The 72,089-nt window shown below is 34.1% G+C and overlaps 1 protein-coding gene across 3 annotated transcripts; it reads right to left on the bottom strand.

The window, feature by feature from the left end:
• Window positions 1-36,290: 36,290 nt before the first annotated feature.
• Window positions 36,291-42,405, bottom strand: LOC149528617 (putative eukaryotic translation initiation factor 5-2). 3 transcript variants are annotated; one of them, XM_089808388.1, is made up of 3 exons: window positions 42,302-42,405; window positions 42,017-42,071; window positions 36,291-38,292 (listed from the first exon to the last, which is right to left on the bottom strand). In XM_089808388.1, exon 3 carries the CDS (start codon window positions 37,933-37,935, stop codon window positions 36,553-36,555), a length of 1,383 nt encoding a protein of 460 aa, XP_089664514.1. In that variant the 5' UTR covers window positions 37,936-38,292; window positions 42,017-42,071; window positions 42,302-42,405; the 3' UTR covers window positions 36,291-36,552. The 3 variants fall into 3 exon arrangements, with proteins under 3 accessions (XP_089664514.1, XP_089664511.1, XP_089664513.1); XM_089808385.1 differs by lacking the exon at window positions 42,017-42,071 and having other exon boundaries at window positions 36,291-38,302; XM_089808387.1 differs by lacking the exon at window positions 42,017-42,071.
• Between the last annotated feature and the right edge of the window lie 29,684 nt (window positions 42,406-72,089).

Genomic DNA, 72,089 nt, shown 5'->3' with positions numbered 1-72,089 from the left:
TTGCATGTTTGAGATTATTTCAAACTCAATTTTCTTTTCCTCCAATCTATTGGTAAGATTTCTCTTGTCATCCTCAATCAAGGCTTTTTCTTCAATGGCTCTTTTCTTCTATTCAGTTACCTCACAAAGCTTTATGGCTTGTGATTCTTGTTCAAGCTTGAGTATTCTAATTTTTTATGCTTGAGCTCTATTCTTCTCCATCAATTTTTCTATTGCTGCATCAAACTCTTTGGAATCTCCATTTGAAAACACTTTTGTGGTATCAATCTCCTTGTAGTGTGTGTTATTTTCAACTATGGCTATATCCTTCCTTCTTTTCAAGGATTTTCTCAATTCTTCTCTGGCTTCCTCCAAGTTGTGTAAAGCAAGGTGCACATCAATCACCTAATTCTCTATAATCTTCCCAAGTTTGAAGACTTCCATCTTTAGATCTTTTCTCTAAGTTGTTAGGCTTCTCCTTGTGAGAACTAGGCTTTGATACCAATTTTTGGAATAATCAAATGGGAAGAATACTTCTAAGGGGGGGGGGGGGGGGCAGATGAATTAGAAGTATCATAGTTTAACCTTGAAAACTTTTAATTGAAAATAAATTGCATACATGTAAACATATTAATTAAGCATAAAGTAAACACATGCATCAAAACACATAACACCAAATTTGGTAACCTAGAAATCCTCCAAAATGAGAAAGTAAAACTGGGGTGGGGATGATACCCACAAAATATCACTGCAACAATAATGTTTGACCACTTCTAGTGGTATGCCCTATTAAAGGCCTTCCCTGTTAAAGGCTTTACACTGTATCAATAGTGACCTGTCTAAAGGATTTACAAACACTTTACATGAAGTGTCACACTCTTAAAGGATTTTATCACCTTGCCAAAGGTTCTACAACCTAGCTATTAAGCTAACTTATCAACATAGAATTTTATTTCTAATATAATTGCTAGAGAGTATTAGATTAATAAACTTGGTATCTTACAATCTTTGATTTCTAAATTTAGCCACTTGATCTACTCTCTCTGGTCTTGATCCTTTGAGATCTGATATCTATTCAATGCCCTTGCTCTGTTCTAATCAACTGAATATGCAATGTTGATCCATTCACTAAGTTTTTTCATACTTTCCTCTGAATTTTGCTATAGTTTACCCATACACTTCTCTCATCCATGCATACAATGGGGTTTCATCTTCCTTTTAAAGATTTCGAGGACTTAGGATTAGGTATGAATCTACGATCCATATTGAATCTTTATTTCTTGCTCATTCTTTGCACTTTTCTTATTGGTTGCATGTCTTCTCCATTTTTCTTATTGGTTGCATGTTGATTGCATAAGAAATGTAAAAGATTCATTCTTATCCTTAATATCCTTTGAGATTCTTCTATGTCAGCTCAAAAAATGGTTTACATAGGTTTTTATGCAATTACAAACAACTATGTCCAATCTGTGTTACTCGACACTTGTTACCTCTAATGCTAGGCTCATATAGAAAAATTGGATCACTCAACACCTATAGAAATTCAGTTCCACTAGCATCTATAGTGACTCAACACCTATTCTTTTCTCAACACTTGATCTTCACTTGGTATCTGAAGATTGCTCGGCACATGAAGATCACTCAACACCTGTTGTAGTTTTTTCTAGCTTGGCATCAACCATTTACTCAACATCTATACATATTTTACTTGGCATGCGTTACTAGCTTGACATGAACTGAGTGAACATCTTAAGTGTGTTGACACGAAATAGTCAAAACCTAGTCTTAGATTCAACACTAGTTAAAATAAGCAAAATAGAAGACTAAGAGGTATTCCTAGCTTGAGGAAACTTGATATGGGTATATGAAAAAACTATCAAATTGGCAAGATGGGAAGGACTAGCTTCAAATGCAAGAACTATCATTTTGAAGAAGTCTTAGAGCTTGTGCATACAAATTTATGTGGACCTATTGGAATAGAGAGTTACAATGGATATAAATCTTTCATTTTTTTTGTTGATGATTATTCTAGAATGATGACTATAATGTATCTAAAAGAAAAGTTAGAAGTTTTTCAAAAATTCAAGTGGTATCTAGCAAGAGTAGAAAAAGAAAATAGGAAGAAATTGAAATGTTTGAGATCAGATAGAGGTGGTGACTTCATTTCCAATGAATTCTACATTGAAAAAGGAATTAAAAGACAAGTATCAACCCCTAGTACATCTCAGTAGAATGGTATAGATGAAAGAAGGAATAGATCCATCATGGATTGTCCAAGAATACTAATGATAAAAAATAATGTTGCAATCAAATACAGGAAGGAAGCAATTAGCACTATAGTACATACCTTGAACAGACTACAACTAAAGAAGGCTCAAATCAAATTCCTTATGAACTATAGTGTGGCTACAAACCTAATGTAACTTACTTGAAAGTATTTGGTGGAAAACTTTATATCTTGAAAGAATATGGGAAAGGTAAATTTGATATCAAAGGTGATCAAGGCATATTCCTAGGATACTCTTGTAGAAGTAAAGTATACAAATGCTTGAATTTATGAGAATTGAATGTGCACATGTGAGAATTGATGAGTTTGTAGAAAAGAGTGAAGAAGAAAGTAACAAAGATTGTGGATTAAAAAAGATTTATTTACTATGGACCTGATACCTTACCAAATCTATTTGGTAGATAGGAGGTGTCACCTCTTGAGTCCCTAAAATCTCCAGCAGCTACTAAGTTGCAATCTGGGCAACCCAATTCATAATTTGAAGGATTCAAGTTATAGTCAGTGGCTATCGAGCTATTACTAGAGCAAACCAAGTCTGATGGACCCGAGTCACAAATAGTGGGACCTGAGCTTAATACCGAAGTTCATGAAGAAATTAGTAAAACAAACTTCAAATCCAAAGAACCTGTGCTAGCATGATATGTCAAAAGGCATCATGCACCTGACTAGATCATTAGAGACCAATAAGATGGAATAATGGCAAGAAACAAATTGAAAGGTACATTCTTACTTGCTGAATTTGAACCTAGAAATATTAAAGATGCTTTGGATAATGAAAGTTGGATTGAAGAAATGAATGAGGAAATAGAACAAATAGAGAAGAATAAAACATGGACTCTTGTTCCTAGACTTAAGGATAAAAATGTAATTGGCACAAAGTGGGTATTTAGAAATAAGCTAAAAAAAGATGGAAAAGTTTCTAGAAACAAAGAAAGGTTAGTATGTAAAGCTTATTCTAAAAAAGAAGGTATTGATTATGGTGAAATTTTTGCTCCTATTACAAGATTAGAATATGTTAGAGCTTTACTAGCTTATGTAGCTCACAAAGGATTTAAAGTTTATCAAATGGATGTAAAATATGAATTCTTGAATGGAATTCTTGATGAAGAAGTCTACATTGAACAACCTGAAGGTTTTGTAGATCCTAGCAAAAGAGACATGGTCTGTAGATTACACAAGACATTATATGGTCTCAAGCAAGCTCCCAAATCTTGGTATGAAAGACTCCATAATTACTTAGTACATATTGGTTTCCAAAGAAAAAATGATAACATTAGTCTGTATATCAAATAAGGACTAGACAAAAAGATTGTGTTCACGCAAATATTAATGAATGACACTCTATTCATAGGAAATGATGACTTATGCAAGGCATTTTTAGAAGAAATGAGTAAAGAATTTGAAATGTCTATGTTTGGAGAGATAAAATTCTTTGTTGGATTGCAAATACAGAAGAAGAAAGATGGTATCTACATTACTTAATCTAAATAAATCAAGGAGATATTAAAGAAATTTGGAATGGAAGATTCAAGACCAATTGGAACCCCTATGTCTATTGGACATGAACTTTCCAAAAATGATAATTCTAAAGAGGTAGATCAAACCACATACAGATCAATGATTAGAAAATTGTAGTATGTAGTGTATACAAGACGTGATATTGCATTAGCAGTCAATATGGTGGCAAGATTCTTAGCAAATCCCAAAGAAAATCACATTATGGCAATCAAAAGAAACATGAGATATCTGAAAGGTATAGAAGAATATGGTTTATGGTACAAAATAAGAGGTAATTTGGATTTAAACATATTCATAGATGTTGATTGGGTAGAAAGTATTGATGACAGAAAAAACACCAATGGTGGAGCATTCTTTTCGGTAAAAGACTAGTGTCTTGGACAAGCAAGAAATAGAATATTATCTCTTAGTCCATAGCAGAGGTAGAGTATGTGGCAGCAACAATCAATTGTTCTAATATTGTTTGGTTTAGACAACTATTGGCAGGTATGAAGATAGAGATCAAGGATCCAGTAGTTATATACTATGATAACACCAATACAATCAATATATCAAAGAATCTAGTGACGTATACCAAAAAAAAACACATTTCTATAAAATATCATTTCTTGAGAGAATTGGTACAAGATAAAGAAGTAAGATTAGAATATGTGAATACAAAAAAAAAAATTGTAGACATATTCACCAAGCCATTACCTAAGGATGCATTTTTGTATCTGAGAGGTAAGCTAGGGGTTATTCCCCTATCTAAAGCTCAGTAAATGAAGTTTAGTGATCCATCAATTAGAGCATGTTGAAGATCAATTAGTTGGTGCAGTATTCACAAGGGCATATTACAAATGAATTAGTACTTTTGGTACATTGATATTCACTAATTATTATATTTGGCATGAGATGTTAAATAGGGTGAATTTTGTTGTCATATCTCATAGAAATTTTGTAAAGAAATTTACAAAGGGAGAATGAACTTGGTTTGACATCAAAGGCAGAGTTTTCTATCAGAAGTTGTAGCAAACATAAGTTTTTTGATAGAGGGAGAAACCAAAGGCAAAAAGAGTTCACACTAATAGAGAGAGTTCTCATGGATGAGAATCAGAATGAAACTAAGGATAATTCCTTACTTTATTTTTTCTCTAAAAATTTCATTTCATTATGACATGTTGTGTTTCCATCAATGCTAGAGAGGGATATTTTTGAAACAATTGATTAATTGAGTATTGTCTTTGATGTTACACAAAATGTCATATCATTGCCAATCAGTGTATACTGAGCTCACTTAGGCATTGAAGAAAATTGTATATGTCTACTTAGCATTCTAGAGTTTTCCTAGTCCAGAAGCTAGTATCTACTGAGTTCACTTGAGCATCAAAGGAAAGCTTTCAAAAGTTGAGTGTTAATCGAGATCACTCGGTTAAGGAAGTAATATTTCATGGAACTAGTGTTAACTGATCTCACTCGATTACCAAAGGAACTTTACAAATATGCAGTGTTGACCGAGTTCACTTGGTTAACATAGGAAAATTATTTATGAGTTAGTGTCTACCAAGTAGGGTAGGCTAACAAAGGATTTTCTTGTTTTGGCATATTAAGTTCAATTGATTTGTCTGTTGGTTCTAGCTAACTGAGGAGATGAATATTAATTATTCCAAGTTATATTCTAGCCAACTTGGCAATATGAAAGATATAAATATATGGTCAAGTTGAGATTTAGAAAGTGTGAATACATGGAAGATAATTGAAGATTTAATGATGCTAAGAGGAAGTGAATTAGAATGATAAGAAGAATATTTTTGTGAAGTGGAAAAGATACATTCAATCAAGAAGGATCAAGTATATAAGCCAAAATTGAGATTTGTAATCAACAATTTAGTTGCATCTAAAATCAAGTCATCTCATTGTTACTCTCTAACCATTGTAGTAGTGATCTAAATCTCTTAATAGAGTTGGCTTAACAATTATTTGTAAATCCTCTAATAAAGTGGCATTTCTATTGAATTGTCCAAAGACCTCTAACAAGGCCACTCCTGACAAGGTGATTAAATCCTCTACTAGGGTCACATCTTACTATGTTTTTGGTAACCTTTAACAAGGTTGTCTCCTAACAGGGCTCACTTCAGAAGAGTGAAAATCAGTAACTAGTTGCAATTGGTAGTTTTTCCCAAATTAGATTTCCACGTTAAATCTTGGTGTCAAATGCGTTCATGTTATTTCTCTTATGTGTTTGTATCTAAGTTAAAGTAATAGTAATCATAGATAATATCTTACAATTTTCATGCTAAATATTTTCTAAGCATTTCAATGTCTACCGAGTTATAGTATTTTTTTGTGTATTTTCTGAGCATTAGCATAGTTCAATTTTGTACTAACATCTAAGGGATATGGGATTTATTTTTGTGGTAACTAATTTACTTGTCCCCTCTCAGTTACTCCTCTTATGTTTCCAACAACATGGAGCACATGAGAGTTTTTATTGATTGAAATAGAAAGTTACTAAACAAACAGTATTGACCTTACCAAATTTCACTAAGGTATTTTAAGTTGATTGTGATGCAAGTGGAAGTGCAATTGGATCATAATAAGTCAAGAAGGTATACCTACTAGTTTTTATAGTGAAAAATTTAATGATGCTAAGAAAAAAAATACTTAGTATATGATCAAGATTTTATCTCTGATGCAGGAGCATCCTAGGTTGTCTTGTTATCTTTCTTATTTTTGTTCATTCTTAATATTGAATTTGAGTGCTAGTAGTTTCCATGTTGTTACTACTGAGTTGTTCAGTGATGGTCGAGTTACTGTAGCTAGTGATGGTCAATTTACTATAGCTTTCTAGTATTGGTCAAGCTATCTAGTATTTCTCAAGCTATCTAGTATTGGTTGAGTGTTCCTTCATGTGTTGAGTGAGCCTAATTTTTACTGATGCTCAATTCTTTCTTTGATTGAGTTTTTCTGTGATTGGTTCTTAGTTTGAGTTGGCTTATGTAATTAATTTGGATCATGAATTTAATGTTTGGATCTTGTCTTAGGATGTGTGCAAACAATTTTAAGGTCAACCTTTCTATTATGTAATGATCTAGAATCTTTTGTAAGCCATTTTAGCAAGTATAAATAAGGGTGTTTAGGTTTAGGTTAGATATATTTAGAGAGTTCAGAGAAAATGTTTCTGGAATTGTGAATTTGAAGTTGGATCATCGATCTTGAAGTTGTATTTTCTATTTGGTTGTAACCTAGAAGGCCTTACAACTGGAAATGTATGTTGATAATTTAATGAATCAATAAAATTGTTTTTCTCTCTCTCCTTAGTATTTTTCTCTATGTATTTTATTCTGTTGTGTTTACTCAACAAGTTGTTTGGATTGTTAGGTGTACCTTTGGCTCTATTTGTTCATTCCCTCCTTGTGTTAAGTGGTATCAGAGCTTGAGATTCATCCTTGTAGAGATTGGATGGTGTAGAACCCTAAGTTGGAAATGGTTTTAGGGTGGCAGATATGTGGATTTGACCTAAAACTTGTAGAGGGTTACAATCTTGCAAGAAAATATTTGTAAAGATGGTTCATGGAAGAGGAAATAATGGCACTACTATTATGGACATGTTGAGACAAATTGTAGATAGATTAGATGTTGTGGAGACAACCCCAAGGAGAAGAGTGCATCTTGATAATGTGAGTGATGATGAAGCAATGGCACCAAACCCTAATCCAGAATCTAAGGAAGATCATGATGAGGAAAGATTGTTGAGAGTATTGTCTAGAGTTGATGCAGTGCAAGGTAGGAGAATCCCCAAAGGAGATGTCCTATCCCCCAAAAAATAACTACATAGTAGAAACACAACAATAGTGCAAGATCTGATACCAAATCACCAATCTTTATTCATAAAATAACTATTTACATGCAATGTGTTAGGCTATAAAGCCTTCCTAGTTATGGCTAAATAAAAAGCAAGTAATAGTTCAACAAGATCCCTCAAGATCCAATCCCAAATCTAGCTAGTCTAGACCCACACTCTAGTAGAAACCTCCTAGGAAGATCTCAACTTGTGCTCGCAAGCCCACCAAGAAATCTCCTTGTTTTCCAAGCCTCAACTACTAGCCTTTCTCAAAATTCACTCCTCTGTCACCTCCTCTTATCCAAGATGGATGAATAATGACTAAAGACTTCACCACAACCCCTCTTTATACCAATCTAAGCCACAAGTTGGTCCATAAAGCTAAAAACTAAATAAACCTAACATTAAATACTTGAAGAGCCACAAGTTGACCTCCAATAGAAATTAAATACAGAATGCCTTTAAAGGCTTACAATACTTATTAAATACATCAAAATTAATTACCCAAGACCCAAATAGGTCCACCCAACCCTATTAAAAAAATTTAATCATGTAGGATAGCCAACTACCCTAGGTGTGAAAAGATGTTCTCTGTAGCTAGAAGAACATCTTCTAGGATTCAACACATAAATCCAAGACTGATTCTTTACATACATCCTCCAAGTCTTCAACTTGTACACTTTTTCCTTGGTCTTTTGTTGCTTCTTCACCTCCATCCTTAGTGTCCCATAGGTTTTTTGTCCACACTGACTGCTAACCCTTTTAGAACCTACCAACTCAACTTGACTACCAATACTTAGGTTCCTTCTACCTACCTCTTCATTCTAGAAAGGAATTAAGGAATGCTTCCTGCCTCCTTTCTCAATTGTAAACTTATTCTTGACAAAATCATGCACAACCTTACAATCATACTACCAAGGTCTACCAAGAAACACATGACAATTGTTCATGTCTACAATATCACACAACACTTGATCCTTATACTACCCAATCTAGAAATCAACAAGGCATTGATCCCTCACTTCTAAAGCATGCTCACCTCACAACCAACCAATCCTATAAGGATAAGGATGTCTCACTCTCTTGAAACCAAGTTTCTGAACCATTTCCTCAGCAACAAGGTTATCAACACTACCACCATCCACAATAACATTACAGACTTTACCACCAGACTTACAATGAGTCATGAATAAAGTAATAATTTGACAAGATTCCCTCTAACTAACCAATACATGTCAAGCCAATAAACTCTCTCCCTACTTACGTTCATGGTCTTCAACCTCAGTCATAGTAGAAACTCTTCTATCACAATCATTCTGTGGACACTCATAAGATCCATGTCCTTCTTCATGACATCTAAAACAAGTGCCCTTAAACTTACCTATACCTATCCTTCTCTTCTTCTCAATAGGTTTTGGTTCATCTTCTGTACTTGGATTAGCTTTTTTTGAGTAGTCCTACTTCTCCTTCCCTTGAGAACTACCTTGATTCTTCCTCTTTAAATTTTCTTCTGCTCTCAAAGCATACTGATAAGCATCCTAAACCAATGAAATATTTAGCATACCAACCTCATCCTAAATATTTAATTTCAAACCATTAATGTATTGAACTACCTTCTCCTTTCAATTGAGATCCAAGTCTAGCAACTCAATATTGAATCTCAAATCATTAAACAACTCAAGTTCATAATCAGCAAGAATGAACTTAGCCTTCAATTTAGTCACCATCAACCTCCATCTAGTGATCTTCATTTCACCTTCCTCTTCTTTGTTCCTTTCTAGTTTCTTCCACCAAAGAGCAGCATGTCCCTTCAATTTATTTTGTGCCAACCTTACTCTGAGTAGATCCTCAATATCCTCAAGCTCAAAGTAGTCTTCCAATTCACCAATCTAATCAATCAGGTCTTTAGGATTCAAAATACCTAAGAAATTAGAAACCTCCATCTTATGCTTCAACTTTAACTGAGATCCAAGTCTAGCAAAGTGACCAACCCTATTTCCCATAGGTCTCTCCACACAATCATTTTTGGCATCACCACTCGATTCGACAATTTTGAAGTCTTCAATAGCTTCCTCATAACTATATTTAGTACCCATATGTTGAGGTACACTACCTATAGCACATATGATCTCATTGATCATATCACTCTTAATCAATGCTATCTCAAATCTGAAAGTGGCTTTAACCTCCTTTATTGCAGATCTAAAATCTACTTTAACCTTCTCTGAGATCCTTTCTTCCATAGCATCACTAAGATCATCAATCTCCCCAGGGTCCAATATTTTCAGAGGCATCTTCCAAGATTTTTGTAAACTCTAATAAATCCACTTCATAAGGCCCTACTGAAAATTGCCTCAATTTTAGAATTTGGTCTACATACTTGGAACAACCTTTGTTCTGATACCATTTGGTGTAGTGCAAGGTAGGAGAATCTCCAAAGGAGATGTCCTAGCCCCCAAAAAATAACTACACAATGAAAACACACCAACAATGCAAGATCTGATACCAAATCACAATTGTTTATTCATAAAATAATTGTTTACATGCAATGTGTTGGGCTTTAAAGCCTTCCTTATTATGACCAAATATAAAGCAAGTAATAGTTCTACAAAATCCCTCAAGATCCAATCACAACTCTAGCTAGTCTAGACCTGCACTCTGGTAGAAACCTGCAAGGAAGATCTCAACTTGTGCTCAAAAGCCCAACAAGAAATCTCCTTGTTTTCCAAGCCTCAGCTACTAGCCTTTCTTAGAATTTTCTCCTCTACCACCTCCTCTTCTCCAAGATGGATGAATAATGACTATAGACTTCACTAAAACCCCTACTTATACCAATCTAAGCCACAAGTTGGCCTAAAAAGCTAAAAACTAAATAAACCTAATATTAAATACTTGAAGAGCCACAAGTCAACTTCCAGTAGAAATTAAATTCCAAATTCCTTTAAAGTCTTACAATAACAATACTTATTAAATACATCAAAACTAATTACCCAAGACCCAAATAGGTTCATTCAACCATACTAAAATTTCTTAATCATGCAGGATAGCCAACTACCTCAGGATCCTCCTGGATCAAGGTCACATTCAAAGCCTATTGTAGAAGTTGTTCCTTATGATGGAAAAGTGGACACCAATGTTGTGTTGGATTGGATCTCTGATATGGAGAAGTTTTTTGAGTTTGAAGGCACTCCTCAGTAGGAAGGTGAAGATTGTAGTCACTAGGTTGAAAGTTCATGCCTCACTATGGTGGGAACATTTGCAAACTGATAGACAAATGAGAGGAAAAGAGAAGATCAAGAATTGGATAAAAAGTGTGAATAAAATGAAGAAGTTCCTTACTATTGATTACCAAGTTAGTGTATTGAGTAAATGAAAAATTTGAGACAAAATGACATAACTATGAAAGAGTATACTAAGGAATTCTATAGATTGGACATTAGATCTAGACATTTAGATGATGAGGTTGAGAAAGTTGCAAGGTATCTAAATGGATTGAGATTTTGAATTCAAGATGAGATAAGTTTTGTGAAATTGGAAACTATGGAAGAAGCATATCAATATGCCTTGAAAGTTGAGATCCTCATAAAGAAACATGAACAAATACAAAGAGGTAGAGGTGGTATATTCCAGAGAGGTAGAGGTAGATCTTATGGACAAGGTGACAAATCTACAATCCTATGCAAGATAAGGAAAAATTTGAATGGAAAAATGATGACAAAGGCAAGACCAAATTGGAAGGTGGTAATTTTTACCGAGGAGGTACTAGTTCTTACCAAGGAAGAGGTAATTCTTATTCTAGAGGTGGTTTTCGTGATAATTGTTTTAGATGCAGCAAATAAGGGCATAGATCCTTTGAGCATAGATACTCTAGTGAGAATGAATAGAGTAACACAAATTTTGTGATTCAAGGAGACCTTGAGGATTCACCAAGTGGACCTGAGTTTGGAGAAAATATGATGGTGAGAAGAACTTTGTATAATAAGGGAATTGATGAGGAACCTGTCCTAAGGAGAAGTTTTTTCAAGACCAGATGTAAGATGGCTAGAAAATATTGTAAAGTGATCATTGACAGTGGAATTTCAACAATTTTTGCATCAGAGGATTTGGTTACAAAGTTTTAGTTCAGAGGTTGAGACACCCTAAACTTTAACATGTTTCATGGATCAAGGATGAACATAAGCTACTAGTAAGTGAACAATGTATGGTGAAGTTCAAGATTGGAAATTACTTTGATGAATTTTTGTGTGATGCTATGCCTATGGATTATTGTCATATTAAGTTGAGTAGACCTTGGAAATATAATAGATATGCTATTCATGATGGAAGATTGAATCAATATACTGTTTGGGTGAATGGGAGAAAGAAAGTATTGTTTCCTTTGATTGAAAGTCTAGATGAGCTTAATTGTACTACTATTTGAGTTTGTGTAGTCAATGGGAAATTTTTTGAAAAGGGGTTGAATAAGAACTAGGTATGTTTTTTTGTAATCCCTAAGGGACCGATTTGTGGTAGTAGTGATCGAGTGACAACAAACAGTGATGACCGAGTGCTAAGAAAAATTGAAATGTTGTTAGATGAGTACAAGGAGATTAGTACTAAAGATATACGTAATGACACTGATAAGAAGTATAAGTCATTGTATGTGTAGACACCTAAAATTGTCCAAAACCCATTTCCTAACCAATTAAATAAATATTTATTATTTATTTAATTCCCCTACCTTTAATTAAATAAATTTGCATTTATTTAATTACATTTGCATTACCTTGATTTAAATAAACTAAGGTTTATTTAAATCCTAGCCATTCCTTGATTTAAATAAACTAAGGTTTATTTAAATCCTAATCCATTCACTTTAATTAAGTACTTCATTTACTTAATTAATCCCTTTCCTAATCCATCTTGGAATTAAATACTAAATTTAATCTTATTTGAGCACATGGCTCCTACCTTTAACCCTCACCTAACCTTACTATCCTAACTAATCCATCTTGCTAAACCTACCCACTTCCTAATTATGCTTTCTTTTCCTAATCACCTTGCTAATTCACTTTTAATCCTAAGTGTGTGCTCACACATGTGTGAGGAATCCTCACACATGTGTGAGGGATGTTCACACTTTCCTCACCCCTCATGTCTTCCATGCCTCTTGCACACTTGTCCTCTTGCATGAGAATCAAGGTGTCTCACACATGTGTGAGAAGCCATGCTTCTCACACCTCTTGCACACTTGTCCTCTCGCATGAGAGTCAAGTTGTCTCACACATGTGTGAGAAGCCATGCTTCTCACACATGCTTCTCACACCTGTTGATCATGTCACCATCAAAGGTTGCTCACACATGTGTGAGCATATTGCCCCCTTCGAATTGGTCAAAACCCTAGTCCACATGGAGTCTACTTGGCCTCCACCTCATTGACACCTCATCGATCCTAAGAGATCCTAGCCTTTCATCTTGCATTTAATCTCAACCGTCTATTGCATCTCTTTTCCTATAAAAGGAGAGCCCTCTCCTCATTTTCACAAGCACCATCTACCTCATTGTTATGCTGCAGGAATAGTGAGCAACCACATCCCATAATGTGAAATCATCTCCACTTGGTGATTTCATGAGGTTTGCATTAGTAGATTAAGTTATTTTGATTCCATGTTATGCTTATTTACATGTTTATCTTTCATATTTTGAGGTTTGCATGATCATGTAGGAATATGCATTAGTTGCTTAGTGTTTATTCTCTTATTACATTTCTATGCAATACATTTTGGCATGCCCGATGGGACCCACTTCACAGGTTCGAACTAACCATCTAATGTGTTTTTGAGTGTTTTGTGAGTGTTCAAGCTTGTAGGTTGAAGGCTTGCATTTGGAGATCAAGTTTCACGAGGAGCATCTAATTGAGCCATAAAGCCCATCATCGTCTTTGGAATGCATAAGGGAAGTTTTTTGACATAAAACACTCTATATTTTGCTTATTGCTCTATTTTCAAGTTGAGGTAGATACACATTGGATATACTCTTTGTTAAGAAAATAGAAAAGATAAAATAAAAATGCCTTCTTTGTTAATAGATAAATAGGTTTAAAAAAAAAAAAGTGGGGGGGGGGGGGGGGGGGCGGGGGGTCTATGTTATTTTGCTCTACTTCATTTATGCTTTTTTTTAATTCTATCATTTAGCTTAAATAGAAAAAATTTATTTTTTTATTTTATATAAATACACTTATTGTCAAAAATCTTTAAAAAATAAAAAAAGGGTGGGATAGTTTAAAATAAATAAATATTAAAAAAAATATTTTTTTCATCACACACACACATATATATATATATGTAAAAGTTCAAAATATATTAAAAAATTTTAAAAAAATTTAACCCATTTTTTTTGGGTTGCAAGATCGGCCACTTGCGGTGCCACTAGCGGTGGTGCATATGAGTGCCACCCCTGCACCCCTTGGCGGCTCCTCCCAATGCTACTTCCGCCGCGACCACTCTCCACCACCTACCTTGCGAGTTTGGCAGCTCCACTTCCCTCTTGCGTCCGCCGAACCCCCCACCATCGACACTCCCCCCGTAACCTTGACACTGCCGCTTCAATGTGCCTCCCACACACCTCCGCTCCTACACTCCATGCAGCCTTCCCCTAGTTTCTCTACCGCTCATTCCCACGTGACCTCCATTTGTAGCACACCTCCACTTCCTCATCGCTTGAGCTGAAACTCGCGCCCCGCTCAAACCCTTCCCACCGCCTACTCTATAAACACGCCGCCTCCGCTCACCTGCTAAACCCTCCACCCACGGTGGCCCTTCCCTTCTCCCCTTTGCAACTCTCAGCTGTTGAGATCCCCTCCACCTCTTGCCGCTTCTCCTCTCTCCCGCAGCCCTTCCCACTTCGGCACTGTTTTCCCTCACTGCGGCACCCTTTCCTCCCGAGCGCCACTTGCGGCCTTTTGTCACCGACCAAACCCTCACCTTTGCTATCCCTCTGCCTCTCCTAGCTTCCTTCGCCCATGACCCACCACCCGCGGACCACCATTGCACAAACCTCCACGCAGGCCTCCTTTGGTATTGCCATGTGGCACCCATTAGGGTTCCAACCACATGATTTTTTTCTTGATAGTGCATGCATACGTGGACTCCACATCAGTGCACAAACAAAGCATTTTTTTTAAACATTAAAAATAAATAAAAAAATTTCTTAACATGCCTCTAACCGTCAAATTTTTGCCTACAGGTCGCTCATGTCATCACTGCATCAGCAGTCCACATGTCCCTCTAGGCCATAAAGAGCAACCTTCCATTTTTTGCTCATAACTTGAGCATACAAACTCCAATTTCAAAAAATGAAATATCACCGGAAAGCTGATTCCAAGCCCATCATCGTGGTGCTGATTTTATGAGATTTTGATGTAGTTTAGATCTCTAATTTTTTTGTCAAAAAACAAACTTTGTGCTAACCTTTTCATCGCTCAGTTGTTTCACATTTTTCTTACATTTTCGCTGCCCTAACTTGTATTTGCAGGGATATTTTTCTCACTAACCATATTGCTTGCAGGTTTTGGCTTTGAATTTGTTTTGAAAATGAACTTGTATGCTTAAACACTTGTCTTTGAATGCATGGTTAAATGCTAAAACAATCAAATTCGATCTTGAATGCCTTAAGGGAATAGACATGTATGCTTAGGCTAGCAAACATTTGGAATTGGTGCTTAAAATGAACTCACACAATCTTGAATGCCTTAAGGGAAATTGATTTCATTTTCAACAATCTTGCTTATGCACACACTTGATTTACTTTCTTGTTGATGACTCCACACTTTTCATTTATGCTGACGATGATTTCAAGTTGGAAAGAACATTGTATGTTTTAAACACGTGTGTCTTCAAGTAGATTACAAAACCTAAACTTTCATTGGAAAAGAATGTGTGTCTTTGGAACCCCAAGGCCACTTACGTATTCTCTCCCCTCGCGCCTTCGAGTGATCTTGGGTGCACAAGAAATAAATAGTTTTGTTTTTATCTTTTTAGGAGGCCTGCTTGGGGATTTCATCACCCCTTGGGATGACCTCAACTCTAGTGTTCTGGCAGAGTATAAAAATTGGGAGGTGAATCGAAAGACACCTCTCTTGGAAGCAAAATATTGTCACTCTTGGCTAAACCCCAAAGAACTTTATACCTTTGGCAAGTGAAGGAGGAGATTTGGGTTACCATCTCCCCCCGGCTATGTGGCAGTATTTTCTTTCATCTACAGATTTGGGCCTCACGTACCTTGTGTATATCGAGGATGCCCTCTAGTTGATCCTTGAACAACTTAGTTGAAACCTTATAGGATTGTTGGTGTGTTTGACATTCTTGAGTGTTTGAAACACACTTTCCTTGTACATATTTCCTTGTTTGATTTAGCATCTTTAAACCTAAGAGCCAAAAACACCATAAAACATAAAAATCCAAAAAATCATAAAAGTTCAAAAATCCAAAAAAATCAAAACAATTTCAAAAACAACAAAAACAAGTCCTGGTTTAGGTTCCCTTAGTCAAGTTGTCCACATCACTTCCACGTCACTCTTCTTGTCATCAAAGTCATCACCCTCATACATCTCTTGTCTTCATCATTCACATCATTGCTTGACATCTTAATCATCTCTATTCATCCACATCATTTCGTTATCTTCCTCATCATTCAATCTCATCCATAATCTTCATCCTAGTCATGATTCATCATCATCCAGATCCAATTTCCTCTACCAATCTCATAATGCATTCTTAATTCAATCCTTCACATCATCATTCTTCTAATCCAATTCCTTGTCAAATTCAATCATTTCTAATCAAGTCTTAATTCAATCCATTTACATCTTCCTCCATAATCAATCTTTCTAATTTCATTCATGTCTTCTTCTAATTCAACTTTACATCACATCTTCTACTTTGGACATAGGAGCATTCTCACGAACATTGGACTTTAATTCAAATCCCACTTTCACTTGTTTGCAATATCATAGGGTTTTTTTATCAAATCAAATCAAACCCTCATCCAATCATATCCAATCAATATCATATCATATCAATATCAATATCAAATCAAATTCAATCAAATCCATATCAAGTCCAATCCATTTCAAATCAAGTCAACACAAAGTTCAAACTTCCTCCTAGTCCTAGATTCATATTCCATCCATCCTTGAATCTTTCATCACTTTTTATCTAACATCTATGGATCTGAATTTGCTTAATCAAATGGTTGACGATCTTCACCGACAATATGGAGTTATACCTATCATTCAACCTACATATCAAATTCATCCTCAACATTTCATACCCAACTCTCATCCATCTCATGTTCATTATTCTTCCACCTTTGAAAAGGGAAATCCACCTCATTATCCTTCAACTCATACAATTCCATTCCTAGCCCACACACTTCCTCAAACACAAATTCCCTTGCCATGGAAATGGAACAATTAAATAATTATCTCTTAGCAAGCCAACAAAAAGAGGCCACCTTCCATGCCATGTGTCCTCTTCCCCCATGTTTCAAAGATCATAGTCCTCATGTCCCATCCAACCCCAACCCTCCATGCAATCCCCTACCCATAGTTTCACCTTCACACAATCCTAATCTCCAAAAACATCATCCCCACCTCATAAGGGGTATTTTGCATCATTCTTGGCTAAGTGTAAAATACAAAATGAAGCGATCCAATCACCTCATGTCATATCCCTAATTCCATCTCACAACCTTCCTCCAAAGCATGACATTGTAGATTCCTCTTCTCCTCTAGATTCGAGCATTTCTTCATCCCCTCATTCCCCTATCCCTAAAGATCCATTTATCCCCCCTAGTCCATCTCATGATTCCCTTCCTAACCAAGGTCAAGACATTCCATGTACCACACACCTTACCACTTCCATTCCATCTCAAGAGTTAGCCTCCATGAATCCTCCACTTCATGAAGAGATTCCTTCCACTCCATCCACTAGCTCTCCTCCATGTCAGGATCAAATCACCCTATCTCATGGCTCCATTCCCTCCACTCCATTCAATGATCCTATTCCATCTCATGATCCATGCATTACACTCCAGGATCCTTTTCTAAGTCAAGATCAAAGCACCCATTCCTTTGCCTTTCATGATCCCACTCCATCTCATGATCCTATTCTCCCTCCTAATAATCCACATGATCCCATCACACCTATCCAATCCACTCATGAACCCCATATACATGGACTCACATCTTCTGTTGAAAATGATAAGTATCCCCTTGAAGAAAACATGGCTCAAGATGTTGGTACACCTTCCACTTCTTCCAAATCCACAAGTACCCCTTCCAAACCCAAAGCTTCCCATCATTCACCTTCCAAATCCATTTTGGGACCTTATATCCATATTCCCATTCCTTCCTCACATCCATCCATTCTAGGTCCTTATGTTCCACCGCCAAATCCTCCATCCATTCCTTCCATTCTGGGTCCTTATGTACCTCCATCCACTATATCCACGTCTACCATTTCATTCCCTCATGGTCCTAGTAAAGATCAACAAAGGCACACATCCTTGACTTCCTTCCAATGTTCACCATCCATACACTCTCCTTCATACACCCATACCATAGCCAATGGAAGCAAATTGGATACCAAAGAAAAAGAAAATAAAGCTAAAAATCCACAAAATCCAAAGGATCAACATGTCCCTTCTAAAAGACATGTTCAAGAAAAGAAAAATCTGATCCAAAGCAAAATCAAAAGGCCACAAAGGCTAAAAATAAAAAATAAAATTTTTTTGTGGATACCAAAGCTACTTAATGTAGAAATGAATCTCAAAGAAAGATTCATAATGACATCCAATTCTGCTAATCCAAAGGCTTCCTTCATTCATAAATCATCCCAGCTTCCATTTTCTAAATCCATTTTGGGTCCTTATGCCCCAAAATCCACCATCCTAAATTCATCATCTCCTTCATCTATTTTGGGTCCCTATATCCCAAAATCCACACTTTCCCCTGCATATCCTCCACAATTTCCTCCTTTCCATCACCCTTCAAGGTATGTGCCAATGATGATCTTTCCACCTCCTTCATCCACTCACTCACAAGCCTTCCAACCTAGTATCCATCAACCATGTCTTTCTCCCACCCCCTCCACCCCGTTAATCCAAACCTTTTCATAAGTCCTTGACCTTCATTCCCCAATCCATTTCATCCTTCTTTTCACTACCCTACCAACATCTAGGAGAAAATAGTAAAAATTCCTTGAAAATAAGAAAGAAAGAGAAATACATATCAAGGGATACCATCCATATAACTAGATTTTGAGTCCTCCCTTCATTCTCCTATCATGTATCCAATGCCTTCCACTTCCACTTATCCATCCATTCACTTTTCCTCTTCCACTTGTACTCTACACTGGGGGCAAGCTCCCTCCTTCCCTTTACCATTCATTATCCCTTTTCCATCTTTGATATTGACTTTCACTTTCCTTTCATCCATCCATATGCTTGCTTGACATATCCCTTGTGCATTAGCCACACATTTTCCTGCGTACTTCCATACTTCTTTCATATATTTGATCTTGACATGTTATCCATATCTTGCATTCCATAGTCCTAGTCATGTTCATTCATCCATTTTCCATCCATACTCCTACATACTTCCATCCTTTTTTCATATGTCCTTGATCTTGGTCATCCCTTCCATCCCATCCCCTCCATATCCCACATTTCATCCATTCCCTTCATATCCTTATCCCTTTTTCATACCCTCCCTCCCATATCCCATATTCATTCCCCTTTCATGCTCATGTTCGTGATCAATACTAGAGGCACAATAACAAAAGGTCTATACATGCTTTGGAAGAAGACATGCCTTCCCATCCTCCACATGCTAGCCTTCATACCATCTTTCCCTTTTCATGCATCCTTTCCCACCATATTGTCTTCCATTTTCCTATCCTTGGTATGGAGCATTGGAACTCCTTTCAAACATGGTCCTTGGCTCTGCATTTTTCGCTACCATATCATTTGGGCCACTCATATCTTGTCATCATTCCTTTCATCCACCAACTCAAATTGCTTTTCCTCCATTTACCATCCCTTGGTTATCCCTTGTCATTGGTTCTAATCCATTCCTCCTTCCATCAATTTTTACCTCTTCCAATCCATTCAATCAATTCATTTCTCCTCTAATTTAATCAATTTTCCCTTCTTCTAATTCTTTCACATCAAATCAATTCTACTTTCATCATTCTTCATCCTATCAATGTAATTCTTCCAATCTCATCCGTGTTCATTATTCTATCCACCATAAAATTAAAAAAATTAAAAATCTCATTGTGCAATTAATACTAATTCAATCAATCTAATCTTGCAATCTTGTACATCAATCTTTAATCAATTTGATCCAATCAGCTGATAATCCATTAACCATATTCAAACATCATTATCATGAGATAAATCCTTCCCAATCCTTGGATGTGCATTACACTTATCGTTAGCTTTTCCATCCTTAATCGATCATCATCAATCAGTCCATTCATGGGTTTTCAACTTGACTAGGGGCAAAATGTTGGTTTGCTTTTGGTTTTTTGTGCATGATTGCTTGTTACTTGTATGCATTAGTATTTTTTGCATTTATCATGGTCTTTGCATCCTATTGTCCAAGGAATCATGTTCTTCCATATCATGGTTTCATAAGGCATATGGTTGTATTAGACCCTTTTTATCACGTAGTTGGCACATTGTCATCTCGGTTCCTCATACCTTGGTGCATAGTGTTGACTACAATATCAAACTTAGGTTGTTCACACCATTGCAGCATAACCCCCTTCCATGCTCTCATCCATTTCGAGAGCACATCTGTGTTCTCCTAACCCACATGTCCTCTTGAGGGGGCATACCCTTCCACCCTCGTCATCCTTCCATGACTAGGGCATCATGCTACTAGTCTTATCTTTTCATCTACTATGTTTTATTCTTCTTTGATATAACATTACTAATTCTATATCAAAGAGGAGCAAAACGTAGACACCTAAAATTTTCCAAAACCCATTTCCTGACCAATTAAATAAATATTTATTATTTATTTAATTCCCCTACCTTTAATTAAATAAATTTGCATTTATTTAATTACATTTGCATTACCTTGATTTAAATAAACTAAAGTTTATTTAATTCCTAGCCATTCCTTGATTTAAATAAACTAAGGTTTATTTAAATACTAATCCATTCACTTTAATTAAGTACTTCGTTTACTTAATTAATCCCTTTCCTAATCCCTCTTGGAATTAAATACTAAATTTAATCTTATTTGAGCACATGGCTCCTACCTTTAACCCTCATCTAACTTCACTATCCTAACTAACCCATCTTGCTAAACCTACCCACTTCCTAATCATGCTTGCTTTTCCTAATCACCTTGCTAATTCACTTTTAATCCTAAGTGTGTGCTCACACATGTGTGAGGGATGTTCACACTTTTCTCATCCCTCATGTATTCCATGCCTCTTGCACACTTGTCCTCTTTCATGAGAATCAAAGTGTCTCACACATGTGTGAGAAGCCCTACTTCTCACACCTCTTGCACACTTGTCCTCTTGCATGAGAGTCAAGTTGTCTCACACATGTGTGAGAAGCCATCCTTCTCACACCTCTTGATCATGTCACCATCAAAGGTTGCTCACACATGTGTGAGCATATTGCCCCCTTTGAATTGGTCAAAACCCTAATCCACATGAAGTCTACTTGGCCTCCACCTCATTGACACCTCATCGATCCTGAGAGATCCTAGCCCTTCATCTTGCCTTTAATCTCAACCGTTCGTTACATCTATTTTCCTATAAAAGGAGAGCCCTCTCCTTATTTTCACAAGCACTATCTACCTCATTGTTATGTTGCAGGAATAGTGAGCAACTACATCTCATAATGTGAAATCATCTCCACTTGGTGATTTCATGAGGTTTGCATTAGTAGATTAAGTTATTTTGATTCCATGTTATTCTTATTTACATGTTTATCTTTTATATTTTGAGGTTTGCATGATCATGTAGGAATATGCATTAGTTTCTTAGTGTTTATTCTCTTATTACATTTTTATGCAATAGAGTATGGACTTGATTCCTAGAGCTAGTTTACCGAACAAAGCACCATATAGATTGACACCTATAGAGAATGAAGAACTCAATAGACAAGTGAATGGAAAATGGATAATGGAGAATAATAGCACCTAAGAAGAATGGAGAATGGAGGATGTGTACTTATTCTAGAGCTATTAACAAGATCACAATGAAATATAGGTTTTCTATGCTGAGAATGGATGATATAATGGACAGTTTGAGTGGGGAAAAGTATTTTACCAAGATTGATTTGAAGAGTGGTTATCATTAGATCAGAATCTAAGAAGATGATGGATGGAAGATTGCTTTTAAGATAAAAGATTGTTTGTATGAATGGTTGGGTATGCCTTTTGGTTTGACTAATGCACTTAGTACTTTCATGAGGTTGATAAATGAAGTTCTCAAAAGATTTTTGGGTAAGTTTGTGATTGTTTATTTGGACGATATCTTGATATTCAATAAGACTAAGGAAGAACATCTTGAGCATGTTAGACAAGTATTGCAGAGATTGAAAGAGAAGATGATGATTACTTTGAAAAAGTGTTATATTATGCAAGAGAAAATTGTGTATTTGGGATTCATGATTTTAGCTGATGATTTGACAATGGATCCTAAGAAGCTTAAAGAAATTATGGAATGGCCTACACCTAAGAATGTGAGTGAGGTAAGATCATTTCATGGTTTGGCTAGTTTCTATAGAAAATTTATAAAGAATTTCAATTTTGTCTGTAATGTTATGATTGAGACAATGAGAGGAGATAAAAAGGATTTTAAGTGGACACGTGGGGCTGATAATATTTTTGAGACTTTTAAACTAAAGGTCAATGAATTACATCTATTAGCTTTACCTAATTTCAATAAGGTATTTCAAGTGGAATGTGATGCAAGTGATAGTGCACTAGGAGTTGTGTTGAGTCAGGAAGGTAAACCTGTTGCTTTCTTTAGTGAGAAATTGAATGATGCTAAAAGGAGGTATTACATGTATGATCAAGAATTTTATGCTATTATTTAGGCCTTGAAGAAGAGGATATATTATCGAATTCTTAAGTAATTTGTGTTGTATACTAATCTTAAAGCTTTATAGTATTTGGAAGGTCAACATAAGTTGAATTAGAGTCATATGAAGTGGGTTAAGTATTTGTAGAGTTTCACATTTGTGATCAAGCATAAAAGTGGAGTTACTAACTGAGTTGTTGATGCATTAAGCAGATGCCATTCTTTGTTGACTAAGATGAAGGTTGAAGTTCTTGGTTTTGATGAAATGAAGGAATTGAATGATACTGACTCTAATTTTTCTGAGGCATGGAGAGAGTGAAAAGCACCAAATCTATTAGATCAAATGAGTAAGTATAATGAGTATTTCATTCAAGAAGGTATGTTGTTCAAAGAAATTCAGTTGTGTATACCAAGAAGTTCTATGAGAGCTAATTTGATTAAGGAAAAGCATTATGGTGTTTTGGTTGAACATTTTGGAATTGATAAGACATTGAGTTTGCTTAAGGATAAGTATTATTTGCCATACATTATAAGGATGTTCAGAAGTTTGTAAGGAGTTGTGAAATTTGTCAAGTTGCAAAAGGAGTTAAGTCAGAATATTGGATTGTAGACACCTGTTTTTGTTCTTTAGAAACCTTGTAGTGACATCAGTATGGATTTTGTCCTTGGATTACCTAAGACAAAGAGGGTATGATTTCATTTTTCTTGTTGTGGATAAATTTTATAAAATAGAACATTTCATACCATGTAAGAAGACATCAGATTATGTGCATGGTGCTGGGATTTTCTTCAAAGAGATTGTTAGATTGCATGGATTACCAAAAAGTATTATTGCTAATAGAGACAGTAAGTTTGTTGGTTACTTTTGGAGGACTTTGTGGAAGAAGATGGGTACTAAGTTAAAATTTAGTTCTGCATTCCATCCATAGACATATGGATAGACAGAGGTTGTGAATATAAGCTTGGGTAATTTGTTGATATGTTTAGTTAGAGATAAGCTGAGTAATTGGGATATGATATTGTCACAAACTAAGTTTGCATATAATAATTTTGTGAATAGGAGTACAGGAAAAACACCTTTTGAGGTTGTTACTAGAATGCAGCCTAGAGGAGTTTCATATTTGAGGCATGTTGTTGGTGAAGAGAAGAGAAATGTTGAAGGGGAAGACTTTGTTGATTTTATGAAGTCTTTGTATGAGGAAATGAAGTTGAAGTTGGAACAAAGTAATCATAAGTGTAAGGAGAATGTTGATAATTCTAGGAGACATCATGTTTTTAAAGTTGGTGATGAGGTTATGGTTCATTTGAAGTGAGGTGGATTTCTTGTTGGAACATATAGTAAGTTGAAAATGAAGAAGTTTGCACCTTGTAAGATCTTGAAGAAGTTTGACAATGGTAATGCTTATGAAGTTGAGTTACATGATGACATGAATATATCTCATATATTCAATGTTTCTAATTTGTGTAAGTATCATGACTCAAATGATGAAGTTTTTGTACAGATGATTATCCTAAGCAGTAGATTGAAGAGGTTGAACAAATTTGGATTAAAGAGTTGGTAAAATAACAAGAGGAAAGGATTACTATGAAAATTTGGTGAAATTGAAGAACAGATTGGTTAAAGATGCTATATGGATTTCTCAATTTGGGTGGGATTCAACTCAAGTTGTGACATCATAATGATTCAGGAGAAACATTTCTTTCAACCTCGGTTGTCTGATATAGGAGTATCCTGAGTTGTCTTGCTATTCTACTCATTTTTGTTCATTCTACATGTTGAAGTCAATTGCCAGTTGTTTCCATGTTGTTGTTGTTGTCGAGTTGTTTAGTGATGGTCGAGTTATTGTAGCTAGTGATGGTCAAGTTATATAACTATTGATGGTCAAGTTGCTATAGCTTTCTAGTATTGGTCGAACTATCCAGTGTTGACTGAGTGTTCCTTCATGTGTTAAGTGAGCCTAATATTTATTGATGCTCAATTATTTCTTTGACCAAGTTTGTCTATGATTGGTTCTTAGTTTGAGCCAACTTATGTAATTAATTTGGATTGTTAATTTAATGTTCAATTCTTGTCTTGGGATGTGTGTAGATCATTTTAAAGTCAGCCTTCCTATTTTTTAATGATCTAGAATATTCTATAGGTTGTTTTGGAAAGTATAAATAAGAATGTTTAGGTTTAGGTTAGATATACTTAGAGAGTTTAGAGTAGATGTTTTCGGAATTGTGAATTTGAAGCTTGGTTATGGATCTTGAAGTTGTATTTTGTATTTGGTTGTAATCCAGAAGCCTTTATAGCTAGGAATGTATGTTGATAATTTGATGAATCAATAAAAGTGTTCTATTCTCTCTCTTCTTGGTGTTGTTTTCTGTTTCTTTGTTTCCATTGTGTTTACTTAGCAAAGTGTTTGAATAGTTAGGTGTGTCTTTGGATTTAGTTGTTCATTCCCTCCTTGTGTCAATATCATAGTTCAAGCTTTGAAGACATGGACACATAACTTGATACCAAAGGAATTTTTTTTGTATACATATCATAAGGTCTTACAATATATGGGAAGTCAAAGAAAATTTAATCAAAGTCATATAATGAAATGGGTTGAATGTTTACATAATTTTACCTTTGTATTAAAGCATAGGAGTGGACAAAAATGAGGATGTTGATGCATTGAGTAGGAGAAGGAATTTTTTGATAAAGATGAAAGTAGAAGTACTTGGGTTTGATAATTGAAAGACCTTATATGAAATGGATCCTTTTTTTGTGGAATGTTGGAAATATTGTAAAGTATAAGTTGTAGTCAACCAAAGTAAGTGGATGGACTTTAAGAGAATTCAATTTTGCATACCCAGAGGGTTGATGAGGGGTAACTTGTTTAGAAAGAACTATAGTGGAGGACTTTTGAGACATTTTGTTATTGACAAGACAATGTGTTTGATCAATGAAGGGTACTTTTGGCCATAGATTCACAAGGATGTTCCTAAATTTTTTCAAAGTTCAAAAATTTGTCAAGTTGCTAAGGGAGTTAGTCAAAATATTGGATTGTATACACCTTTATCAATAACTTGTAAACATTGGAAAGACATTAGTATGGATTTTGTTATGGGTTTCTCAAAGAGATGAAGAGATGATTCTTCTATATTCGAAGTGGTGGACAGATTCTCTAAAATTTCACATTTCATACCTTGTAGAAAGACATTAGATGTTGTGCATATTTTCTACTTATTCTTTAGGGAGATTGTAAGATTCCATGGATTATTGAAGAGCATAGTTTTAGAAAGAAATAGTAAGTTTGTTGGATATTTTTAAGGACACTTTGGAAGAATTTGAATACAAATTTTAATTTTAGTTGTATATTTCACCCATAGGAAGATGGACAAATAAATGTTATGATTAAGATTTTGGGTATTCTATTAGGATGTTTAGTTGGAGATAAACTTAGTAATTAGGACTTAGTTTTAGCTCAAGAAGAGTTTGCATATAAAAATTCAATAAATACAAGCATAGGAAAAACACCATTTGAAGTTGTCATGTAATGCTCACTCATAGTTTGTTTTTCTATTATATTTACCAACCTCTTTTATGCCTATTTCATGGATGTGTTAGTTTCAAGGATATTATTTCATAACTTGGACTAGAGATATATCAAAGATGATTGCTTAGTTGACTATATTTCATGTGATGTTTAATGATTATGGTTATTGGTGCATTATTGATGCTTTAGTGATTCGTAGTTAATAAATGTGATTTCTTTCATAGCCATGTCAGATGATGCTTTAATGATGATTACTTCATATTCGTAACGATGCATTATTTTATCTAAACATTTGATGTTTGACTTATAATTATTATGGTACTTACCCCATACTTGCATGTGTATGGTGCGTTTGTCTGTTTTATCTTTTTGTTTGTCGTGTTTGATGTGGTTAAAGGAGGGAGTCGTAGTCACTTGCTAGTTGGGATCTACACAATGTACCACTCCCTAACATTGCTTGTTTAGTTTAGATATATTTATATACATGTATGTGCTCGTCTTTTATGCCAAATTTAAGTATTGAGCACCGACTTCCCTGAATTGTTAAGATGAGCATGCCCTATCACAATAACTCGATGGTAAGAATGGGGAGATGATGTTTAGGTCCAATCCTAGCCATAGCCTAAATATTTGTCTTGCAAGGAGAACTTGTAACTGACTTTCCACCCTTTTTAAAACCTGTGAGTTTATCTTTGTCTGTGTTGTTTGATTTTGATCTTTGGTCTTTTTAGTAATGTTGCTTTTATATGGATTTCCTGTGTGAATTATTTGGTAAATAATTTAATTGTAATATTTGAGTTAATCATATAATTAAATATTTTTTTATTAAAAAAAAAATATTAAAACATGAGAATATTTAATTAATTAAAAAAACTAATTAAATATGTGCTTTAATTTAAAAGTATTAATTTAAATTTAGAAGTCTAAATTTAGAAAATTGGTTTAAAAGAAATTAGAATATGATGATTTTAATTAATTATAAATTAATTAAATATGTATTTTCGTTTAAAAGATTTAATTTAAAAGTCTAATTTGAGAAGTTGGACAAAGAGATAATTAAAATATTAAAATATTACAGATTTAATATTACTTTATTATAATTATTTATTTAATAATAATTAAATTAGAATTGCATTTAAACAATGAGCTTTGATTATTATTATTAATTTAAATAATAAACTATGTTTTAATTAGTGCTTGTACTAATTAATAAATAGGAGAAAAATAACAAAATTTTAAGATAAAGTTATAATTCTAATTGTGGCATAGTTATATTTATTTAATTTAATGATAATTATTTAGGAGTTTTATTTTAATAATAAACTTTAAATAATGTTATTAATTAAATTAATAAATATATTACTAAAAACGCTTCGAAAATTAATTAAAGAGAGAGCTAATTATTTAAATTAAGATATTTTGTAATTAAATATCTAAAAGAGCTATGGATGAAAAAGTAAAAGGTAATAAAGTAATAAATAGTAATTGATCAGTGAATTTCATCTCATAGTTATATAATAAGAGCCCCAATTTAGGGGAGAACTCTTTATCAGAGCTCTAGAGCTCATTTTACAATTACACAAGTTTTGGGGAACAAAATTTAAAATTGGATCAAAATAATTGTTGAGTGTTTTGGAGGTTTTAGGATTTGCATGCATTCACATATTGTCTCAGATGTTAGTTGTGGTTTTGAGGTTTTTAGAGCAAAAATTTATAATTGGATCAAAAGAATTGTTGAAAGTTTCGAAGGGTTTGGATTCACATACATTAACAAATTGTCTCAGATTTTGGTTGTGATTTTGAGGTGGGGTTTGAAAACCCATGGTAGAATTTTATTGAAAGATTTATCTACTTTGTGTCTTCCTAGGTGTTTGCATATTGCTAATCATTTGTTGTATTGATTGTTGAATAAAGAATTATGTTGTAGATTTTGAAAAAGGAAAACTTATTAATCAAGAAAACTTGACTGAGGAAAATTATAGAAAAAATGTAAAAATTTATTGTGATTGTATTCTTATAAACCCCTTTCTAATATAACGAAAGTTTTGATTATTGAAAATTAGAAGAAAACAACAAATTGAACAGTTAAGGTTTCAACTTTAAATTTGTCATTAGAACTATGTGGTTATTATGAATTTTTTAAATATAGATGAATATTCTTCTTACATCTAAAATAATTTAATTGCAATATTTATTTGAAAAGTAAAAGATTAATTGAGAGGAAAGCACGTTGTAATTAAATGTGTACATGCATGTGAAAACAAATATGCTAAAAATAGAAACTAATTATAGTATGGTTGCATGCATGTGAAAACAAATGTGGTAAAAATAGAAAGCTAAATGTAGTATGGTTACATGCACATGAAAAAAAAATGCTAAAAATAGAAAAGCTAAGTATAGTATGCTTGCATGATTTGAGATATCAAAGACATGTGAAAATACTAAATGCATGTTTATTTTTATTTTATAAAAATATAATTTAATTTCAGATTTATTTATTTTTTTAAAAATATTAATAATTAATTTCAAAAATTAAATTAATACTACTCATTTAGTTAAAGTGGATGTTAGTATTAGTGATTATTTAAGTCTAATTAAACTCTTGTTTGCATATACATGATTTTATAATTATTAATGCAAGAGGGAAGTTAATGAATAAATATTTATAAATTTATGATATTTTAAGGAAAGTTGTGGTAGAGTTCCCTTTGTAATCATTTAATTAATAACTATTTGACTTTATGAGAGAAATTATAAATAATTAAATTAAATTAATAATTTTATCTCTAGTTGTATTATGAATTAAAGGAAAAGTAAATATTAATATTAGACTTAAATAGACATCAAATTAATGTTTTAGAAATGAAATTAATATTAGTATTTAATCTAATAATATATATTATGTTATTACTTTAATTATTTATAATTTAAGATTATTTAAATTAATAACATGATAATATTGCATGATATTTTATATGTACAAAAAGATTGGATATTTCAATCCAATATTAATTTTTTTAAATAAGTATATCAGTATAACAATTTATATTAACATGTATATTCTTATCTTATTTCTAAACACATCCTTATGACCCAAACCAAACAAGATAAATTGGTGGAATCAAATCATGTGATTGAAAACTATATGTTCTCTGATATTCTATTTATAGTCTTGTGATATTTATTTTTTTGATAGTTTTCTTTGTGAGTTGCTTAGTTGGCCAAGTTAGGATGTGCACTAGACGCATTTTTTTATTTTTCTTTTATGATTATTTGATTGGATGTCATGATGAAATTTATGATTTGAATTGAGATTTATGTTTTATGAGTTTTGTGCTATTGAGCATTTATAAGAACTTGAGTTTTGAGAACCAATGTTATTTTTTTGTGTTGCCTATTAAGGAACCAAATTCGATCAATATTACTCTTGTGGTATGGGACACTATTGTGGTTTGTGATTTTTTGGGAAGGTAGTCTTGGTGCATGTCTATGGGAGTGGCTTGCAATGGGGGCTAGGGCCCAAAGTGGTTGTTAGGATAACTCATTGTAAGTTGTGTAACAAGTGATAACATAGTAATTAAAATATCTTGCCTAGCCCTTTTCCTTGAGATACACTAGAAAGATAAGTTAGAAATGTTTGCCTTGCCCATCCCTTGAGTGCTTGTATAGACCAAGAATGAGATGGAGATGATAACTTGAGAGGTATGACTAGTTTATTCGTCTTCATGAGAGGATATTCTGGTTCCGCATAGAGTCACTAGGGGGTCGAGGTCTTGAGAGACTACCAAGGTAACCTTAGAGTTGGCTCATGTGATGACACTCTATAGTATATAGCCTAAGTCTCTTTCATAGTTTTATTTATATATTTGCCTTTAGTGGTGTACTTTTTGGATATTACTTTTGATGGTGTATTTATTATGAGTTGTTACTCATTAATTGGATGTCATTTATTGTTGACAATTGACTTTTATTAATGAATGATCAATTATTTATTAGTGGTGTTTTTATCATTGGAGTTAGTGATTGGTGGTTTACTTTTATTTACGATAGTTGTTATTTGTTAGTTATTGTTTGATTCTCCTTGATACAGTGGTATTACTATCATTTTTCCTCTTATCTTGAAGACTTCTATTCATTTGATGTATCTATGTATCATGAGTTTTGAGATCCTACAGGGTATTGTATTGTATATTAATGTACTTCTATCTATTTTCACATACCCTGTGACATGTGCAATAGATGTTATTCATTAGATGTGCTTTCATATTATTAGTTGTACTTATGCATATGCTTATATGACTATGTATGTGTTTATTCATTTTATGATTATGGACATTGTAATTGAGACTGAAACTTATTAATAAAAACTTTCTTAAATGTGACACAATGTGAAGGAACCCTTGAGGAATTGAAATTGTATTTGTAATTGATAGCATGTTCTTGATGTGTATGTATATATGCTTCCACATTATTGTCACTTTGATGTTATTCAAACTATTTTTTAAAAAAAATAGTTTAGTAAACTTTGTAACATATTAGGTTATTTCTTTCGAGTTCCTGAGTGGGGCATTACATCATGGGCATGCATCCAAAGGGAGTAACAAAAAATTGAGGGATCTTGGTCACGAGGAGAAGAGAAGCGTTGAAGCATAAAGTTATGTAGATCTTATGAAGTCTTTACATGAGGAAGTGCAATATAATTTGGAGCATAATAACCAAAAGTATAAGGAGACAAGTAATAGAAGTAGAATACATAAGGATTTTGCAATCAAAGATAAAGTGATGATTCACTTGAAGAAGGGAATTTTTTTATCGAATGAGTTAAAAATGAAGAAGTTTGTACCTTGTAAGATACCAAAGAAGTTTGATAGTGGAAATGCTTTTGAAGTGGAGTTACCTGAAGACATGGACATATTACCTACATTCAGTGTTGTGGATTTATATATGATGAGCTTGAGGATGATTCAGAAGTGAAACGAGAGTATCCTAAGAAATAGATGGATGAAATAGAGAAGATTTTGGATAATAGAATTGGAAGGAGCACCAGAGGAAGGGATATATGGAGTATTTGATGAAATAGAAGGACAAATCTAATGAGGATTCTTCTTGGATTTCTCAAGATGAGTTGGATCAAGTTGGTTCTTCTTGAGTTGCAAAGTGAGAGATTCGATTTCTTATCAACCCAAAGTACCTATTGTAGGAGCATCTTGGGTTAAGAAAATCTTGCATCATCCAAAGTCTAGTTATGTTCACTATTGTTCTTATTTCTAGTATAAGAGATCATGTTGGTGATTCTTTGTGTGTTCATGATGACTAACATGATGATATCTTATCTCGAACCTATCTTTGATCATGTTCCCTAGATCACAACTCATATGGATTTATTTAGCACTTATTGTGATTCATCTTCTTTTGAGTAGCATGTTCTTGCTTATCCATAACCCTTTTGGGAATTATGACCTCATGATGGAAATATACGACTTGTGATGCTCTTAGCACAATGTTCTTGGACCATGTGTGGCCCTAAATCTTAGATCACTAGATCTTACATTATTTATGGTTCAAGTTCCTATTATTTGAGACTTGTCTTATTTATTACTATGCATTTCCTATTATTTGGGACCGTCGGTGTCTCATGATGCCTATATATTATAACACGATGCATCCTTTAGGTAGATTAAAAGAGATTTCAAAAATTAGAATAACACAGAATTAGATGTCTAAACAAAGATTGTAAGTTTGAAACTAGGAAGGCTTGATTAGCATAGCGTGTATGAATGCATTTTGCCAACAATTTGATCTTGTTCGATAAATTTACTATGCATATTTCTCCCATCTTCCTTATTGTTTATTTTTTGTGTTATTCATGCTACACAATTCGACTTATCTCATTGAGGTCATCCATCCTTGTCTGCATCAAACTTGCATAGTTTGGTACACTTGTATGCTTTTAGTAATCAATGTTTTATGGATTTTCCTATTGATTATTATACATAAAGTGTTCCTCCAGATGTTCTTGATATCTAGAAAATGGTACAATTCCTCAAATAATTTTGATATTTCTACTATATCATGTTTTGGACAAGTTTGATCTATCAATGGGCCTAGAAATTTTGTGGATCAAGTCTTGGACTTCATTGTGGTGTTTCGACAATTTTGGCAATGTAATATGCATTTTATAAATTTTAAGTGTGATTTATGTTTGGGTCTTCTTGTTCTATGTTGTAAGCTTGTCTTAAGTCTCTCCTAGATTTAGGATTAGTGGTAATGTACTAAATACAATTGTATTATCCTTTTGATTTTGGGTCATCACATGTTTTGTGTGGGTGACACATGTTTGATTGGATGCCCATATAAATAAAGAAGACCTTGTGTATCTGAGGTATGCTATGAGGATGTAATGTAATGGCATATGAATAAACTAATGGAGAAGCACATAAAGTACAAATCTATGAAGAGCTTTTGATGGTGAATAGAGGTCTGTGAGGTAGATGTGCGTAAGATCAATGAGTGCCTTGTGTACTAAATTGGCGTGGATTAGATAGTGGTATACATATAGACCAACATTCAAATCTACTATTGGATGTGGTAATTGATCTTAATTATTGAAGTGTTTCATGCATATTTAGATGAATCATATCAAATCTTGGTATGGAATTTAATTTTGATCCAAACTTTTATAAAATGTTTCCCTCATTCCTTGGAAGATAAAGCTTTACATTGGTTTTTATCTTTTTGTGGTTCTTCAATTACTTGTTCTCAACAATTGGTCAATGCCTTGACATTTTCAAATGATATTGGTGTACAAATTACTATGATTGGGTTGGTACATTGTAAAGATGGTGTTAAAGAGAAAACAACCAATTTCATCAGTAGATAAAAATACTTGTATTTACGAATTGCTTATACTTTTTTAATGGCGATGTTCAAAGAATTTTCATTAACAATTTACAAAAATATTGTAGATTTTCCTAGTCTCTAGCATTTAAAGGTATGAAAAAATGCTCTTAGATATTCCTAGGGTCTCTAGTGTTGCTCTTTCTAAAATGCTATAGTATCAAGAGATGGAATATGCATGAAAGAAAATTTAAAGACTGTATGGGCTTTCTTGCACATTCCTTTGCATTTAGTGATATGAGTTTGCAATTATGGATATGATGTGTATGTTATATGGATGTATTTTTATTGTTTCAAGTGCTTTATATTATAATTGATGTGGTTCGCAGTTTGTTGACAGTGAGGTTGTCTAATAGGACTGGTTTGGAGAATGCTTTGCATTTCTCCATGAAGATGTTTTTGGTTGTGTTCTAGAGGACATGTTCAAAATGTTTTTGTTGTGTCTCAATTCAGATGAACTCTACTTGGATGACTCTGTGCATTATTTAGCCAATTCATATTAGCATGTTGAATGTAGTGATATTCCACTACATTCAACATGCTAATATGAATTGGCTAAATAATGCACAGAGTCATCCAAGTAGAATCGACAAGATTTTGTTAGAAAATAGAATCCTTCGAGATCAAAAGATGAATCAAGGCTCTTCTTAGAGTATGAAAAAAGATGTTTACCTTGAAAGGCAATGAAATGCATTGTCAAGAAGCCAAGAGGTTTTATCTAAAGTTAATATTAACAATCTAAGCAAGGACATCACTCTTGAAGAAGTGAGCATAGATGAATCTCTTGGTACAGATGATATGGTAATAGAATGATGCAACAATAATAGAGGGATTATCAAGTTTCCCAAAGATAAAAATTAGAGACCCATCGCTACGTTCAATGTGTAATATTAGATACTTGCAAAGATTTTGACCCTAAGGTTGGTGAGCATCCTTCCCGCCAATTTTTGTCACTTGGTTTACACACACACGATAGATGTTGTAGCAGCTCAAACGGAAATCAATGGTTCTAGAATTGAATCATTTAATTGGAAAGGCTGATCAGAAAATGTTATTCCCTTGCTCCTCTTCTTGTCATTGCTTTAGATGCCTTGCATTGCATAGTAAGGGAATCTTCACTTTCCCCTAAAGGATCTTTTAAATTTTCAAATTGCAGATGATACTACACTTTTCTTTGAACTCAATGAGGAAAACATGGATTTCATCATGGAAAAACGTAATCTCTTTTGTAAGGTATCTGGAGCTAAAATTTTTAATCATAAATCAACAATAAATCAATAAATCAATTGTAGAATGGCAAATATGCGTCCTCAATGGGTTTGAAAGTAAGAATTTTGATAGGGAGCACCATCAAGCAATTTTGATATATCTTAGTTCCTGCCTAATTAACACAAATGTGCCTAAAATTTCTATCACTCACTATATTCAAGAATATTTGGAAAGCTTGGGAGTACTTTAGAATTAATATTACTAATAATGACATTATCACTAATAATAATACTACTAATAAAGCGCTATTTAGTGGAATCTCTATTTCAAAAACAAAAACCCCCCTGCTCTTCTGCAAGGATGTTCTACAATAAATGCATTTCAATGCTAGTAAATGTTTTGATAATATCCATTAATGAGGGCAACTTAAATCATGGATAGAGTTAAGCTGCGAATATGATCTACCTGCTGCTCATTGAAAAACCTATCCTAATCCTAGGGAGGCATGCAACCCTTTTATGCTTCTCAAAGATAGTTATTCTGACGGTAACTCTTAAAAAAAAATTGGTTGGTCTGATTGTACAAAATTGAAAAAGGTTAATGCTAATTTGATTTATCAAACTTTTTGAAATAACTCCTCGCTATTTCACTATTTTTATTCAGATCTAGAACACCTCTCTCTAATTAAAAATGGCATGCAACAATCAGTAGGCTATGAAGCAATGTTATTGCGCCCAACGAAGGAAATTTCAATTGGCTCTTAATCTTGCAGAGGCTCCCTTTTGAGCTGCTGGATGTCAACATTGATCTATGCAATGTGTCCATGAACCTGCAATGATTAAGCATATTTTCTTTGAATGTTTCAGAGCAAAGGACATCTGGAATGTCTTTTATTTCATTGTTGTGATACAGGCAATTTTGTGATCATCGATATCTCAAAGAACCTATCGTTAAATACAAAATGGGGTAGTCAACTCTTCAAAGTTCCTCCGTGGGCAGACCGGGGGTACCACATTTAAGGAAAATAAGGACGGGAGATCGTCAAGAGAAGGAATACATAGTGAAGAGCTGCGCAGAAATACAGAGAAGAAGAGCAAAACTAGATACTACAACAACGACTTGTATCCAATGAAAGGGCATGAATTCTTTTGAGAGTCTGGTTCAGATATGACTTGTCTAGATTTTGCTATAGCCTTCTTCGATCAGCATTAAACTATTGTATATCAATTCCAGATATTTATAGGATTGTATGTTTTGTATAGATTTCAGCTGAAAAAAATTAACAAACAGTCCTTTCCCATAATGAATTAACGTTATATAGTTGCCAACTCACTGAAGCCATTAATAACATTAACTTTAACTATCACCTTGCATTCATCCGCAGATTATGATCATTTTAATAAAACACATCTGAAAAATCATAATTAAAATTCCATTGACTTTGTGTTTCAAAGTATAATACTATAATACTATTCCAATAGTTTTGTCATACTGATTGCCAATAGGCATAACAATCAAAACTAGCACATCTCACCAATGCTAATGATAATCTGCCAAGAACTACAAATAATTTTAAAATCTAAAATAAAAAGAATTTTTTACATACAATAAAAAACAAGGTATAGATGGCATAGGTATTATGCACTGCCGTTGTTAAACCGTGGGTTTCACCTTCTACAGGCCAAATTAGAATTATAATTGTATTAAGTGAAAAGGTAAAGATCACTTGCAACTAAGACACTTATGAATGAGAACATTCAGAAGGGACTTTAGAAGCTAATTTAACGATCCACAATCTGAGCAGCCCATTTAATTAGTTATATAGAAATTCATCACAGTCTGAGCAGCTGAAGTAACAAGCAGCGTTTTCCTTTTAAGTCAGTAATGGAAATCACAATACAAAGACTTCAAAATTTAAAGATAGTGAAGAACTAACAAACATTCTAGAGAAAAAGGGATATCAGAAGACTTTAAACATTCAGCGCATATTATTAAAAGCACAGCAACAGCAATAATTCAATAGCCATCTGCTACAAAAGAATCTAGAAAATTTCTAGAAAGAAAGCTGAGCAAACATAGAAATTTTAAGTTTGCTAAAATTCCCTTAGAACTATAGAAATTTTAAGTACTAAGGTTCCCTTAGAGCCGCCCCTGAAATGCTACAAAATATATATCAAGCACAAAAGGTTCCTAATCCTCCAACATATAAAATGTAGAAAGTTACTGATCCTCTTCAGACTCAGCCTCAGCATTCTTCAACCATTCAACAAATGGTTTGACATTTTTCCAAATTGGAGATGCTTTCTTTCCTACGTCTGCAGAACCTTTGTCAAACCATTCATATATAATTTCTTCTTCCAATATATCCTGGTCATACAAGAACTTCAAAACTAAGCTGACCTCCTTAACAGCTTCAACTCGGGCATGATTACAAAATGCATCAATAGCCCTGAGCAACAGCACTTGCGAATTTTCATCCTGCACAACTTCAGTCAGATACTGCTGCTTTTTACTTACCTCCTTTGAAAAACCTTTACCAGCACCTTCAAAAAGAGCTTCAAAGTAGGCATTCATAACTTCTTGTGGAGAAGAATCCTTTGATTGCATGAAAGATGCTATTTGGCTTGGTGTACATGTTTTCTTCTTAATCTTATCCTTAAAGGACAAGACAAGATCATCATGAATACTCAACTCATGCAGTTCTTCCAGATTGGACTCTATTTCAGCATCCTTCCCTGGCTGCTTAAGAGATACATTATCTTGAACCTCACCATTGGACTTGTCAAACTTATGTTGTTCGTTCTTGACAGAAACATTATTTGGCTTATCCTTTTTATGATCATCAAAGTTTTCCAGGATGACCATCTCACTTGTAACAGCATTGAGCTGCTCCTGTATTCGCTGCTGTACAGCCTCAGCCGAAGTGTCAGTCAGCCATTGCACATCATCGTCATCATTCTCTCCCTCATCTTGGCTTACAGGAGAACGCTCTTCATCAGAGGATGGTTTTTTCTTTGAGGCTTTCGGTGGCAAACCCTCATGGCCTTTTTTCTTTGAATCTTTTTTAGCTTTTTTTATGTCTTCATCAGCTGCCTCACCAGCTTTTAAACGCTCCTTCTCTGCTCTTCTCATAGCCTTCTTATCCTTGCCAGCCTTCTTCTCTGGGGGATTCTTCAAAATAAATGTAGTCAGCTTGTCCCTCATATCAACATCTGAAACATATCCACAAGCAGAACACTTTAAAGTAATCATCTGGGTTTTTGAAATGAGTATCTCTGTCTCGGGATTGCCACATTTATGGCACTGCACATACTTCTTAATAAAAATCTCCAAAAGTGAAGCTAGTTTTGCAGTTTCATGAGAGCCATTAACATGAGAAGTCCCAGTTTTTTCATCAAATTTTGACTGAGCACCCAGTTCACATCCAAAATACTTGGTAGTATAAGAAGGGGGCCTACCAAGTGCTTTTGCCACATCAACCATGTTTACAACATTTGTTTTGATGCCATTTCCTCGGCCCTCAATTTTTGTGATCATTTTAGGCATCTTATACCTGTAGAAAGCATCATCTCGGTTACTTTCTCCAATATTTAGGAGAGCCATTTTTTCCGACAGGCAATTACTTGGAAGGAAACAAGAAGATTCTGAGGTAAAATTATATCTTCTGGTGCTCAGAAAGGAACCGGAGAATAACAAAATGATTTCCAAGAAGAAAGCTTTCTTCGATGATGTTTTAACCCTATACCTAGTGCAATAAAAAATGGGTGCATCCAACTGCCACCCAAAGACCACCTCAAATCTTGAACTGGCCTTGAATGCATACAGATAATCCCTTCCACCTCCAAGACGAAATTGTTAATTCCTGTTTTTTGAGATAGGATGACAACTTCCACACAAACCCAGTGATGAAAAGAGACTACAGACATAAAAGAACCTTCAAACTCCGCGTCCAATGCTTCACTGCAATGCACTAGAGATAAACCCCACTTGGTGACTAATAGAATATTGACATGCAAAATTAAAATCCCAAGAAAATGAAAAAGCATGTAGTTGCATATATTTTGAGATAAAATGATTAGTGGTAAAATAAAAATGATCAGAAAATATCACATTAGATGAATGAAATTTTGGCCCCAACATTTCCATGCAAGAAAGGACCCCAGAAAAATATAGTTCTAAAACTTTATCAGATTCCATCAGCGGTCATAACAAATCTAACATAATCTCCAATATACATCAGCAGCAATATAGAATTGGAAATCTAGTCCATGCGATAGTAGACAAGAGACTATATAAAGAATTAGGGGAAAAAAGAATTAAGATAGAGAACTAGTTTCTGGTTTAAATTGTGTTTTTTTTTGGGGGGGGGGGAATAGACAGTTTAAAGCAGAACCTAGTCCTCTACCTTAATCTAATAGACTCGGAAATAATGCAATCCAAAATGGAATTCAATGTGAACCTCGACTGTTTAATTCTTTCACAAAAAATGTCTTAAAAATCACATATAATACAATTACACTAACTCATTAATTTCAATACATAATAATCACAATCAGGTCAATCTTAGCCTAAAAATGCATATCCTGAAAAATCCTGCTTAAGCAAGTACACTCTCAACAAAGAGCAACGATAAGAGAAAGGAAAGAATAATGTCTGATTGTCTCATTCACTTCAATGCATAATAAACACAAATATATGAATCTTAGCCTAAAAATGCACACCCTGAAAAATCCTGCTTAAGCAAGTACACTCTCAACAAAGAGCAACGATAAGAGAAAGGAAAGAATAATAATTCTATGATTGTGCACATGGCATGTTAGTCTATTCCAAATATAGAATTTTTTCTTGACACCAGCACAAGCGAGTAAAAAGGTGAGAATAGTATTTTGGATATGGCACAGCACTGAGCATCGAGGAAGTACATGGTTTGGTGATTCTTTATGCTATCCAGAACTTTTAAAGACTAATTTTATTTTTCCTTTTTCAACAATGAGGTGAAGAATTTGCCCCTGCACCATCTATAAATTAAGAAAAAAAAAAATTACAAGAGCTTTTGTTTCAATCTTCTCTTTCCAAAGAGGGCATCATATACATAGTAATACCTCTAATAAATTTTATCTATCCAGAAGTGTTATATTATGAATTCGGGCACTATAAAGAGGTCCAAAGTTTCACTAGGTTTGCACAATGAGAGTAGATTATGAAAGCATGAATAAGAACCACAAATTCTATTTTCAGACACTCACATTAACCAATCTACTACTGCGTCCCAAGGAAGATGCCACTAAAAATATAATTTAGGGTTTGCATGGGTTCATGAACATCAGGAAGTCCTTCAAGAACAAAATTTCATGGGTTACACATGAGATGCCACCAAGAAGATAATTAAGAAGTGCAAAGACGGGAAAAAATGGTCAAAACGAAACTAACATAAACTTACTGGAACAGAAATTTGTTCTCTTATGCATTCTTATGACAATCGCACTGTATACCAGTACATTTGCTTATACTGAGAACTGCTTAAAATGTGATTGTACTCGGTTGTACTCCTTAAAAACATGCTCAAATATACCTTCGATGTTATTTTAAAGTATTACAGATTATGTAAATTTGGATATCAATTCCTGTGATCCTATGTGTAAGGTGCATTGATCAATTTGTTATTGCCAAGGTGCAAGATGTGGTGCCTTCTGCAATTTGATTGTCAGAGTTTCAATGCCAATTGGAACAGTATTCATATTAAGTGTCCATGAAAAGCATTTTCGTCAACGCACTAGCCTTAGTTAAGAGAACCCCCACCCCTCAACAAGCCATCTTAAATATATTTTTGACTAACATCTTAGGTAATTAATTAAATATCTAGCTTACCGGTTTCAGTATTCCTACAATATAAAATAGAATAGCTAATAACTGAACTGCATATCTCATATGTCAACATGTATAAACATATAAAAGCCCATGTCTATGGTCATGTTACAATTGCATAAAGGAGGACATTAAAAGATGTTCATCTAGCATTGTAACATAAGTATATTTCATGTAACATCTATACATGTTTTATATCAGAATCGTTGTCAATAGATTTGTGTTTGTAATCACTAATTTCCTTGGAAATCTGCATTGTTTCCTTTGCATGTTAGTATGCAATGAAATGTAGCAAAACATGGCAAAAATTGAACACCCAAATTAGATTTGAAACAATATCCTAGTTCTGGATGTTCAAACAACTGACAAACTGTGTTTGTGAAGAGCATGGGCAGCATGCAAAAAAATGATGTGACACAAGTTTAGTGGCTGTAGAAGGATGCAGGAGTAGTAGTTCTTGACCTAATCAGAGCTGCAAATTGAAAGTGAGAAGATAGACCACATAGGACATGGGGGGATTAACAAATGAATATAAAAACACAGAAGGAAAAACGGGAAGTGCCAAAGGTAGGCCAAATTATCTATGTATTATTAAGAATAGACAAATGTTTTGTCTCATTCTTCAAGTCAAATCAGAAAAATTAAACTGCAAGCATTTGTCATGTAAAGTAACAGACAACGTAGATTGTTGCTAATGTGTTTTCTGTCATGTCAGACCATAGCTTTAATTAGCTTCTTGACCATTAATGTCGTACTACATAGTTTGAAGCCATTCTAATGTGTCCGCTATTTAAAGAGGGGATGACAAACAGATTTATCTCTTTCCAGATGCAAATATGATATGACAGACTAAAAATATAATGAGATTTCACAGTACTACAATGTAGCTTAGCCTCTAAAGAGGTGTAATACTATCCTGTGGGCAACTAGGTAAGACAGTGCAAATAGGTGGAAGCGAATACCTCACACCCAGTTGAGAGTGATTATTTGGACACTGGATTTAAATTGAACTTGGGACTCAATATTTAACATTAGTCCTGCTTATACAAAGACTAAATTATTGGTCAACTTACGTAGGATGGAAAAGATGAGCTGTGGAGTGTTACTCGAGAGGTTACTCTCCTTTCCATTTCTTCTAATTTAATAATTACCATATCCCAAACTCAAACTCACCCCCATGGAATCTAGGCATATGGATTTTCAAATAAGAGAATTCATCAATAATTAATCAAATTTGTCGAATTTGCTCTAATAAAGTATGCACACTGATTGCGTAGTTTTTGATAGGGGAATGAGATATGGAGCAAAATTCAAGCATTGAAATGGTCCAATCATCCTCTCTCTTTCTCCATGAACCCAAAGATTTATCTAGGTTCAACTGAAGAAACAGATCTGGAGATGAATAAATATATCTCTTAGGATAGTAAAAGCGCGTGTCAAATTCTAGAACATTATAAAGCGCAATGATGAGCCTCCAAAAAGGCAAACTTAGTTGATATTAACTCTCGTAAAAATCAAATTAAAATTAATGAGCTTGAATAATGAAAGCATCGCGCTTTTCCAAATCAGGCCCTAAGTCCAAATATAACCGTAAACACAACAAATTGAAGGCAAAACTTCAGAGAGCATTGCATATTATTTCAAACACACTGAAAACGATTATGAAAATAAAAACTCAATAAATAATGAAACTGGAAAATCACAAAAGCAGTATTTTTTAAAATATTGCAAAAACAAAATCGAACCTGCAATAAGCAAAATAGAATCAATATTAAAACTCTTATGTATTGCATTTCGTTAAAAATAAAGAAAAGTGCACCTGCAAAATAAAGAAAATTAATATTGACAGACCCCGCAAAAGAGAGATGAAAAACCTGGAAAAACGAGTTTACAGACAAAAATTGAGAACTGCAATATGAAGCGAAGATAAAGATCTCTAAACACAGACAACCAGACTCGATCGATAAACAATGAAATTCAGGAACACGTAAACAATGACGAAAATAACAATAAATCAAAACCAAAAACAAGTAGTTAAAAAATAAAATACTAATCGGTGCAATATACTAAAGCAAGTCATAACTAAATCTGCGGTTATCCGTACCTTATTTACAAGGATCTTTCTCCTTGGATGTCCCCCTCCGAAAAATTCTCAGAAAAATGCGCTGATCGTGATTCGAGCCGGCGACCTATGATTTATATAGGCGCAGATTGTTTTTAGACTGTTCTCTCTTTATAAGACGCCGTAGGATTACGTTTAAATACCAGAATCAGTAATCAGCGGATAGAAAACCTAACCGGGGGAGTTTAACTTTAACCCTGGCTCGCTCGTAACTGAACTTCAGGGCTTGTCAAACTAATTAGAATTAAGGGCGCTTAAATTAATGAACACCTAAACAAAATAAAATGCGACTTGTTATTACCTTTTTTTAATTCGGAGATATCAATATAAGAGATTTTGTTTCATCTAGAGATAATTTTTTGGAGAGAAAATATTAAGGCAATATTTTTTAAAATATTAAATTACTTAATTATTTAGCATCTTTATAATTATTTAATAAGATTATTAATTGATAAATACGAGATATTTTAATCATCTCATATCTAGCTTATGCATAACATAATTTGAAATATCAAATGTTGAAATAAATCTAACTATGTATCACATCCATGAAATGTAAACGCATAACACAAAAGATTTTGATAACCTAGAAACCATCCAAGGTGAAGATAAAACTAGGGTGGAGATGACACCCACAAATCTTCACTATTGTAGCAACAAAGTTAGCCTATTGCGACTACAAATTTGATCACTTTTGATGATCTACCCTGTGAGGGGTCTTCCCTATTAAGAGCTTTACAAGACTATTAGGTCTACCTTGATTAAATGATTTAACACTTACAATGAAGTAAGGATTTTGTTAAGAGATTTACAAAGGTCTGTTAAAACCACTCTTTTAAGAGATTTACCGTGATTCAATCTGTCAAAACTGATTAAGTACTTGATCCTTATGTCTGCACTTAGAATGTTGATTACAGATCTCCTCTTTCTAATCTCTACTTTGATATCTTATTTGATATATCTTTATTTTGTCCTTCATTGCTTCATCAGGTCACTAACTTTGTTGCTTGACAACTTTCGCTTGCAGCCTCCAAAACCTAACTCCTTCGCATAATACTTTGCTTCCTTTGTCTCATCTATATCAAAATAGGGTTTGGATCTACCTATTTAAAGACATTTGTAGAGTCTTCTAGATGTTTCCCTATTTGCCTCTTCATCTGATTGGTTGTCCTCCCTTCATAGGGATTGATGATCTATGTCAAGACATGCAACAACCATTGTAACAAACTCTATGATCATTAAATGTTGTTTACATGTCGGCTCGAAATGGTTTACCCTAAAGTTTGTACCATTTCAGACATTCTTGTCAACTTTGTGTTACTCAGCACTTTGATGCTCAGTCATAACTATTCTTCCTATTGTTACTCAGCGTTAACTAACTCGGCTCCTTCTATATAACTTGACATCTATAAGCTTTGACCTCTTGACATTTACTAAACTCGGCTTATATGGAAGTATTTTGCAAACAAAGACTTGCTCAACTCCTATAGAGCTCAGCATATATATATGATTATTTACAAGTCTTTACATGACTCGACCTATATAGAATAACTCAGTCACAATGATGATTGACTAACTCTACCTTTTATATGACTAAGTGTTTGACACTAATAGACAACAAAAGTTAGAGAGATCAACAATTTTCCCCTTTGACATTAGTGGTAAAAACATTTTGTCATGATTACATCTTTACATTACAAAAATAATAGTACTTCCCCTATGCCTATGACTCGGTTCTTATAGAACTTCAAAACTTTCTTTTGCAACATAGTATACAATACATATTTTACATGACTCAAATAGTTTGATGTAGCTTGTCATACCTTGTCTGACTTTTGCCATTCTGAGCTCTATATCTCTGATTAATCATTTTTGTCCATTCTATCATCTTGTCCCCTTGATTTATTATTTATATATCCCCCTTTAGTTTCTTTCTTATCATCTATCCCCTTGTTTTTGCCACTTATGTTTGTTGTTGGGGCTGAGTAGATGGAATCAAACCATATTTGTCAATGAATGGTTTGTGAGTTTGAACAATCATGGCAAGAGCATGATCTCATGTGGTTCTTACTGATTTCAAAATATGAGTCTTTATCTCCAAATTTGCAGCTAAGTCAATTAAATTGTCAGTAATAGAAAGATTATGATCTCTTTGGATTAGATCCTTTGTTGAAGCCAACTCTTGTTGCATAACCTCCAAGTGAGGTATCAATATTAACTAGATGGAGATAAGTTTGGCCAAATTCTACTCTCTATTTTATGTATCCTGACCAACCTTCCTTGTGCAAACAATAATCTATTGTAATGCATTGAGCTTGATTTGATTAACTAAGCGATAGAGTTTCTTGATAATTTCATATCAGCCTGAATCATCTGAATGTTTGCCTAAAACTCATTTATAAATTTGGGCACGTCACAAAGAATATTGTACAAATTTTATATTTTCTGAACAGGCTCTTCAATATTCTATACAAGTGTCATCAATTCAACTTTTCTTACTGCAATCACAATAGAAACTTTCTCCAATACCTTCTTTTCAATCTTTTTCTCAAACCAGTCCATTAGCTTTTCATTTACTTCAATATCTTTAGTGTTGACTTTTTCAACAATTTACACTAATTGAGAGATAATGGGGATTAGTTCATAAATGGTTTGTATATCAATAGCATCAAAAAATGTATCCTTTATATCATGCAACACTTGCCTTTGTTGCTCTCTCCTCATTTTTTCTTGCCTTTTCTTTCTTGCAAGATGACAGTCTATTCAAATGTGAGATTCTTTAAATCCCAATTCGATAACTCATTTACTTCATCCAAGGTAATAGTAGTTCCTGGAGAACAATCCTTCTTCTTTCCTTTGCCCTTCTTTGGAGTGTTGTTGCTCAACACATCAATAGTCAAAGTAGGCAAGGGGCTTTCACTACTTGGTCTAAGTTATGTTTTAGTGCTAGAAACAAAAATGGTAGCACTCGACGTGAGCTTATCTGAAGGGTCTTGCAACTTTTGTGTAAAATCTGTCAATGTTGGGATTAGAGTACTAGCTAGTACACCCAGCTTAGTTTGTGAAATTGCATTGATGTTTTCTTTCTCCTCTCCTTTCTATATTGTCTCCTTGTCTCCCTTATCCAGAGGTCCTGAGATTGGTGATCCTTCTTGACCTATAGTAGATTGGTCTGCATTTGATTCCTTGTCTCGATCCTTTTGTTCTGCCTACTTTTCTGGTTCCTTGGCTTCTATTACCAATGTTTTTTTTTGTGAGGACTATTGGAGTTGTTTCTCAATATGTTTTATTTGTTCATTAAAATCAACAACTTGGACTTGTGTTTCTCCTGCCTTGGGGTAGTCCTTTATTTTTTGTATTATAGGAGTGTTAGGTGTGGTGGCATGAATAGGAGATATATTACCTTGTGGGCTTGACACACCTTAATCTTCTTCATCACTATGATCATCTTCAATTGTTATAGTGTCTACTTCTTTCTCTTATTTATCTCCTCGTGTAGTTAGTCCAAAAATTCTTTTCCACATAACTCATTTTAATGTACAACAACCTCAACTTTATTTTGCAAAATCATGAATGTTCTATATTAATTAGGAACAAATTTTGTTCCTATACTTCTCCAAAAATGTTTTCTTTTCTTATTTGTTAGCTTAGGCATCATTTTGGCTAATGTGCCTTCTCTTATTTTCTTTTCAATTATAGTTGTCTGTTGCCACTTTCCATCAAGTCTACTATACAAATCATTTGGAATCTTATTTTCCATCTCTATAGGTTCTAGATTATGCATAACCATCATTTCTAACATGGCCTCTTCTACCTTAGACTTGTTGGCATCACTTAATATTTCATACTTGACATAATTAAAACCTGATAGGCCTACAGAGTTTCTAATGTTGTCACATACCTTGTCAATATTTCTAGGATTTGTATGCACAATGACTCGGTGGTGACCACATTCATTAGATTTGGTTCTCTCTGCATCTCCCTCTTCAACATCTCTTTTCTTTATTAACCTTCTTCTCTTTGGTTGACCTTTAGTGGTTGGTATTTTCCTCTTAACTACACTTGTACCACCTGAATCTTTACTCGGTTTTGTAATATTTACCACACCTTTCTTCAATGGTGGCTCAACACTGGCTGTTGTTGCTGCTCTAGTTCTCGATCTTTGTGGTGCAGGAGGAGAGAGGGTCTTAGGAGTTACCTTCTTTGCATCCTTCCTTACCTTAGGCTTAATGATTTGCACTATTTGGCTTTCTTAACTAATGGGGTGACAAGTGCTAGGGCTTTTCCCTATTTCTCTATACTCTCTTCCTCTTCCTTTGCATCATTGTCATTGTCTTGATCCTCTCCAAGACCTTGTGTCAGAATTGAAGGTTCTTTGCATTTGGTTTGTGTTCCTAGTTTCCCTTCTACATCTTCAATCATTTTCTTTCCTCTTTTATCAGTAGAAGCAATCTTAATATCTACAATTATTCTTGCTTTTATTTCATCATATTTGCCAAAGGGCTTGACATTTGCATCAATTTCTTCATTAAGTAGTGCAGTAATGGATGCCCTCGCATCATAAATCCCAATTTCATAACCAAAAGGTTTAAGCTAGGCTACCCTCAGCTTAACTGCCTATACATATGTGTAATCAGTATCAACTAGAAAACACACGTCACTATAATGCTTTTTGACTAAATATGTTGGGATCATTGCTTTCTCATTTTTTGCTTGAATTCTTCAAAATATCCATTTAGAACATTCTCAAATTGTCTCCCAAATTAACTATATACTCATTGATCTTCTTAGCAAAAGGCTTGTTTTGCTCCCATACAACATCTCCAATAGTAAGAAAATAACTCTGAGTATAAAAGAAAATACACATAATCAATCATCCAAACTTACACATTGAATTCTTTTCTTTCTTGATTGATATCAGGTTCTCTATTAGAAGAAATGAGAATAACATCAACAATTAGAAAGAAAATGTGAAAGAACATATAGAAAATCTCAATGAGGCATTTGTCAAGGCTAAGACTCCAAAAAGTTCATAAGAAATTATGTAGAAAAGAAGTCAAGTGAAACACTTGAAAACAAGTTATTTCATAGTAAACAAAGGGAACTTAGGATAATAAAATTATTTGAACCCTTAGAGAAAGAATTAAGGTTTGTACAGTTAATAGGAGATATATATGGATGTGAGGAAGCTATGGTTAAGTGCACATAATATGTTGAGTTCATATGTGAGTACACAAAGAGAAACAAGTTCTTTGGTTAATGGAAATAGTTTTTTGATGCATGTGTACTTGCATAATTAATGCATAGATTAATTTAAAATAATTTAAAGGGTGAAATATTATTTATGTGTACCATTTGATCATGCAAGGAGTTAAGGAGCAACCACAAGGAAAATTTGAGAGAAAATTGAAGCAATTTGAAGTAAATTTGAAAGCGAAGTCAACAAGCCCTAATTCCATGATATTAAACATATTTGCAATATTGTGTAGTTAATTTGTATAGAAGTATTGAGTATTTTATAAGTTAAAATGGAAGGAACAATGATTCACAATATTGAGGACATCCCTATGTTGGAATCAATTGTATGTTGTCATTGATGCTACACAAATGTTAGTATTAACCCAACAATGAAGAGTTTATAGTATTAACCTTGCATATTTCTGTATTGACTAAGTAGTTGGGTAAATAAGAACCTTTAGTGTTAATTGAGTAGTTGGTTGATGAAGGATATCCTACTTGCAGTATCAACCGAGTGGTCGAGCATCAAAGGGCTTAGAGTCTTAACCGAGGGTTCAATCTTAGTATTGACCGAGTGACAACAAAATGAAATTGTCTAATAATTAATTGTTTGAGATCAATTATTTGGATGTTTATTAATAATTTGGAAGGGTATTCAAGCCGACTTTTTCTAGCTCATGATATATAAGAAATGTCAAGTTGTGAGGATAAGGAGCACAATTGGAATATGGAATAAGATGGATATGTGAGCAAAGAAAAAGGTAAAGTAGGAAAGTGTGGAAGATGAGATGCAAAGAACATCTTATCAGTAAGGATCCAGAAGACAACCTAGAACATAGATATGAATCTACAAAGATAGTTGATTCATAAATCAGGTTAAATTACTATTACTTTCTAAACATTATAGTAGTAAAGAAATCTCTTAACAAAGTTGACTTAACAATCATATTGTAAATCCTCTAACAAGGTGACATTTCAAAGTTGAAGTGTTTGAAGACCTCTAACCAGGCCACTCTTAATAGGGTGATCTAAATCCTCTAACAAGGTCATACTTTACAATATATTTTGTAACATTTAACAAGGTTGGCTCCTAACATGGCTCACTTAAAAAGAGTAAAAAATATTGTGAGTAGTTGCATGATGGTTTTTCCAAATTGGGTTTCCACATTAATGTCAAAAATAATTGATTAATTGTGTATTGTCTTTGATGTTACACAAAATGTCATATCATTTCTAGTTAATGTATGTTGAGATCACTTGGGCATTGAAGACAATTTCTTGTCTCTGTCGAGCATTTTAGAGTTTGCCTAGTTTAGAAGATAGTGTCTACTGAGTTCACTCGGGTGACAAAGTAAAGCTTGCATAAGTTTAGTATTAACCAAGCTCACTTAGTTAATGAAGGAAATGTTGGATGGAACTAATTTTAACTAAGCTCACTTGGTTACTAAAGGAACTTTGTGAATATACAATGTTAACCGAGTTCACTTGGTTAACACAGGAAAATTTCTTTGAGTTAGTATTTACCAAGCAGGGTCGACTAACGAAGGATTTTCTTGTTTTGGCATATTGAGTTCAGTTGAACTATTTGTTGGTTCTAGTTGACTGAGAAGATGAATATTAATTATTCTAAGCTGTATTCAAGCCAACTTGACAATGTGTAAGATATAAATATAAGGTCAAATTGAGGATTGAATGAGTCGAACATAATTGAATATTTGATGATGCTTAGAGGAAGTGAATTAGAAGGATAAGCAGAATATCCTTATTGAGATGCAAAGATACATTTGATCAAAGAAGGATTAAGTATACAAGCCATAATTGAGATCTATAATCAACAATTCAATTGTATTAGAAATTAAGTCATCTCATTGTTACTTTCTAACCATTGTAGCAATGATCTAAATCTCTTAACAGAGTTGGCTTAATAGCTATTTGTAAATCCTCCAACAAGGTAGCCTTTCTATTTGAATTGTCCAAAGACCTCTAATAAGGTCACTCCTAACAGGGTGATAAAATCCTCTAACAAGGTCACATAGGTAACAATGTGTTTTATAACCTTTAATAAGGTTGGCTCCTAACAAGGTTCACTTCATAAGAGTGAAAATTAGTAACTAGTTGCAATTGGTGATTTTTTCCAAATTGGGTTTCCATGTTAAAATATTGTGTTCATGTTATTTCTTACATGTGTTTGCAACTAAGTTAAAGTAACATCAATCATAGATAATATCTTAAGATTTTCATATTAAGCATTGCCAAGCTATTTCAGTGTTTACCGAGTTACAACATAGTTCAATTTTTACTTATATTGACATCTAAGGGATCTAGGATTTATTTTGTGGTAAATGATTCACCCCTCCCCTCTTAGTTACTCCTCTTATATTTCCAAAAATTGGTATCAGAGCTTTTGGTGCTTGCAAAGAAGGTTTTAAGGGCCAAAGCTAAAGATCAAGATGTCTTATAGAAGAGAGATTCCCAAGTTGAACCAAGACAACTTTGTAGCATGGAAAGGACTTATGAGGTTACATTTGGCATCTATCGATGATTCAAGTTGTAAATTTCTTAATAATGAATACAACACTCCTACTGGAAGATTATTAGTTGAAGATATTGTTGAAAAGAAAAATCATAACATCATGATGATTGGCATTGCTTCTGTCCTTAATTATGTTGAATTTGATGAAGTCAAAAGTTGCACTACAACTTATGATATGTGGATCAAACTAAAAGCCATCTATGGAGGAGATGACAATGTTAGAAGAGCTAAAGCCGAAAGTCTCAGAGGACAATTTGATTAGATGAAGATGAAAACATTGCAAAGTATGTTGAGTGAATTAAAGCAAGTGGGAGCACAATCAAAGCATCTGGAGGAGACATTGATGACAAAATAGTTGTAAGAAAAGTAATTAGAACCCTTCCTCCTATCTATGCAATTAGAATGTCTACTATCCAAGAAATGAGATGTGATCCAAATAACAATATAACTTTAAATGATCTAGTTGGAAGATTGATAAATTTTGAGTTGGATAACTATGATAACTATGTCCCTAGTTCCCAAGGTATTGAGTTTGCGCTTGAAGCAAAACTTTCACTCAAGAATAAGGGTAAGAAATCAAAGGCCAATCAATAAAAAAGTGAAGAAGAAGAAGAAAGTTTAGAGAGTGGTCTTCAAGTTGTTGAAGCCCTACTTGCAAGGAAATATTCCAAAGGTAGAGGAAAGTACAAAGTTAAGATTCCTCTAATCTATTTTTCTTGTGAAGAAGTTGGTCACATTGTTGCAAGGTACCCAAACAGAGAAAACAAGGATGAAAAGAAAAACAATAAGTTCAAAGGCAAGAAGGAATTCAAAAACTACAAAGACTACAAGGACAAAGGTAAGAAATCTTGTTTTATGGCTAAAGACTATGATAACAGTGGAGATAAAATGGTATATATTGTTGTAAAAGATGAATCTAATGATGATGGAGATAATGACACTTATCTCTCATGTTAAAAAACATGATACATGGATTATTGATAGTGGCTGAGCACATGGAACATTATGATGGTGGTAGTGTGAGATTTGGAAACAATGAACCTTGTTGCATAAAAGGAAAAGGGTGCATCTCATTAACCAATGAACTTAGATGTGACAATGCTTATTGGGTTGAAGGACTACAACATAATCTACTGAGTGTGGTACACTTGAATAACATTGGATTCAAGGTAGAATTCATGAATGGGAAGGCCAAACTATTGGATGAAAAAGGAAATTTGGTTGGATCTGGTAAACAAACAAAACATAATCTATTCTATCTAGATCTTAGTAAAATTTCATGTTTTAGTGCTCAAGTAGAAGAAATCTAGTTATGGCACAAAAGATTATGTCATGTAAACTTTGATAACTTGGTCAAGATAAGAAAGAACAAAAGAGTAAGAGGTATTCATAGCTTGAGAAAACCTGACAGGGCTCTATGCAAAAATTATTGAATTGGTAAGATGAGAAAAACTAAATTCAAAAGAAAAAATTATCATTCTAAAGAAACCTTAGAGCTTGTACATACAGACTTATGTGGACCTACTGGAATAGAGAGTTATAGTGGAGATAAGTTCATTATTTTTGTTGATGATTATTCTAGAATGATGACTGTAATGTATCTAAAAGAAAAATTTGAAGCTTTTGTTGGTTTAAAGAATAATTTTGATAGCTGAGTGTCAATACACTTAACCATTTTTCACTATACATGCTGAGCAAAGAGTAGGTGCCAAGTAATAACAAGTGTTGAGTAACATGAGGTGCCGAGTAATAACAAGTGCCGAATAACATGAGGTGTTGAGTAATAACAAGTGTCGAGTAATATAAGGTGTCGAGTAATAACAAGTGCCGAGTAATATAAGGTGCCGAGTAATAACAAGTGCCGAGTAACATAAGGTGCCGAGTAATGACAAGTGCCGAGCAATATAAGGTGTCGAGTGGTAATAAGTGCCAAGTAGCATAAAGTGTCGAGTGATACAGTTTTGTTAAGGTGCTGAGCTATCCAGGAAACAACATGTGCCGAGTATCAGTAATGCTTCAGGAGCCGAGTAACTCAGGATATCAGCATAAGAGTTTGTGATTGCATAAACTATGATGTAAACCATTTTTGTAGCTGACATAAGATAAATCTCGAAAGATATAGAGATAAGAACGAATCTTTTACATTTTCTATGCAATATGCATGCAGCCAATTGGAAAATTGGAAAAGCATGCAACCAATCAGCAAAAGGCAAGTATTGAGTAGGAAATTAAGAACCAATGTGGATCATAGATTCATATCAAACCCTAAGTCTTCGAAGTCTTTTTAAGGAAGATGAAAGTTTCATTGAAAAAAAGATGAGAGAAGTAAAGCAGTGTTAAAGGAAAAACATAATGGAATTCAGTGAAAGGAGACATAGAAAATAAGAGCAGCAATTCAATAATCAGTTGATCAGAACAAAGCAAAGAAGGAAACCAGAAAACAGATCTCAGAGGATCAAAATCAGAGAAAGAGCCAGAAAAAGTACCTACATTCAGCAAACAAGGATTGCAAACAATCAAGTTTATAATATCTAATACTCTCTTACCAGTGTATTAAAAAGGAAATCCTATGTAGATAGGTTGGCTTAACAACTATCTATAGATCCTTATCAAAAAGTGAATAAATCCTTTAATAGGGTGACACTTCATGTTGAATGCTTGAAATCCTTTAACCAGGTCATTATTGACACAGTGTAAAGCCTTTAATAGGGCAGATCATCAGAAGTGGTTGAACAATATTGATGTAGTAATTTTTGTGGGTATCATCCCCACCCCAGTTTTACCTTCTTATTCCTAGAGGGTTTTTGGGTTACCAAATCCCAGTGTTATGTGTTCTGTATGCATGTTTTAGTTTCATATTTTCTTGATGTATTTACATGCATGCAATTTACTTTCAGTTAAAAGGTTTTATTGGTTAAAGTACAATACTTTTGATTCAACCCCCCCTCATAAGTATTCTTTTCATATTTGAATATTCCAACAATTGGTATCAGAACCTAGTTAGGTTCTCACAAGAAAAATTCTAACAGCTTGGAGGAAAAGATCTAAAGATGAAAGCTTTCAAACTTGGAAAGATCATTGAAAATCAGGTGATAAATGTGCAACTTGCTCTGCATAGCTTGGAGGAATTTAGAAACAAGTTGAGAAACTCATTAAAAAAGAGGAAGGATCTAGCCATAGCCTAAAATGAGATAAACTACAAGGAGATTGATACCACAAATATATTTTCCAATGAAGATACTAAAGAGTTTGATGTAGCAATTGCAGAATTGATGGAGAAAAACAAAGTTCAAGTAGATGAGATAAGATCTCTTAGAATGGAACATGAATCACAGGCTATAATGTTATGTGAAATCACTAAACAAAAGAAAAGAGCAGTTGAAGATAAAGTCATGATGGAAAATGACAAAAGGAATCTTGCAAACAGGCTTGAAGAAAAATGTACTGAATTGACAAGGATCTCAAACATGCAGATGGATACACTTGCCCAAATGATGAACCTTCATCATGAACTTAATGTGAAAGACATTGAGATCTCTATGTTGAAGATGCAAAATGAACAATTGCAAAATGACCTAAGAAGAGAGAAGGAAATTTCAGAAAATTTCAATAAACCCAATGAAGCCATCAAGTATTTTGAGCAATTACTGAAATCCCCAAGATCAACCCATGATACATTAGGACTTGGATACAATAGCATTGAAGTTGGAGAATCATCAAAGAGTGCAAAACAAAGAAGTGACAAAGGTAAAAATATCAAACCTACATGTCATTTCTGTGGAAAGAAAGGTCATACATCTAATGTATGTAGAAGCAAGAATGCCCATTAGCATGATAAACCTAAAAGTGTGAACCATTGTCATAAGTGCAAGAAGCAAGGTCATCAAGCATATGAATGCCGAATCAAGACTATTAAGACATCAAGATTTGAGGGTCACTGTCACAATTGCAAGAAACATGGACATAGAGCTTTTGAATGTAGATCAAAGCCTATGTGGACATCAAATCAACCAGCAAGGACATCAAACCATGAATTTTGGGATTACAACACCTGGTACAGTTGTCACTATTGTCAAGAATATAGACATACACCCCAAAATTGCATAAGAACCCATTTCAAGGGAAACTATAAAAGATGGTTGAGTCAAACTACATGTTTCAGTTGCTTAAAAATTGGTCATGTCAGCAGAAATTGCCCAACAAGGTCAAAGGCACCAAGTTCTGAGTTCAACAATAGAAAGGCAAAGACAAATGTTGAACACATCAGAAGTGAAATGAATAAGACATGGAAGAAGAAAGATGAAAGTAGCACATCAAGTGCAGAGATCACTTCACCTAATAGGTCAAGTGATCACACTTCATCAAATTAAGAAAGCATAGGTGTGTGGGATTAATAAACTAAGGTACATCAAACATCAGTCCCAAAAAATTGAATAACTGCAAAGAAGAAATCAGAATAAGCAGAGATGCCATTCAAAATTGAGAGTCTTGCAAAATTTATCAAAATTGTCTTTAGATGCCGAGTTGCTAAGAGTGACCGAGTTGATAGATGATGCTAAGCTGTGAAATACTAATGGGAGCCGAGCAAAGTGAAAATACAATAAGTGCCGAGTTATGTCAAAATCTTTCAAGTGCCGAGTAGACAGTTGTCAATGCACTAAGCATTAATTACTTTGTTTTGAAGGGTACATAATTCGATTTTTGATCATTTCCCACCATTCAAATGCAAAGCAAAGCTAAGAAGAGTGGAGAAGATCAAGGTCAGTTTAGAAGCCATTTGTGAAGACTTCAACAACGATTCAGCACGAGTTTCATCGATTTGAGGTATTTTACTTAAGTGCCGAGCTACGTAGAGTTTATAAACTTGTTTAAATTATAAACCCTAGTTTGGAAAACAATGGCATCTAGGTCAGGAACCACTAAGGGTAAAGAGAGTCAGGAAATACAGCTGGTCAGTAATGAAGTAAAACAACTTGAATTCAAATCCATTCCAGAAGTAGCATACAAGAATGATCCCGTAGGTGCATTATCAATTATTCTTGATAAAGTTGTTATGGTCCAAGATGTTCGTAGATGTTATAACTACAAAATTGGAGCCATAGGAGAGTTAGAGATTTACAATGCATATGACAAGCTATGTGAGAACAAGATATTGAAAGATGAGTTCTCAATAGTAGAAAGAAAAGGATTAACCAAAACCCTAGAATTTTTTATTGTTTTCAAAATTGAATGGGTACAGATGGTTTTGAGTAGAATACATGATGGAGCCTTTTGGTTAGAGTTAGGGCCAATAAAATTCACCAAGAAAATTGTCCATAGGGTTACTGGTATTCCAACCTTAGATTGGCCAAAGACCCTGCAAAGTGACAAAAGGGAAGTAATAGAGAAAAACACAGGTGCTAAATAGAATAATAGAGGAATGACTATTGATACAGTCATAGATCCTCTACTAGATTTTGCTATGAGAATCATTTCACACAAATTCTATCAATCAAGCAGATTGAATAGTGTGCCTTGTATAGCAGTTGATGTTGCATATAAGATAATTAAAAAGGATCATACCTATGATCTAGCAGAGCTCATGTTTCAACAAATTAATGAAAACTTGGGAGCTATAAGGAAAAGCAAGGGAGCTCAGTGCAAATTCGGATCAGTTTTGGTATGCATATTTTTCTATCTGATGAAAGAATTCCCTTCAGTAGGTAAGGTAAGATGGAGTCCACACAAAACAATTGTTGAATAAATCAATGGATATATTGAACAGATGGGTGAAAATTTTGATGCCCAAATGACTTGTTACTTTGAGGACTTTAAACAGTCCATGAAACAAAGAATGAGGATTCCAGTCTCATTGACGGAGAAATATGAAAAAGATATTTGTTTTCCTGTAGATATTGATTATACCTATATACAAGCAGTCATACCTAGAGTAAGATGGCTTAGGCCACTAGGTTATGAACTTGATATTGATCAAGCTTCTGCAACAATAACAACCCTTCTTGCAGAAGAAGTTGATAAGAATGCAAAAGCCTTTAGAACTTATGATGTTGTTAAATCAAGGGTGATAACAAATTTGAAGACTGCCTCAGCAGTAAAGAAGAAAGAAAAGATGGTGAGACAAATCAAGAGAAAATTTGGTGTTGAAGGTGAAGGAACAACAGAAGAGGAAGAAGAAGGCATTGAAGATAAGGGAGATGAACCACAAGGTCTGATTCAAGGGTTAGGAGAAGACAAAGAGGAAAGTGCTAAGGAAGAAGAAGTTGAGGAAGCACAAGTTGAACCCAAGGTCATAAAAAGAAAGGCCACAACTCCTTCTGCTCCTCAACCCAAAGGAAAGAAAGCAGCTGCTCCTGCACAAAAGAGACTGATTACAAGGGCTGCAGCACAAAAAGGCCAAGAGGAGGCAAAAGAGAAGAAGAAAACTTCAAAGAAGACTGCCGCCAAGTCTAAGAAGAAAAGAAAATTTGTTGCCCAGCCTGAAACAGATGAGGAGAAGACAGAGTCAGAGGACAACAACCAATTTCAAGTGGTAAGACACAAACCTCAGACTGCTGTTGATAAATTATGTTCAAAAATTAAGAATGATGATTTGAAAGGTTTAAAGAACCTAAATTTTTCTAAGCTCACCAAACAAGAGCAAAATAAATTAGAAGAATCTGTGTATGCTATGATGGCTAAATATAAGCACACATCTCTTGAATTAGATGAATCAATGCCTAAAGAATTGTACAAAATTGTAGAGGATAAATGGCATTTTTTTTTACAAATGGAAAGGGAGATAAGGGAGTCAACATTAGCTATATTTTTGCCTGATTTGTCTAGAGATCAAGTAGCAAATGTAGTAAAAAGGCATAACAATAGATTCACTCCCAAGCATAGAGCATTCAACATTCTTCAGAACAAAATTGAAGAGGTAGTTACAAAATCCACAAGATTGTGGAAAATAGTTTACAAGAAAATAGATGATGTGTATAATGAAGAATATAAGGCAGAGGCAAGTGCCAAGATAAAGGAAAAGAAGGCATCAGGCATCAAAGAAAAAGAGAAGGAACAAGTGGAGAAGAAGGTTGAAGAAGAAAAGAAAGAAAAGGCACATAGTGAGGAGAAAGAGGAAGACAAAGATACAGCTGAGCTACAAGATCAAAGTGTGCAAGACACACAGGTATCCCCTCCTAGTCCTCCTCATGCCACCATCAAACTTGCAGAGATTATAAAAATCAAGGATGTTACAGACACTTCAAACCCAAACATCAATCCATTAACTGCAGAGGATTTAGAAATCCTTGACCAATCATCACTAGTAGCAAAATTAAGTTCAAATCCTGTATTGGTCAGTGTTGATGAATTACAGAATCCAGAAGTTAAAAGAAAGACAGTCAAGGTGAAAACACAAGTGCCACCTTCGACCATACAAACTATTGGTATTCTATTTCTTCCACCACCACCTCCACCAAGTGTAGTCTCCTATACACTTCAAATGTTGAGTACAGCAGCAGGGGAAATAAAAGAAACATCTAAACAACCAGTAAGTTCAGCCCCACCTTGTGATCATCAAAAGGATACACAAGCTGAAGAAAAGGATGAGAAAAAGAAGAAGGAGGAGTCTGCAATACAAATACTGGTTGCATTACCAAAATCTGGTACTCCAACATAGACTCTTCAGTGGCCGAGCACTGATGGGTTGCAATTACAAATCAGGACACCAGGTTCAAGCTCATCAAAAGCAGTCAGGAAACTTCACTACGGAGTTCTTGAACTTGATGAAGAAATAAAGATTCCATATTATGAATCCAACACTCTCACTGAAGAGAAGATCAATGAAATTCAGAGTGCATTGGACAGAAGAAGGAGACAAGAAGCACTAAGAAGAGAACACAAGCATAAGCTTACCTTGAATGAAATCAAAGAAATATTCATAGAAGCTTTCTACTTACAATCTCCAAATGAGTCAAGACAAATTATAGAACAACTATCTGATATAGTTGACCAGGTGATTAGTGAAGACCAGGAAACAAATACCAAATTGTAGAATGGTTAGAAAGAAAGTTCCAAGGAAAGGTAAATAATAAAATATCCGGTGATATAGCACTATCACAAGTGGAACTAACAAAGAAAATTGAAACAGTTAAAACTGTACTAGGAAACATCTTTTCCCTGTACAACAAGTTGTGTGATTTTTCCGCATTCACACAGGACACTAGCCAGAAGCTACTGAGCTTCGAGAAAAATCTGAAGATTTCTAGCATGCAACTCCCCACAAATCCAGCTCAGAGTGGGAAGCATTTTTCCCAATTGCTTCACACACAAAGAGAGTTAGTTGTCTTAGCAGTAGAGGAGGCAACCACAAAAGCTAAATTGATGCAAATTCAATCTTCAATTACTCCTCATTTGGAATTACTTCACAAGGAGCAGATAAATGCAGAGATAGTCCTCAAGAAAGACCCCAATCTTTCTACATTTGATGGACTTGTACACCTAGCAGCAGAGATTGCCATCCAACATAAGTCATTGGATGTTGCACTAGCAAATTGGGATGCAACTCTGAAGGTACTCCTTGAAGTAAATAGTACATTTTTGGCTAAGTATGGCATTTCCCTCTAAAACCTTTCACATAAGTGTCAAAAAAGGGGAGAATAAGTATGGGGGAGTGATAAAAAAAATAAAATTAAGTATGGGTGAGTTAAGTATAGGAATGAAATGATAAGTATGATAAAAGGGGGAGATAGCAAATTTTTGTACAAATTTTGATTAGTCAGAATGCGAAAACAGGACAGAAATCACTGAGTGTACATACAAGATCAACTAACAAGGAGTCATAAGGTATATTGTTATTTTCTCCTAAAACTTTTGTAGCAAATAAAAAGATACATGAAATAATGACAAAGATACCAAGATCTTAGTTAAGTGTTTTTGCCACTCATGTCAAAGGGAGAGATTGTTAGTTTAAGGAATAATTTTGACAACTGAGTGTCAATACACTTAACCATTTTTCACTATACATGCCGAGAAAAGAGTAGGTGCCGATTAATAACAAGTGCTGAGTAACATGAGGTGCCGAGTAATAACAAGTGCCGAGTAACATGAGGTGTCGAGTAATAACAAGTGTCAAGTAATATAAGGTGTCGATTAATAACAAGTGCCGAGTAACAAAGGTGTCGAGTAATGACAAGTGCCGAGAAACATAAGGTGTCGAGTGTTAATAAGTGCCGAGTAGCATAAAGTGCTGAGTGATACAGTTTTGTTAAGGTGCCGAGCTATCTAGGAAACAGCATGTGCCGAGTATCAGTAATGCTTCAGGAGTCGAGTAACTCAGGATATCAGCATAAGAGTTTGTGATTGCACAAACTATGATGTAAATCATTTTTGTAGTCGACATAAGATAAATCTTGAAAGATAAAGAGATAAGAACGAATCTTTTACATTTTCTATGCAATCTGCATGCAGCCAATTGGAAAATTGGAAAGGCATGCAACCAATCAAAAAAAGGCAAGTATTGAGCAGGAAATTAAGAATCAATGTGGATCATAGATTCATATCAAACCCTAAGTCTTTGAAGTCTTTTTAAGGAAGACAAAAGTTTCATTGAAAAAAAGATAAGAGAAGTAGAGTAGTGTTAAAGGAAAAACATAATGGAATTTAGTGAAAGGAGACATAGAAAATAAGAGTAGCAATTCAATAATTAGTTGATTAAAACAAAGCAAAGAAGAAAACCAGAAAATAGATCTCAGAGGATCAAAATCAAAGAAAGAGCCAGAACAAGTACCTGCATTTAGCAAACAAGGATTGCAAACAATCAAGTTTATAATATCTAATACTCTCTTACCAGTGTATTAAAAAGGAAATCCTATGTAGATAGGGTTGCTTAACAACTATCTATAGATCCTTATCAAAAGGTGAATAAATCCTTTAACAGGGTGACACTTCATGTTGAGTGTTTGAAATCCTTTAACCAGGTCACTATTGACACAGTGTAAAGCCTTTAATAGGGTAGACCATCAGAAGTGGTTGAACAATATTGCTACAGTAATTTTTATGGGTATCATCCCCACCCCAGTTTTACCTTCTTATTCCTAGAGGGTTTATGGGTTACTAAATCTCAGTGTTATGTGTTGTGTATGCATGTTTTAGTTTCATATTTTCTTGATGTATTTACATGCATGCAATTTACTTTCAGTTAAAAGATTTTATTGGTTAAAGTACAATACTTCTGATTCACCCCCCCTCTCATAAGTATTCTTTCCATATTTGAATATTCCAACAGCTTTTCAAAAATTTAAGTGGTATCTGGCAAGAGTAGAAAAAGAAACTAGAAAGAAGCTGAAATGTTTGAGATTAGATAGAGGTGGTGAATTCATTTCCAATGACTTCAATGAATTTTGCATTGAAAAATGAATTATCAGATATGTATCAGCCCCTAGTACACCCCAACAAAATGGTATAGCTAAAAGAAGGAATAGGTCAATGATGGATTGTACAAGAACATTGATGATAGAAAAGAATGTTGCAATCAAATATTGGAAGGAAGTAATCATTACTATAATGGATACCTTGAATAGAGTATAGTTGAAGGAAGACTCAAATAAAACCCTTTATGAACTATGGTATGGCTACAAACCTAATGTAAGTTACTTGAAAGTATTTGGTAGAAAATGTTATATCTTGAAAGAATCTAAGAAAGGTAAATTTGATGTCAAAGGTGATGAATGCATATTCCTAGGATGCTTTTTCATAAGTAAAGCATATAAATGTTTGAATCTGTCTACTTATAAAATCATAGAAAATGCACATGTGAGAATTGATGAGTTTGTAGAAAAGAGTGAAGAAAAGAGCAACAAAGAACCTGAAGATTATAGAATATTTATTTACTATGAACTTGATACTTTGCTAAATATACCTGGAAGATAGGAGGCTTCACCTCCCAAGTCCCCAATATCTCCAAAAGCTACCAAGTTGCAATCAATGCAACCCAAGTCACAATCTGAAGGACTCGAGTCGTAATCAAAAGCTACCAAGTTGTTGCTAAAGCAAACCAAGTCTGATAGAATTGAGTCACAAATAGTGGGAACAAAGCTTAATACATAAGATCATGAAGAAATCAATGAAATAAATTCCAAATCCAAAGTACTTGTGTTAGCAAGATATGTTAGAAGCCATCATGCACTTGATCAGATCATTGGAGACAAGTAAGATGGATCAATGACAAGAAACAAATTGAAAGGTAAATGTTTGCTTGTTGAATTTGAACCTAAAAATGTTAAAGATGCTTTGGATAATGAAAGTTGGATATGAATGAGGAAATATAATAGATTGAGAAGAACAAAACTTGGACTCTTGTTCCAAGACCCAAGGATAAAAATGTAATTGGCACAAAGTAGGTATTCAGAAATAAGCTAAATGAAGATGGAGAAGTTTCCAGAAACAAAGCAAGGTTAGTATGTAAAGGTTATTCTTAAGAAGAAGGTATTGAGTAAGGTGACATTTTTTCTCCTATTGCAAGATTAGAAGGTGTTAGAAATTTACTAGCATATGCAACTCATAGAGGATTTAAAGTTTATCAAATGGATGTAAAATTTGCATTCTTGAATGAAATTCTTGAAGAGGAAGTCTACATAGAACAATTTGAAGGCTTTGTAGATCCTAGCAAAAGAGATATGGTCTTCAAATTACACAAAGCATTATATGGTCTCAAGTAAGCTCCTAGAGCTTGGTATGAAAGACTTTATGACTACTTGGTAAAGATTGTTTTTCAAAGAACAAATGATAACAACAGTCTATATATCAAAGAAGGGCTAGACAAAAAGATTGTGTTGGTAGAAATATTTGTGGATGACACTTTATTTATAGGAAATGATGACTTGTGCAAGGCATTTTTGAAAGAAATGAGTAAAGAATTTGAGATTTATATGTTTGAAAAGATAACATTCTTTGTTGGATTGAAAATCTAGAAGAAAAAAGATGGTATCTACATTACTCAATCTAAATATATCAAGGAGATACTAAAGAAATTTGGAATGGAAGACTCAAGACTAGTTGGGACTCCTATGTCTGCTAGACATAAGATTTCCAAAAATGATGATTCCAAGGAGGTAGATCAGACTGCATACAGATCAATGATTGGAAAATTGTATTATGTAGTGCATACAAGTCTTGATGTTGCATTAGCAATCAATATGGTGGTAAGATTCTCAATAAATCCCAAAGAAAATCACATAATGGAAATCAAAAGAATCATGAGATATTTGAAAGGTACTGAAGACTATGGTTTACGATATTAAAAAAAAGGCAATTTGGATTTAAAAGTATTCACAGATGTTGATTGGGCAAAAAGTATCGATGACAGAAAGAGCACCAGTGGTAGAACATTCTTTCTTGATAAAAGACTAGTGTCTTGGGCAAGCAAGAACCATAATTGTATTTCTTAGTCCACAACAAAGGCATAGTATATGATAGCAACAGTTAATTATCCTAATATTATTTGGTTCAAACAACTTTTGGCAGATATGAAGATAGAGATCAAGGATCCAATGGTTATATACTGTGATAACACTAGTGTAATTAATATATCAAAGAATCCAGTGATGCATACCAAAACAAAACACATTGCTATAAAATATAATTTTTTGAGAGAATTAGTACAAGATAAAGAGGTAAGATCGGAATATGTAAATACAAAAGAATAAATTGCAGACATATTCACTAAGCCATTACCTAAGAATGCATTTTTGTATCTAAGAGGTAAGCCAAGGGTCATTCCCCTATCCAAAGCTTACTAAATGAAGTTTAGTGATGCATTAACAAGAGCATGTTGAAGATCAATCAGTTGATGTAGTATTGACAAAGGCACATTGAAAATGAATCATTACATGAGGTACATTGATATTTATTGAACATTGTCTTTGGCATGAGGTGTCAAAAAGGGAGAATTTTGATACCATATCTCACATAAATTTTATCACTTCAAGAGATGACAAAGAGGAAGATATCAAAGGAAAAAGTTTGCTGACAAAGGGAGAAACTAAAGGTAGAGAGAGTTCACACTGATAGAAGGAGTTCTCATGGATGAGAATTAGAATGAAACTAAGGATATGTTCCTTACTTTATTCTTGCTCTAAAATATTGCATTATGACATGTGTTTCCATCAATGCCAAAGAGGGAGATTGTTGGAAATAATTGATTAATTGTGTATTGTCATTAATGTTACACAAAATTTCACATCATTGCTAGTCAGTGTATGTCAAGCTTACTTGGGCATTGAAGATAATTTCCTGTGTCTTCCAAGCATTCTAGAGTTTGCCTAGTTTAGAAGACAGTTTGAAATAATTGATTAATTGTGTACTATCATTGATGTTACACAAAATGTCACATCATTTCTATTCAATGTGTGTCAAGCTCACTTGGTCATTGAAGATAATTTCCTGTGCCTTCCAAGCATTCTAGAGTTTGCCTAGTCTACTGAGTTCACTTGGGAAACAAAGTAAAGTTTGTAGAAGTTGAGTGTTAACCAAGCTCACTTAGTTAATGAAGGAAATGTTGGATGGAACCAATGTTAACTGAGCTCACTTAGTTACCAAAGGAACTTGGTGAATATATAGTGTTAACCAATTTCACTTAGTTAACATAGGAAAATTGCTTTGAGTTAGTATCTACCAAGTAGGGTTGGCTAACAAAGGATTTTCTTGTTTTGGCATTTGAGTTCAATTGAATTGTTTGTTGGTTCTAGCCAACTGAGAAGATAAATATTAATTATTCTAAGTTGTATTCAAGCTAACTTGAAAATGTGTAAGATATAAATATAAGGTCATACTGAGGATTTAATGAGTGAAACATAATTGAATATTTGATGATGCTTAGAGGAAGTGAATTAGAAGGATAAACAAAATATCCTTGTTGAGATGCAAAGATACATTCGATCAAAGAATGATTAAGTATACAAGCCAGAATTGAGATATGTAATTCTCAATTCAGTTGCATTAGTAATTAGGTCATCTCATTGTTACTTTCTAACCATTGTAGCAGTGATATAAATCTCTTAACAATGTTGACTTAACAACTATTTGTAAATCCTCTAACAAGGTGAAATTTCTATTTGAATTGTCCAAAGACCTCTAACAAGGCCACTCCTAACAAGGTGATTAAATCCTCTAACAAGATCACACCTAATAGTGGATTTTGTAACCTTTAACAGGGTTGGTTCCTAACAGGGCTCACTTTAGAAGAGTGAAAATCAATAACTAGTTACAATTGGTGGTTTTTCCCAAATTGGGTTTCCATGTTAAAATCTTGTGTTCATTTTGTTTCTTTTATCTATTTGCAACTAAGTTAAGTAACATCAATCACAGATAATATCTTAATATTTTCATATTAAGCATTTGCCAAGCTATTTCAGTGTTTACCGAGTTACAAGATTTTTCTTGTGTGTTTACTGAGTTACAATAGAGTTCAGTTTTGATTTATATTAGCATCTAAGGGATTTGGGATTTATTTTGTGGTAATTGATTCATCCCTACCCTCTTAGTTACTCTTATATTTCCAACAATTAAATCTTGGTTTCATCTATGTTTGTGTGATTTACTTCATGCTTTATGTTTTTGAAACTAAGTTACTAAAGGTTAAAATTGATTAACATTCACAAGATTGCTTTGTTAACTAAGTGACAATGATATCTTAGTTATAACTAAGTTGGACAATATTGAATTATTAGTAAAAAGTTTGATTTGACATCTTAGGGATAGGGAAGTGTTTCATAGTAATTGATTCATCCCTCCCCTCTCAATTACACTCTTCATTTCCAACAATTGGTATCAAAGCATTTGGTGCTTGTAGGAAAGGTTTCAAGAACCTAAGTTAAAGATCAGGATGCCATATAGAAGGAAGATTTCAAAGCTTAATAGGGTATGTGTAGGATCATGGTGTGCCAAAAAGTGGTGATGTGAAAAAAATAGAGTTTGAAGACGTCTAAAAGCGCTTCAAAATCTGCTCTGACATTTTTTCACCTATCCAAGTACCAAACCTGGAAGGTAAGGCCGAACCTTATCGGATATCCAATTTGACATTGGATATTCGATGATATCAAATATCCAATAATTAGCGTAATAATATTATAACAATATAATAATTATAATTATTATACTATAATATAATATTATTATTATTATATTATAATAATATAAAAATATTATATTAAAATAGTATAATATATTATTTTAATATTATATAATATTATAATTGTATAATATTATACTATAATAATATTATAATGTATTATATTATAATATATTATATTATAATAATATACTATAATATTTAATATTATAATATATAGTAATGTAATATTATATATATATAATATAATATAATATAATATAATATAATGTAATATAAAATATATAAAATATAATATAATAATAATAAAGTAATATATTATTATATAATATATAATAAAAAAGTATAATATAATATAATATTATTATTATATTATAATAATATAATAATATATTATATTATAATAATATAATAATATAATAATATATTATATTATAATAATATAATATAATATTTTATATTATAATATATAGTAATGTAATATAATATATATAAAATATAATTAAAAAAATATATATATATAATGTAATATATTATATATAAAATATAATATAAGAATAAAAATGTAAGATATTATATGTTATAATTAATATATAATATTGTGGGCATATCGGATATCCGATACCTGCGCATAACATAAAATAAAAACACAGACCTGCGGGCCCTCTTATTACGTTAATTTGGGGCTACTATTACAAAAGCGATCGAATATACAATTCAAGATCGGATATTAGATATTAAGGCATGTTTTTTTTTTTTCCAACTCATTTTTAACCTAAATTCAATAGATTTTAGGATGATTTTGTTCGTTTTAGTTGAATCTAGGGTTTTTTTGAAAAAAAAGGTTAAAATTAAGGTTTTTTAAAAATATATATTACATTTTACAATTCAATAGGAATGACTGATCAGAATAATGATACTGAGGCAGGGAATAATATTCCTCGTAACCCCCCACTAAATGATCCAGGTACCCCACAAAACCATCCACCAAATGATCCTCTACCCCCTCAAAACCCTCCTCGAATCGAGGATTTGATAAATGAAAATCTCATCGAGTTGAGAGGTTTGCATAGAACATATAATAATGTACCCATATTGGCTCCTATGTTATCCATGTTAAACACTATAGTGGATAACATTGAAACCCTTACAAACCAACAAAATGTCGCTCTTCATTGGCGTGATGAAATGCATGAGATGTTTGATGATGGTTTGGATTATGATGAGGTTGTGGCCCTCAACATAACCAAAGATGATTTGGCTAGCCTTTTTGTGAACCCGAAAATGGGTTTACTAGTTGACCAAAAAAATCTAAACTATCGATTAAATGTTGCACAAATGATGCCATACGTGCAAACTTTTGGGATCATTAGTGGATGGTCTTTGATATCCCTCCACATGGCAATTTAGACATACCATTTTATTTCCTTAGAAAATTATATGTAGAATTTGTGTTGAAACTTAAAGTGAACTATTGGAACATGAAGCCCAACATGGGCTTAGGACTAGGAGCTCCTCAAGATAGACCCTCTTCCTAGCAGAAGAAAGTTGAGACTTTTGTCCCCCCCACTGATATCTCCCCCCCTCCTCGAGTGCAGCATCTAGATATTAAGACAAAGGCTAGCTCTTAGACCATCATAGCCATTCATAGGCTGAGTAGCCTAATGATATCTTAGGCTAGGTCAATCTTGCCTCCTCATGTTGATGATGCTAGTGCTAGTTCATCATTGACTAGCTCATCACACGTTTGTGTGCCTCACACTTGCATTACATCAAAGAATATTTTCCTGGGTCCCATAGGTGATCTTCTTGAGTATCATTTTGTATTAGATGAGGATACACTAGACACACGCGCAGAGGCTACAAACCCTGATGTGAGAGAGGAGGGGAATGCAGAGGCATGAACTCCTTTAGTGTCGGTATGTGTATATATATTTTTGTTATGACATATGCAATTTAAAGTTAATTTTTATAATAGAGTAATTTTAATTTTTAAGCCATATTGACTTTTATATGTATGTGATCTTCATTCATGTTTAGTTGATGATCGAGGAGGAGCTCAGATAGATTGATGATGCCATGCTCTTGGCCATTTCATTTGGCCTTGAGACATCTACGGTACATTATGTTGTGTTCGCATGTTTTTTCTATTTGATACTGTAGCATATATGGTTGCTAATCTTTCTTTTATCTTGCAGGTACCACCTGTCCTGGGGGGACAAAGTGCGGGGGTGAGCCAACACGCATTGACAAAGGAAAGGTAATTAGGTGCTTTCTATTTTATTAAATATCAATGCATTCTTGTAAAATGTTTGTGGTAATCCCATTTAATTAAATTCTTTATTGTATATAGGGTGTGGCTACTGGCGATGAGCCTGTACAAATTTTGTGTCATAGACCATCAAGGATTTCCATTTGCACTGAGAGCCCCATTGTATGTTTAAGTATAATTTATTTTTTATTATCTTTATCTTCATTAATAAATTCAAAACTGATTTTTATGATATTAGCAACTACTATTTTGTATCTCATAGGAGACTCCTAGTGCACATGAGGTCCGATGGGAGAGTTATGTAGATTTGATGATGCAATCACTCTCTCTTGAGGAGGAGCCTACAATAGTAAGTTGTAGTTTGAATTCATGATTAAATATGTTATAAATTTAGCATGCTATGAATTATAATGTTATATTTTAAATTGTAGATTCATTTGACAAAAGTATTTGAACATATACAACCCACAATCAAAGAGTTACAAGCATTGCTGAGGGCATACGAGAGGACTCCTAACTGGCATAGGAGGTTGACGAGAGAGGTATTTATTATGAAATTTTGATAGTATAAATATTCATTACAAAAAAGATCATTATGCATTTGAGTAATTCAATGTTAGATACAAAGAATCATATCAATTTAGCAGTCTAACTTTGGGTTTTCCATTTTTGTTTATGTAGGAGGCATCCAATCCACCTAGTACAATGAAGAGGCTGCATTTTGATCATCCATTAGCACCCTAGGATATTATAGTTGTCAAAGGATACATCATGAGACATTTTGAGATGGCATATGCCACATTGTATACAGAAACATTGATATTATATACATTTTGATGGCATGATCAACCACATTTTGTATATGGATCTATGTATTTTGATATATATTTGAGTACTTTGTCTATAGATACATGATCTTTGATATATATTTGTGTAAAATTTTGTCTATGGATACATGTATTTTGATATATATTTTTGTCATTTATGTGCACAATGATATACATATTAATTTAGTATCTAGTATTATTCAATTTATCATGGATCATGTGTATTTTTCATGTTTATGGAATATCATTAATTTTGATTATGTTTGTTATATTTGATTCAAATGCAATAACTTTTTAATAACATTTTAATAACCTTTATTATCAAATTTGGACGCAATGTTTAATTTGAAGTGCTATCATGACGCAAACGCACTTGTTAACCTCCTACACAAGGTTCAAATAACTCCAAATCTGATTTTAAACTCCACCTTCAACCTTGAAACTAGCTCTTGGCTTCAAATCTAATCTCCAAACAATTAAGGACTCCACTCCTTAACCATAGATTCTATTCCCAACCACCAAGTCATTCATAGATTCATAATCTTTGATAACTAACACTTCACTTTGTTACTATCCTCATACTACAACTTTTCAATTTCAACATAACTTCAAAATATCTCAACTTAAGAGACTTGATTGGATAGTTCATCGATAGCCCTCATGAGCTCTGAGTTATTTTAGGCCTCAACATCACCATCCTGTAGCATTCAACAGTTCATTGATAGCCCTCACGAGCTCTAAGTTATGACCCTTGGAATATCGACCTCGAAATGCACTTAGAGCACCTTGGAGGCTCCTTAGTATGGGGTGGGTGTAGATGATGGATGGTCTCTATGGCTAGAAAAAGGGTGTCACTAAGGTTCACCCATCCACCCAGAGCTAATGGCATCGATGATTCGATGCCAAGATCAGCGGTTTCAAAGTTATGCTGTGGTGCACGTATGAACTGAGGCACACTGAGAGTTTTGGCATCGAGTGAGATCGATGTGCCAAATCCAAATGGAATGTGATCTCTCAAAAATGAGATAGGTTATTTTATATCTTAGCATCACCGTCCTGTAGCATTTGACAGTTCATCGATAGCCCTCACAAGCTTCGAGTTATGACCCTCAAAAGATTGACCTTGAAACACACTTAGAGCACCTTGGAGACTCCTCAGTACGGGGTGGCCGTGAATGATGGATGGTCTCTGTGGCTAGAACAAGGGTGTCACTAGGGTTCACCCACCCACCTAGAGCTAATGGTGCTAACAATTCAATTCCAAGATCAACGGTTTCAAAGTTACGCTGTGGTGCACCTATGAACTAAGGCACACAATGGGTTTTGGCATTGAGTGAGATTGTTGTGCCGAATCCAAATGGAATGTGATCTCTCAAAAATGAGATAAGTTATTTTAGGTCTTAGAATCACCATCCTATAGCATTTGACAATTCATCGATAGCCCTCATGAGCTCCAAGTTATGACTCTCGAAAGATTGACCTCGAAATGCACTTAGAGCACCTTGGAGACTCCTTGGTACGGGGTGGCCGCGAACGATGGATGGTCTCCATGGCTAGAAAAAGGGTGTTACTAGGGTTCACCCACCCACCCAAAGCTAATGGCACTGACGATTCAATGTCAAGATCAGTGGTTTCAAAGTTATGCTATGGTGCACCTGTGAACTGAGGTGCACTGCAAGTTTTGGCATCGACTGAGATCGTTGTGCCAAATCCAAATGGAATGTGATCTCTCAAAAATGAGATAGGTTATTTTAGGCATCAACATCACCATCCTGTATCATTTGATAGTTCATCAATAGCCCTCATGAGCTCCGAGTTATGACCCTCGAAAGATTGACCTCGAAACACACTTAAAGCACCTTGGAGACTCCTCGGTACGGGGTGGCTGCAGATGATGGATGGTCTCCATGGCTAGAACAAGGGTGTCACTAGGGTTCACCCACCCACCTAGAGCTAATGGCACAAATTATTTGATGCCAAGATCAACGGTTTCAAAGTTACACTGTGGTGCACCTATGAATTGAGGCACACTACGAGTTTTGGCATCGAGCGAGATCGTTGTGCCGAATCCAAACGGAATGTGATCTCTTGAAAATGAGATAGTTTATTTTAGGCCTTAGCATCACCATCCTATAGCATTTGATAGTTCATCGATATCCCTCACGAGCTCCAAGTTATGACCCTCAAAAGATCGACCTCGAAACGCACTTAGAGCACCTTGGAGACTCTTCGGTACGGGGTGGCCGCGGATGATGGATGGTCTCCGTGACTAGAACAAGGATGTCACTAGGGTTCACCTACCCACTCATAGCTAATGGCGTAGATGATTTGAATGGTTCTAGCCATTAGGAGTTAGATTTTGAAAAGTTGTTAAGAAAATTGCAAAAGTTGCTAAGCAACTTTTTGCAATTTTTTCAATTTTTGCAATTTTTGCGCTAAGACAAGTTTTATTACAAATTTTTTTGAAAATGGATTCTACAAACTCCTAGGGACCCTAATAATTTTCTAAACATCTAGACTTACCTAAAAAATATGAAATTTCTCAAAAATCCACTTTATTGGACCAATTGATGGCCAAGGCTTATAGTTGCACCATGGGGTCTTGTGTCCATTACAAATGTGGATGGTCACAAGGAGATCATTAGATCTCTCCCTAGACCTTATTACATCAAGGAAAAAAAAATGATTAGGTGCTTTGCACTAGTGTTCCATGTATTGATGTGATAAAAAAATGCATAGAATGGTTAGTGATTGTGCATACCTCATGTATGCATTACTTGATTTATTTATTTTTGATGAGATGTGGTTGGTATGTGATCGATTAACAAGCTTTCTTAGCATGAGAATTTTTGGATAACCAATCCATTTTCCTACTAATTCAAATGGGTGTGCCTAAAGGCTCAACATGTTTGGTTGTGCAAGTTTTATTTTACCTCTTACACAGTGTGCTAACCAATAATCAGATTTCTCATCATTCCCCTATGGTGCAACCAATGCAAAGACATGTCCTAGCTGAAGTAGATTTGATAGATGGTTATGCTCAAGTGAACTTTTCATGTCATCATTTTTGATAGAGCGTATGATAGACAATGGAGTAAGATAATGTGGAACCCATGTGTCCACCCACTCACTTGACTCACAGTGATCCCAATCACACTAAAAACAACTAGGACAAAAGCAAGCTAGCTGTCAAGTCCAAATGGTCCATGTACTATAATCAGAGCTCTGGAATGAATACATTTTTGATGAATCTCTCACTATAGCACAATCTAATCTATTAGATATGGACCCTTCCTCAACCAACCAAAAGAACCTACGTACCACCAAATCAAGAGTCCCCCCTTGTGATAATGCTAAACTACACCAATCAACAATGCTACAAGCATCAAGAAGCTCTACTGCTAAAATCTTCAGTTGCTCCTTAACTAGAGCTCTCTTCACACATGCCCCTACTCCATCATGTTCCCCTTTTTCATGGCCAGACTCAAAAAAACTCCAAATATGAGGTACCCCTCTCTCTACGTGCATCCTACACAACCAATAAAACATGCGAGCATTCTTGAATTGACATGTACAATTATTTGACCAAATGATATGTCTATCCATAGCAATTGCATGCTCATGTAAGAAATCAAAATAATTCTTGAAAAAATGTTGCACAAACTCATGAGAGTGAGATCTATCATCACTCATATGAAAATGATACTATCTAATAATCTTTCAATTATCTTCTGCACTATCAGGGGCATGTCTATATGTTATGTGAACAAAAATAGCAATCTAAATGGAGTTGTAAT

Source organism: Cupressus sempervirens, chromosome 11, assembly GCF_028749045.1.
Source record: "Cupressus sempervirens isolate cs-2001-9-10 chromosome 11, ASM2874904v1, whole genome shotgun sequence".
In the NCBI taxonomy this organism is placed as follows: Eukaryota; Viridiplantae; Streptophyta; class Pinopsida; order Cupressales; family Cupressaceae; genus Cupressus; species Cupressus sempervirens.
This window is presented reverse-complemented; position numbering and strand designations above follow the sequence as displayed.

Coding starts and splice junctions, on each gene's coding strand:
- LOC149528617 (XM_089808388.1), bottom strand. CDS start 37,935: ATGGCTCTCCTAAATATTGGAGAAAGTAACCGAGATGATGCTTTCTAC.